At 42.7% G+C, this 72,089-nt stretch overlaps 1 protein-coding gene across 1 annotated transcript; it reads left to right on the top strand.

The window, feature by feature from the left end:
• The first annotated feature begins 44,243 nt into the window (after positions 1 to 44,243).
• SRD5A3 (steroid 5 alpha-reductase 3) lies at positions 44,244 to 62,825 on the top strand. Its single transcript, XM_048848276.2, has 5 exons — positions 44,244 to 44,538; positions 56,431 to 56,582; positions 58,218 to 58,412; positions 59,924 to 60,046; positions 61,241 to 62,825. Exons 1-5 carry the CDS (start codon positions 44,345 to 44,347, stop codon positions 61,498 to 61,500), a joined length of 924 nt encoding a protein of 307 aa, XP_048704233.2. The 5' UTR covers positions 44,244 to 44,344; the 3' UTR covers positions 61,501 to 62,825.
• Positions 62,826 to 72,089: the final 9,264 nt, after the last annotated feature.

Genomic DNA, 72,089 nt, shown 5'->3' with positions numbered 1-72,089 from the left:
TGCAAAAGGACAAGGATGAAGTAGGCCTTTATGCCATCCTGAGGTCAGGCTACCACTGAAGACAAAAAAGTTGGACTAGGAGCATGGGTGGGGGAGTATCGCAGGCAAGGGGAGGCTGAGTCTCCCAAAACAGCCAGGTGTGGCCCCACCCACACTCCACTACGAGGCCCCTTCCTGCTTCCCGCTCTTTCCCCGTGGCCCCAGCCCAGTCTGCTCCTCTTCCCTGAAGTGGGCTGGGGCTGGGGCTGAGGCTAGGGTGGGCCAGCTGGTGGGCACGCTGCGGTGCGGGGCTCAAGGCTCCAGCGGGGTAGAGGGTGTAAGGGTTGAGGGAGGGGCAGGGCCTTGGGCAAAAGGGGCAGGGACTAGTTTCCCCGAATGAGTGGTTCACATGCCACCTGTGACTAGGAGAGAATTTGGCCCAAGATATAGAACTGATAAATGTTACTCATGGAATGGTTCAAGTAAAGTTACCAAAGGACAGGCTTCTGGCAGAGGTAACAGTGCTAGCAGTTATTCAGTTAGTATGTTCATACATTTTACTTGCATTTTAAACAGGAAAATGAATATTGGTCTATGACTGCAATGCACATACATACACATTGTGGGAAGAGATCCTGAGTCGAAGCTGTTAACAAAAGGGAAGCAGTTGCTTACAATGGGATCAGAGGCCTTCTTCACGAAGCCCCAGTTTGCCTTTGGCTCAATAAGAGCAGGACCAGATCCTGCATTTCCTGTTATACTGATTGTCCCTTTATTGCCAAATATGACTGGAAACTAAAGCAAACCATTTGTTTTGCAGCTCTGTTAGCTGCTGAACAGGCCCTTTTGGGATCTGCAGATTCTCAAGCTTTAGCTGCAAACACTAACTCTTGATAAATAATGTATCTAATAATGAACAATACAATTAGTCCTGCCTATGAGACCACCCATTTTTAAGCCACCTCCTTTCTTAAAAACTCCAACCTAGAGACTATCCCTGAAAATATTAAACACAATTCTGCTCCCCCGCTAATAGAAGGTCACCTCAAGGAAGCCACTGAATTCTGACAATCCCTTGGTTCCTAAATCAGATTTCACTCTACTTCGTCTTTATATTCAGATATCAAGACACCATTGTTCAAATACCATATGAACATATCCTAATTCATCCTCACATCACCCTCTTGAGGCAGGAAAGTTCCCAGCTTTGTATCATTGTTAAAACTTGAACAATTTGACGTTTAGAAAAAAAAATCTGTGAAATTTCATAGAATGTTTTCTATTTTTCCATCGTCTCTAAACATTAGCATCCCCACAATCTCTTGGCCCATGTATAGAGAGCAATCGCATTAGTGATGGGGTTCCCAGACTTTGTGGAAGAGCCTTTAGTAAGCTGTTTTGTATGTAAAAGAGAAAATACTTTGCTTCTGTCACTCCTGTGACAGACTCATCATTCAAGCTGTCACCATTTAATACTTTTAAGAGTACTTTCTAACATTGAAGCATATAAAAATGTTCTCATGGAATGCTACAGTGGAATGTGCCTTGAAACACACAGCCTGATCTTCAGCTTGTGTGGATCGGCAGAGCTCCATTGACTTCAATAGAGCTACCCTGACTTACATAAATTGTGTGTTAAGACTGTGGGAAAGGCTGTGTGCCTCTAGGTGAGGGATGTGGAATGATATATTACAGCCGTAATCTGAGAAACAATTAAGCCCAGCTCAGGTGTCAGAAGTGGCCTGTGATTTGATGTCTACAGTTATCAAACTGATGACAAGTTAAGGCTGTAAGATCCAAAGCTAAAAATACCTCTCTGGCTTTTGTGGTTCTACACAGTATGATTTGGAAATGTGCTGATGAAACCATGCTTGATTAAATCCTTCCGGTCTTCTAAGGTGGAATCAATTAGCATTAAAGTTGTGTACTTAACAGAAAAAAAAACTTACCTTTCTTTTAGGGTGTTTTTTTGGGATCTCTTAGGTTGTTTGCTCATATGGAGTGTATTAGTTACACAAACAGAGGGGAAAAGATAGTATTACAGGTGAAATCCTACCATTCTTCCAATGAAAGTGAATTTGTTTCCCGTCCTGTTTTTTCTACTTACTCTTAAATACTTGCCTGTCGTTACACTTCAGCCTGGATTCTGGCTGGACTCCAGGTTTCTCCCTCCCATTAGGCCTAGTACATTTTGTATCTTTGATACTGTTTTTAACTTTTAAAAAAATTGCTGCTGCAGACAGTACTTTGGCTTGTTCTGACAGCCACATCCAAGGGAAGCCCCCTTTGACCCTGAAATCAAAGCTACTTCATGGACCAGCGAGTGAAATTAAACTTTTAGAGATCAAGTCAAAAGTGCACGTTCTGAAAGAAAAACAGGCTCTTTAAAAAGCTGTTTCTTCCAATGACCTCTGACCTTCCTATTTACACTTTTTCTAGTTTCTTTTTTGCAGGACCAAAAAAACAAAAGAAGCAACTGGAGCCTAATAAGAGGGCAGTGGGACTAGATCTGAAAAAGTAAATCTGAGTTCAGTTCTGGGAATATAAACCTTCAGAGAGGGCAGGTGTGCTCTACATAGAAAAGGGCACACCCTGGAGAGGGAATATTCATGTTCTTGCCATAGCACAGCAAGGTGAGAAATTCTCCTCTCCCTGCCACCTGATCTTGTGATGAGCTGGTCTAACTGTGATCAGATAAAAAAATAGTAAATCTCTGTGCATCAGTTCCCTTTTCCTTCCCCAAAACACTGAAGTAAACCTTCTGTAGAGATTGAGGCCCATGTATGGGGATGGAGACGGGGGCAGCAGTGGAATGAGGGGCATGGGTATGTTTCATGAAGCATTTCTCCCCTGAGGGGTGCTGCACCAGAGTTGATACAGCTGAAGCTGGTGTTAACTCTAATGTGCTCCTCCTCTTCCAGCCCAGAATGGAGTCCAGGGGAAAGCGGAGGTGGCAGAGTCAAGAGATGGCCCTGGAGTTAGTACTGAGGAGTGCAGTCCATTCTCTTTAGCCTGAGTCGTGCCAACTTCCTAAAGGCCAAAAGGCCACAATCAATACTTTGGGGCAAACCTTGCCCTGTTCTGGTCCAGGCATGCTGTTCAGATGGTGCAAATGGCTCCAAAACTACCTGCAAATTGCCATCGGATCAGAAACACTACCTCCTAGAGTAGGGGAGTTCCCAATCGGCATGGGGTTGGCATACTCAGCTTCAGCATCTCCCTCCCTTCATCCCCGGTGCAGAGGGTTTGTCTGAGCTGGGAAGGGGCATGCTTGGCGCACGCTACCGGAGCCAGAACAGTTGGGTTGGCTTGGGGACAGTGTCATAATTTATTATCTGTTATTTATATTGCTGTAGCACCTGGGAGCTCCACTCATGGACCAGGACCCTGCTGTGCTCAGCACTGTACTAACACAGCACCAAAAGACAGCCCCAAATGGATACAGTCTCTAAAGCAATGGGGAAGTGGGAAAGGAATTGTGCCATGAGACATACGCCACCCACTCGCATCAACGGATGGGGGAAATTGGTGGCGCCGGCAGTCAAAGGGGGGCCAGTCCCAGGGGCATGGAAGGGAGACACTTCACCAAGGTGTAGCTCCTGCCCTGGGAGTCTCTGGCACCCATTGGCCAGCTGGGGGAGAGGGATGCTGATTGGCCAGCATTCCAGCTCCCAGGAGTTAGCCCAGCACAGGGGCCATGGGGAGCATCTTTATGCAGGAATTGTGATATTAGGCAGTGTGGTTGGGTGGTGAGCGACCAAGCTAGTTGTTGGCACCCCCTTTGGCTGGTTTCCAGTGCAGTTAAGAGAATAAAATGAATGATCCCCAGAGGTAAAAAGACCCGGGATTTTGGTGATGGGTCTTGGGCTCATTTGACAGGGTGAGATCTTGTGGCCCTCATGGGCTGAGATCCCCATCCTGTTGGCTGTTGCATCCTTGTCGGGAGGAGGGTGCTAGGACTCAGAGAGAGTTGAGTCCCAGGGGGAAGGCTGAGGAGCGCATACCCCATGTTATGGGTTATATGTAAGGAGCTAAGTTCCCTCTAAGCTGCACTGCCGCGCAGCAGCCTATTAAGCACTGCGCAGGCACTCAGGGCTGTGGCGGGGAGAGATACCTCTCTTTCAGCCCTGGACCAGCCGCGGTCGGGGAGGTGCCTTTCTCCCAACCCCAACCCAGCCCAGCCCTGTATCTGCTCCAGCCGGGGAAGAGGCACCCCTCCCCCGACCCCCAACCAGCCCTGGGAACACTGGTAAGGAGCCCTGTAACCCCCACACTGGAACGAATTAAATGCCTGGTATAGGAGAGTATGGCTGATGGGCGGATAGCATCCCTCCCTTGTGTTAAAGTTTAATAAAAGTTTCAGCTTGCTGCTTAATTCCAGGCATGTGTCTGTCTTCAATTTGCTGGCGTGTCCACATCAAAATGCCTCTGGAGGCTTCTCCTGTGTGGTACAACTTACGCAACATATCTTGCTCAGCGCTGTCACTAACGGCTCAGTTAACCCTACTATGTCCCTGTGATGCTATTTACACAAAAAGCTATATTAAAAGAACAGTATTAAGGCTGCAAGCCTCCTTTTCCAACTAGCCCCAGCCTTCCTCCCCTCCCCGCCAGCTTCCAGTCCCAGTCTGCTTCCTCACCCAATTTCAGCCTTCCCAACCACCCCTGCCTCACAGTCCCAGTCTCCTTGCCCAACCAGTCCCAGCTTCCCTTGCCGCAGTCTTGTCTCCCAGTCCCAGTAATCCTTCCCACAACCTCTAGTCACAGCGCCTCTCTCTTCCCCTTTTTGCAGCCCTAGTTCTAGCAGGTTTCTTTTTCAAATTTTCTCCCATACCTCCCCCCACTCAGTTGGCTCCCTGTTGTCGCCTCTGCATTCACATCAGGGGACTTCCTCCTCCATGCTGCTTGGGTGCCAGGAGGGGGTCACTGAGAGCACAGGAGCTCCAGTGCCCAGCCCTGTAGAGATGGTATATGTGCAGTCCAGTCATATGTAGGAACTGCGAGGAGATGGCGCATATGCAGTCTGTTCGGCAGAGAGTGGAGATTGTCCCTCGGTAATTGAGAATTAGGTAGGTTGTCCATTTAGAAAACATTAATCCATGAGGAAAGTATTTGTTACTTTCCTGACTGCGCTTCTCATCGGCACTCCAGCTCATCCCTCCTAGTCTTGCCGATGTCCAGTGATGTGTTCTGTGTAGATGTCCCTCGACCACCTCATGGCATCCAACACCATGAGTTGCTGCATCAGCCGAGCGTAGCATTGACCGATTCAGCATTCTCTCAGCACTCACTTGTTACAGGGGTCCCATGCACCCAAGGCTCCGACGATCAGTGCGTGTGTCTGGACCTGGTAACCCTTAGCTCTCAAGGTTTCAACCAGAGGGGCATATTTCTCTACCTTTCGAGCTCAGGCATCATGGAAGGCCGGGGTCCTGTTCTTGAACGGCCCTGTGACGTCCACCATGATGATCTTCTTCTGGTCTTTGTTGGTGCTGACAATGACTGGTCGCAGTTGGCTGTCGGTTCCAGGGATGGCGGAGTTTACGGCCACCTTCCCCACGGGTGGCAGGATGGCTCTGGCCAAGCAATCTTGGATGGTGTCGCAGCTGCCAAGCTCTCGAATGGTACGATAGTGATTAAAGCTTCATTGCTCTAACTTGAAAAGGTGTAGGTTCAAGTACAACAGGGAGGCCTGGAATGCTTCTTGCCCTGTAGAAATCCAAAGCGTATGCATTGTGTTCTCATTTATACTGCACTTATTACCACTTGTATTTGAGCTTAAACTTTTTTTTGGGGGGGGGGGGGAGAGAAAAGTGGGGGAGGAAGAGAAATTCTCTTTTGAGCAGAGACCAAGCATGGAAAATTTCAGCCCAAAAGGTGAATGTTTGAGGAAGTTATGAGTATATAAAAATAAGAGGTTAGAATATAAACTCTTTTGTTGTCTTAACTATAGCAGGCACTTTCTATCATATTGTTACGCTGGAGGGCTGGGTAATACCTCATTGAAGCTGCTGGTGTAATAACTGCCTTTCATTCAGGTTAAATGTAAGAAGCAACTAAGCTCCTTTATGGACTAGCTAGCTGAAACAGTAGGAGCAACGACCTAAAACACAGGCCACGTGCAAAGCTAGAGTAGGAACTGGGCCATGCAGATTGAGTGGTTTGACTGGGGACTGGATGCAAATGTAGGGGGTTGAATATTGTTTGAGAGGCCTGTATGCGTGTCTGCGTGAGACTAAGACAGAGAAGGCAACAAAGAAAAGCACTTGTAATATGACCCTGAGAAAAAGCTATGTGAGAGAGCTTTTGGGCAGAGTGCTGTCTGAAAAAAAGATTGGAACTTTGCTAAAAGAAACTGTTTCCTGCTGTTTAATTCCTCCTGCATGCCTGGAAACAGCACTGTGTACATTCTTTGTAAATAAACAGGATTGTAGCAAAGAAATACCCAATTTCATCATCAGTTTTCTCCTCCTATTGGAAACAACCTGCAAGATCCCAAATATTGGCTAACCACTTGGGCCGAAAGGGGTAAGTAATCAACACTGATTACTGAAATGAGGAGCACTCCCTTTCAGTCTGAACCTTGCCCTTGCATTGTACCTATATCTGGTCCCCAAAATGCCATACAATTAAGATGAATTACTCCATTGTACCAAATGCTTGTCATTGCTGACAGGTTTATGTGGGTATAATAGATGGAAGAAAGAAAAACCCTACTGAGCTTTGAAGCAATTCCCTCAGGCTGGCCAAAATATGAAGGCTGGTCTTGATATGACAATACAGGAGAAGAGAAAGGAAATGAAAAAATAATATTAACTCAGCACATTCATTTCAGTACATTTTTGACACATTTTATTGTTTCCTCTTAACTCCATCTTATCTCATCTACAACTATGTCTATGGCAATGTTTTAAAGGAGAACCCTTTTATTGAGCCAACTGTACCTTTCTTTAGGGAAGTCCTATTGAAATTCACGATAACACAAAACAATAGATTTTTTTTCCAAAGTATAATACCACATAATAAAAACAACATAAATTATACTTTCAAAATGTCATGCCTGTGGATACATTTTTCCTTAATTAATCACATCAATTCTTCAAGAAAAACAAGTAAAGCCACTGTAGGCCTTTCTAGACAACTTCTTTATTAAAACAGAAATGGTATTGGAGTGTGGGGTCAAGAAACAAATAACATTATCTATTTTTGTACAAAGAATGATTTTACAAAATCAAACCTAAGCATCCAAGCCCCAGGCTAGCACACTTAGTTACCATGCAGACTTTTTTTCTTTTTTAAAATTTAGATCCAACATGGTGTGGTCCCCTCTGGATATGTCATGAATAAGTCTTACTAAACTTAATGAAGAACAGACCTCACTGAGTCTCAGTCTGCTAAAATAGGCATTCAGCTGGAAGACACTGTACACAACAGTTCTTAGTCCCTCATTGCAGATTCTAGTGATGCCTTGAGGATCCGCTGGGGCATTCTGTTTACCAAAGGGGACTGGGGGCATCTCTTCCTTCTTTTCTCTCTTCAACATCATAAAAAAGTGGAAACAACAAACCTTCTTAAAATTAGTTTCCTAGTATCAGAGTGTTTGAGAGGTACTAGACAAATCACGTACCAAGTTACAAAGAGCTAAATCCCTATGAACTAATATGTAGATATAAGCAAGAGGAATTAACTGTCAAAATAAATAAATATAAATCCCATTTTACACTGCAGGATTATGTTTGGAAGGTGAGGTTCTCTTTCTTTGTTACACATCTAAAGAAAATTCTCTGTGACATGCCACTTGTTGTCAGTGTTTCAGAAGATTCTCTTTTGCAGAACACACATTTTTCCATTATGTGTGGATAGGTTAATTTAAATGTTTGGGACCAAATTCTGCCCTCATTTACACTATGAATAGGATTGCACAGTGCAAATCAGGGCAGAATTTAGTTTTCAGTATGTAATAAATCTTAGAACTATTGAGATCAGTGGAACTAATTACATAAATAATGGGAGATTTGACCCAGTGTCATGAGCTCTGCAGATAGCATTGTCTTGTCAATTTTTGCTCCACACAGTAAGGAAGCCAGATAAATGGCTTCCTACTTTTGGCGTCATCTTCATGCCAAATGCTCACATCGACACTAATGCTGGCCTTTAGATGACTTCATAGAAAAAGCCATTTTTTAAAATCAAGGACAGAAGTATATTTACAAAGCAATTTCTCATTTTTTGAAGACTTACCATACAATAGGTAATCACCAGATAGAATGATAATGCAATTAGAATAATATTATACAAGTGTCCAGTAAAAAATAATGCTCAGAAGACTCATTAAAGTACAGTTTGGGGGATTTAACACAAAATGGTATGACTCTCCAAGTATGGAAATATATCATATATCGGGATCCTGTGTAATAAGACTTGCTTGTGCTTCTTATAGGCTTAATACCCTCAGCTCTCGCCGACTTGCAGGACTGAGCCCTGCGTATAATCAGACTGGGTTCTTATTTCATTGCATGTTGTTTTATATCTTTATTGTGCATATTAATAAACCAAGGCTCAGTCCAGCTCCTATTTACTTCAATGAGAACAGGATCAGGCCCTAATGTTGTAGCTCATCTTTCATTTATAGGGTTTTCATGATCAGATGCTTGAAACATTCATTAATATTTTGGATGAAGATGTTTCTTACTACATCCTATATCACTGGATGCTTTGGCTCATGAAACTATTGACCATTGTCTGTTATCCCTTGACGATAAAATGTAACCAGCTGTGAAGCATTTTGTGATAATGTCGGGCTGAAGAAGCTAAGAAAAATAAATGGCATTGTGTTATTTCATCTAACGATGGGCCATCTAGTATTCAAAATTTACTCAACTGCAAGGCATCTCTCTATGCACTTTCCAGACTAGGAACTATATGCTCCTACAATGAGTTTTAAAAACTTTCCATGAATTTTTCAGGAGCGGTTATTCAGAAGGAACAAGTAAGTAGTGTTTTGGGGCCGTAAGAGGGAGCCCCTTAGTCACACTGGTGACCAGTTACTCATGACAATAGGCCTTCTCGTGTGAGTGACTGGTCACCAGTGTGACTAAGGGGCTCCCAATCTAGCCATTAGCAAATTGGGGTCCTCCAGTGTTAAGGTCTAGGCCATGCTTACACCATAAAGTTTACTGGATTGCACATGAGGGATAGTATGTCCAAAGCAATAAGAGATGGAATGTAGATACAGATTAGGGTACAATAAGCAGGGAAAACACTCCATTAGGGCCTCCTCACTCACACTGATTAGTACCTTACTTTGCAATATGGAGGGTAAGATACTAATTAACATGAATAAAGGTGCCAAAATGAGACCCTTAATAAGCACAGTCCTATACTGGTCCCTAAAAATTCAGTCATTTCTAATTGCTTAGTACTTAGTTTTATTTCAAGTAAATATAACACACCAGTACACTGACTAACAGAAATTGCAAATCCTGTTTCTGGAACACAACTTCTTCTGTGTTACTACAGTACGAGATTATCCATTGGCTCTTATCCTTTTTTCACCTTCCTCACAGATCGATAGGGCAGAATTTATAAATACACTTGGCAGCCACACATGTTACATTTTTATAGAGGTTAGGACAAGTCCCTGGCCCAAACTGCACTTACCCAATTGGAGAGATGCTCCCTCTTGATTTTAAGGCAGTTTATTTAAAGTATCTCCATGCTGTGATGAAGGATTTTGCAATATGCTTCAATGGGAACTTGGAAAGCTTACGTTTTAAAATCTCTCTCTTTCTAACTGACAAAGCTTAACAGTCCTGAACCAAATCCTTTCCAAAGTTGCAGTTCCTCCAGCTGTGATCTACTAGCAACCAGTTCTGCATGTATATGTCTATGCACTACTTACTGTTACAATTGCCATGCACTGCACAGTAGTTCCTGCTTTCTTACTGATGCCTCATCTGATCATTTAAAAAGGCAAAAGCTAATCAGATATAAGAGCAGGGGGATTTAATGACAGATTGTGCTGTGAATTCCTAAGCCTGGAGTCATGTTTGTGATTTATCATTGCTAAGGCTTATCAGCCACTGATTGACTCTTTCCTCTCCTAACCCTTGTGGATGGCAGCCTCCTGGTCTCCTGTGATTCCCTCCCAGTTGTCTAGGTTCTCTAAATGCTAATCAGAAGATATGGAACTTTCTGTGATCTTGCAAAGTGTTTAGTCAGCAGTTTGGTAGAAACACCGCAATGTAAACGTTATTCTCTGTATGGCTTCCAGTGTCCATCAGCCAGGAAGTAGGAGGGAAATAAGCAACATCAAATGACTTCTGTACTCTCAGCTGCTACAGGTCTTGCTGATGTGTTTGAGCTGTTAGCTGTTATTACAACTGAGATGTGAAAAAGTGCTGATCTAATCTGACCTGCAGCAAAACTGGGGGGTGAATCATTTTGGAAAGTTAGCAGATGCTTTCAGTTTTTGCTTCTCCAGAGTTTAGCTTGAAAATCTAAAACACATATAGAGGGGTAAATTCAGCCCAAAGCTATGTGGGCTTCAGATAGTATACGCCCAGGTTCAGAACCCTAGAAGCATAAAGTCATCTATGCGACAGTGGCAGAAAGCAGCACAACCTCCCCTTTGCCTGGGGGCTCTGTAGAGCCAGCACTGTCCCAAAAAGTGTGTGAGCAAGGGGAACGTGGGATGCCCTCAGTGGCTGCCATCAGTGGGCCTCCTGCAAACGAAACCTGCCTCCCCAGGGTGGAAAATCCTGAGGGAGGATGGCAGCAGCAATGCAGCCTGTTCTCCTCCAGAATCAATCCCTCCTATGGCTCAGAGGACCAGGCTGGCGCAGAGAGGTATGAATGTATACCTTCCTATGCTAGCTTCTGTCATACATCTCTTTCTCTATCTATCTGGTCCTTAGGATACAGTCCTACCAAGTCCTGGGGCTGAGATTTTCCAAGCCATACTGGGGATATGGACACCCAATTCCCATTCATTTTAATAGGAACTGGGCATCCAGACCCTGTAGGCAGCTTTGAAAATTCCACCCCAAAATATTAAAGAAGCTTTATCAAGTCAAGGCAAAGATTGGTCATGCTCTGCTGACAGGGCCAGTTCCAGGCACCAGAGAAGGAAGCAGGTGCCTGGGGTGGCCAATAGAAGGGGGCGGCACTCCATCCGTCATCAGGGCAGCACGTACGGGTCTTCGGCGGCAATTCGGCAGCAGACCCTGCAGTCCCTCTCTTCCTCTTCGGCGGCAGCTCAACCAGGCTTGGTTTAGGTTTTTTTTCCCTTCGCCGCTTGGGGCTGCAAAAAAGCTGGAGCCGGCCCTGTCTGCTGAGCCTTTCAACCCTGGTTTAAAGCTGACCCTGATTGGTAGTGACTAACGGTGGTCATAATCCCACAGCTGTTCAGTGGTCTCAGCAAAATGTGGTCCAAATTTACAATTCCTAGTGCATAGAAAGGAAGGGTTGTGTAGTGGTTAGGGTACTAGCTGGGGGACCCAGGGTCCAGGGCCCAGTTCTGTCTCTTGTGTGACCTTGGACACAGCCGCTCTGTGCCACAGTCCCTATCTGTAACATGGGGTAATAGTACTTCCTACCTCTGAGGGGTGTTGTGAAGCTAAATACATTAATGACTGTGAGACATTAAGACACTATGGTAACTGGAGCCATAAAAGACTAGTCACTAGAGGGTCGCAACTTGGTTGCTTCTGTAGTCTGAGCTCATTGCATACACCAGGGGCTCCTTATATTCCTCTATTCCACTCAACAAGTTTCTTGTTTGCCACCCTCTCATCACCCTCTATTTCTGGGTCTCCCTGAAGCCCATACATCATTGTCTCCCATTCTCCCCCCACATGCCAGGGGCTCTCCATACCAGGGTCCTTCCTTTCCCATCAATTCCCACCTTCCTCTCTACCATTCTTATTTATTTTCTTTCTGACTACAGAGTAAGTCATTCAGTGTGTCAACATGTTCAACTATATTGGTAGGTTGGGCAATTTTATACTGGAAGGTGTTAACGGCTGCCATCAAGGTTCTTTGATCTACAGACAATTACAAACCTGGTAGAAGCTGCTGGCTCTCCTACCAGATGCCAGGGACCAATGAGTCCCCCATGCCATTTCCCTTTATTAGTTTTTCTAGTTTTCTAGTATTGATGCCTAGAAGAGTTCCTGAAATTTTGGAATTGATTGGATGTGGCATTGAAAAGTTATCGTATTGCACCCAAATAGACAAATCTCTAAACAGCAAAATGCCATTGAGTGGAATGTTAAGACCTCACTTTCCTGGACCAATAAGGTAGATCAGAGTTTTGGTTATGCAGGGCCAGATTCTTCAGTACCATTCATATCAGTGGAACTCATAGTGGAACCCATAGTGAGGGCCACATTGAGGGACAGACAGGGATAGCTGACAAGTTGTCTGTTGGTAACAATAATATTGGTCAGATCCTCAGCTGCTGTAGTCAACTGAAGTCAATGGAGCTACACTTATTTATACCAACTGAGGATAAGAACATAAGAACGGCCACTCTGGGTCAGACCAAAGGTCCATCTCGCCCAGTATCCTGTCTTCCGACAGTGGTCAATGTCAAGTGCCTCAGAACAGAACAGGTAATCATCAAGTGATCCATCCCCTGTTACCCATTCCCAGACTCTGGCGAACAGAGGCTATGGACACCATCCCTGCCCATCTGGCTAACAGCCATTGATGGACCTATCCTCCATGAACTTATCTAGTTATTTTTTTAACACTGTTATAGTCTTGACCTTCACAACATCGTCTGGCAAGGAGTGCCACTGGTTGACTGTGCATTGTATGAAAAAATACTTCCTTTTGTTTGTTTTAAACCGGCTGCCTATTAATTTCATTTGGTGACCCCTAGTTCTTGTGTTATAAGAAGGAGTAAATAACACTTCCTTATTTATTTTCTCCACACCAGTCATGATATTATAGACCTCTATCATATCCCCCATCAGTCATCTCTTTCCCAAACTGAAAAATCCCAGTCTTATTAATCACTGCTCATATGGAAGCTGTTCCATACCCCTAATCATTTTTGTTGCCCTTTTCTGAACCTTTTCCAATTCCAAGATATCTTTTTTGAGATGGGGCAACCACATCTGCACACAGTATTCAAGATGTGGACATACCATGGATTTATATAGAGGCAATATGATATTTTCTGTCTTATTATCTACCCGTTTCTTAACGATTCCCAACAGTCTGTTCGCTTTTTTGACTGCCGCTGCACATTGAATGGATGTTTTCAGAGAACTATCCACAATGACTCCAAGATCTCTTTTTTGAGTGGTAACAGCTAATTTAGACCCCATCATCTTATATGTACAGTTGGGATTATGTTTTCCAATGTGCATTACTTTGCCTTTATCAACACTGAACTTCATCTGCTATTTGTTGCCCCGTCACCCAGTTTTGGGAGATCCTTTTGTAGCTCTTCATAGTCTGCTTGAGACTTAACTATCTAGAGTAGTTTTGTATCAACTGCAAATTGTGCCACCTCACTGTTTACCCCTTTTCCCAGATAATTTATGAATATGTTGAATAGGACTGGTCCCAGTACAGACCCCTGGAGGACACCACTTTTTACCGTTCTCCATTCTGAAAGCTGACCATTTATTCCTATCCTTTGTTTCCTATCTTTTAACCATTTACCAATCCATGAGAGGACCTTTCCTCTTATGCCACGACAGCTAGCTTACTTTGCTTAAGAGCCTTTGGTGCGGGACCTTGTCAAAGGCTTTCTGAAAATCTAACTACACTATAACCACTGGATCCCCCTTGTCTACATGCTTGTTGACCCACCTCAAAGAATTCTAGCAGATTGGTGAGGCATGATTTCCCTTTACAAAAACCATGCTGACTCTTCCCCAACAAATTATGTTTATCTATGTGTCTGACGATTTTGTTCTTTACTATAGTTTCCATCAGTTTGCCTGGTATTGAAGTCAGACTTACCTGCCTGTAATTGCCAGGATCACCTCTGGAGTCCTCTTTAAAAATTGGTGTCACATTAGCAATCCTCCAATCATTTGGTACAGAAGTTGATTTAAATGATAGGTTACATACCACAGTTAGTAGTTCTGCAATTTCATATTAGAGTTCCTTCAGAACTCTTGAGTGAATACCATCTGGTCCTGTTGACTTATTACTGTTTAGTTTATCAATTTGTTCCAAAAACCTCCTCTAATGACACCTCAATCTGCAACAGGTCCTCAGATTCGTCACCTAAAAAGTCGCAAAGACTGATGCAAAGAATCTGGCCCAATAATATTGAGTAAGCAGATACACACACATGCGCGCACGCGCGTGTGTGTAAGAGAGAATACTTTATATATTTTATTGCATCCCCTCCTCCTTTCCACACCTCCTATATCCGCTTTTCATTTTAGACCCCCAATCCTGTAACTAGCTCCAGATGGGTGAACTTCACACTGGTGTAAGTGTCCACCTGCAAAAATCCAATTCCAGGAGCTTGGATTTACACTGTAAACTCTTAAGATTCAGGGAGCATGTATTTGTACAACACCCAGGATAACAAGGTCCAGATCCTGGCTGGAGACTCAGGGCATTTCTTTAACATAAATATTGTGCAAAAACCTATGCTGCTACTGTCCATGTATATCTAAGTGTGGATAAACAGAGAGTAATGTGAAATAAGGTTCCAATCTGACCCCATAGAAGGCAATGAGGCTTTTTTCCATTAACTTCAACGGGAGTTGGATCAGCCGTTAGGGCTTGATCCTGCTGATATGGATCTCAGCCGCCTCTGAGCACACAGAAACCTACAGCAATGCACTGAGCACTCTGCAAAATGGTGTATGACGCAAAAACCCACCCATGTAGCAGGGGACAGGCCCTGTTGAGAGGAGGTGCACACACCACAGGTGAGCACATGGCTCAGCTCCACAACAGCACAAGAAGGGGGATTCTGTCTGGGCTCACCTCTCCAGCTGACTGAGGTGGGGCCATCATGGGCTGAGCAGCCTTCAGGTACCCCCATTCTCCAGCAGGGCTGCCTGTGTCCAGGGCAAGGGTGCTCCTGGGTCCCTATAGTTCTTTGCCTGGTCCCTGTCTGTCCAAATGGCCCGTGCACTTGGAGTCAGTAGGTGTAGGAGAATTTGGAGGGTGGGGAGAGCATCTTCCAGGCAACACCACTGCCTTCTAGACAGCATGTTCACAGGAGATGTGGCACCAGGTCCTGACTACACCCATCATCACCCATCGCCACGTCTCTTCTGCACATTCCTGTGTAGTTGGGTGCGGGCAGACTGCCTCTGCTATATGGCAGCCTGTAGTGGGGAGGCTGCCCCGCTCCAGTAGGCAGGGGTAAAAAGCAGCCCTGGAGAGGGCTGCGGCTGGGAAAAGCTAGGCGGATTGGGGGAAGCAGCCACAGCTGGGGCCACATCCCAATCAGGCCACAGCTGGCCCTATAAGAGGGCTGAGGGCCAGGAGCTGCAAGAGTCTCTCTCCTACCCTGGAGAGAGAAGGGCTAGCTGCCTGGGAGTAAGGGACCAGACCAGACCAGACCAGACCAGACCAGACCAGACCAGTGCTGGGGAAAAGGGCAAGAGGAGCTAGGGAGCTCCAGCCCTGTAAACCCCCAGGCTACAGGCCTTGGTGAAGGCCTACAGAAGTATTGAGGCTGCAGAGATACAGCCTGGGAATAGGCAAAGGCAGCAGGTCCTAACCCCTTGCCAATGATGAGTGGTTTACAGACTGCAGTCTGCCCCAGTGAACAGGGGCTAGATGATGACTGGCGTAACCACTGAGGCAATGTGGGTTTAGAGGGTTGGGGGTTCCCCTAGGAGGAGAGACCCAGAGCGAGGGGGTACTGCAGTGGGCAGAACCCCTGGGCAAAGGGCACTGGGGTCCGGGAGGGACACGGGGCCTGAGGCAGGCAAGCCACTGGCCAGCAGGAGGCGCTCTGAATGCTGAAGAGCTAATTCCCAAGACGACCAGCAGGAGGCACCGCACCGGTGAGTCATCGCTTCACTACAGAGCCATGTGCACTGGGCTCACCTGGGGATCTGCATCTGCAGAGTTGCCACACTGTGTGCAGCACCTGCTGATCCCATCCACATGGTAACACTACCCCACGAGCCACTGGCAGGATCAAGCCTTCAGAGAGAAAGAAAAGGAAGCCTGATTGGATGAGATTATGTAGAATGGTTTCAGTTCATTCGTATTGGTGGGAAACCATTTCCTAACAGCTATGTGTTCAAAATATCTGGCTCACTTTGGACTCTGGTGGGCAGTCGGTAAAGAAAAGAGAATTCGCAGAAAGAAAAACTGTTGAAAATCTAAAGCTTATGTCTTAGGGGGTTTGAATTGGGCTGATGCTTAGGGTTCTAGCATGAACCAAAACTTCAGAAACACAGACGGCAGGTAGTATAGGCTGAGGGAGGCTCTGCCTCCCCAAACAGCCAGCCATTGCCCACCCACGCTCCACCACCAGACCCTCTCTGCGGCTCCCCCTGTGTAGTGGCAGCAGCTCAGGCTGGGGCCACACCACCCGCCCTCCTGGCACTCCAGGACTGGAGAGGCTGGGTCTGGGCTGCCTGCCAGCCTGGTGCTCTGGGGCTGAGGCTGCACTACCCGTCCTTCTGGCGCTCCAGGACTGGGGAGACTGGGGTCATGCAGCCCGTCCTCTCGGTGAGCTCCGGGGCACTAGCCTGGGGAAGGGGCTGGCAGCTGTGGGGGGGATCTGGGCTTCGGGGGGTGGGGACTCCAGTGTAAGGGGCAGGTCTGGGGGCTAGCCTCCCCTAGCCAGTGGTTCATGTGCCACCCATGTTCAGAGGGTTGGTGTAAGAGACCTGTACAAGCCATCATGACTGCAGGGAGTCCCAGCTATAAAAAATTCAGCATTTTAGTTAATTTAACATATTTGGGGAGAGGATAAAGCTTTTATTTTCCCTTTCTAATGTTCATGAATTTCCTGTATGCCAAGCAGTTTCCTCTCATTGGTACATCAAAAGAAACTTGAGTATCTGGGCTTGATCCCAAATCACAGTTTTGCCATTGGCTGTAATGGCAGGGGAGTCAGGCTCATTGACTTAGAGAGAGCTGGTAGCACTAAGCAGCTGACAGGATTGACCCTGCGGGCAGCAAGAAAACCATGAGTATTTTTTCAGGTTTTGTCCCTTCCACATTAAATTGCAGCAATAGGTTCTACTTTGCTCTACTGAAGACTATTTGGAAACATCAGCTCCCACTGTGTGGTCTTGGTGCTTCCTATAAGAAGCACGCTACAACTGGGTTCTGGAATCAGGCCTGGTTTCCTATGTGTTTAGGGGCAATTCTAGCTATCCATTTTGATTTGTAAAGGCCAGTGCTGAGCACTTTCATAAATCCTAGCTAGCTTAGACACTTGTTGTCATAAATATAAAGGGAAGGGTAAACCACTTTAAAATCCTTCCTGGCCAGGGGAAAGCTCCTCTCACCTGTAAAGGTTAAGAAGCTAAAGGTAACCTCGCTGGCACCTGACCAAAATGACCAATGAGGAGACAAGATACTTTCAAAAGCTGGGAGGAGGGAGAGAAACAAAGGGTCTGTGTGTCTGTCTATATGCTGGTCTTTGTCGGGGATAGACCAGGAATGGAGTCTTAGAACTTTTAGTAAGTAATCTAGCTAGGTATGTGTTAGATTACGATTTCTTTAAATGGCTGAGAAAAGAATTGTGCTGAATAGAATAACTATTTCTGTCTGTGTATCTTTTTTGTAACTTAAGGTTTTGCCTAGAGGGGTTCTCTATGTTTTTGAATCTAATTACCCTGTAAGATATCTACCATCCTGATTTTACAGGGGGGATTTCTTTATTTCTATTTACTTCTATTTTTATTAAAAGTCTTCTTGTAAGAAACTGAATGCTTTTTCATTGTTCTCAGATCCAAGGGTTTGGGTCTGTGGTCACCTATGCAAATTGGTGAGGCTTTTTATCCAACATTTCCCAGGAAAGGGGGTGCAAATGTTGGGAGGATTGTTCATTGTTCTTAAGATCCAAGGGTCTGGGTCTGTAGTCACCTAGGCAAATTGGTGAGGCTTTTTACCAAACCTTGTCCAGGAAGTGGGGTGCAAGGTTTTGGGAAGTATTTTGGGGGGAAAGACGCGTCCAAACAGCTCTTCCCCAGTAACCAGTATTAGTTTGGTGGTGGTAGCGGCCAGTCCAAGGACAACGGGTGGAATATTTTGTACCTTGGGGAAGTTTTGACCTAAGCTGGTAAAGATAAGCTTAGGAGGTTTTTCATGCAGGTCCCCACATCTGTACCCTAGAGTTCAGAGTGGGGGAGGAACCTTGACACTTGTCTACACTGCAATCAGGAGCAGCATATGTAGGCATACCGGAGCTAATGGGTACTTCAGTCCGGCAGAGAAAGGTGTAACATAATCCAACGGCTGGAAGTTGAAGCTAGACAAATTCAGACTGGAAATACGGTATACATTTTTAACAGTAACGGTAATCAACCATTGGAACAATGTATCAAGGGTCGTGGTGGTTTCTCACTGGCAATTTTTAAATCCCGATTGGATGTTTTTCTATAAGATCAGCTCTAGGAATTAATTTAGGGAAGCTCTGTACAGGAGGTCAGACTAGATGATCACCATGGTCCCTTCTGGCCTTGGGATCTGGGGATCTGTGAGCTAGCTCACTAAAAACAGCAGTGAAGCTGCAGCAGCATTGGTGGTGGACCAGGATAGCTTCCTGAGTACAAGCCCACCCAGGACCCTGGGTACATACTTAGGAGGGTTTCACAGTTCTGTTTAGTGAGCTAGCTCGGGTATGCCTATACGTGCTGCAATCACACCTCCAGATTGCAGTGCAGACACACACCCTACATAAAACCAGCACAGATCAGCTGGGGCATTTGAGCTACCCATTTCCAGGTTGAAATGGGATGGTGCTGGTGGCAGAGGATTTAAGTGAAGAGTTCTTGACGGAAATATGCCCCCCCACCACCTACCCCAATGTTCCACAGGAACCAGAATTTACTGACCATCAGCAAATGTTGCAAAGTTCATTTCTTTCCCAGGGTCCTCTGGTTGGGCTGGTGAGGGCAGGCGGGGGAGGTAAGTAGTAGAAGTGAATTTGGTTTTTACGTGTGCCTAAAACAATGGAAGTGAATTTTGTTTGTGCATATGTCTTGAACTGTGAATAGGCATATTTTAAATACTTTTATAATATATAAATAGAACTACATTTCCTTTTAGTCTGGATCAGTTGGCGTGAAGAGAGACAACAGTATCATAATGGTTAGAAAAGAAAACAATTGTCTGAGAGAATTTCATAAAAAAGCCCCAACATAGTGTGCTATATTGAAGATATGCAAATTGAAACTGTCCTCCAAAACAATCACCACAGCTTCTATTGACTCAGCAAGGGGGAAGTTCAGCTCAGCTCTCCTCACAGAGCAGCTGCTTCATACATCACAGGAGAATTCTATTTTTCAGTCTCCGCTGCTGTAATTTGAAAGCCACTGATACATTGTAAGCCCAGGAACTGGATGGGAGAGTTGGCTAGTTAAGTCTGCTACTGTATCTAGTTAGCTGTTGCCAGGTCTGTCACTGACTGACAGATGAATAAAGTTCAGATTCACAGCTCATTTCTGATTTCTGGGTATGGAGCCCCTGAAACATCTCATTGACAGAGACAGACTGTAGCTGATGCTAACTATACACATAAAATGAGAAGATCACCAGAAGGTTGAGTGCAGAGGAGTAGTAAGAAATCATGCCCAGATACAAGAGCATCAAGGAGAATATACCATTGGAGCCAGGTGATTTTGAATATGCACAACCACAGCCAAGTTTTGATTAATTAGTGTAAAAAGTTTTTATATTAATTACTGCTGGAGCTACAGGGTCAAGTTCAGTCCCTAGTCCTTATCCAAAAGTGTAGGAAACCAAGTAGATACAACCTGATATGTTTATCTTTCCAAAGCATGCTTTCTGCAGCAGTCGTGTGCCAGATGTAGCAACAGCTGCAGGAAGTTGTTTATCTGCCCTTTTGACCTTCAAGAAGTGTTGGGAGACAGTAAAATCATGTTTTTATTGCACATTTCTTCTCTTTAACTAGAACCTTTTTACCATCAGTTAAAAATATTTTTTTTTCAAAACCATATAAGGAGGACAAGCAACAATTATTGTAGAGTAGGGTAATTAATGCATTGCAGAGCACAATGTACTTGCTGTAATAATTTATGGTGTAGGTCTAACTTCAGTTTCAATATGAGCAGCCATGTAAATTACATTTGAGTTTGAACACCTGTGACAGTTACTGTTGCCTGTCTCTCTCATATTTTCTTGTCTCTGTATTTTACTCTTAACACTTGAACTTTTTACACAAACCCATCTTGTGCTGCTAGATATGTGATATTATACCGCTGCATAAGAAAGATCAGAATTAGATCTCACTTATTTCCTTTGGCCAGGATTTCCAATGTGCCTAAGAGACTTAGGTACCCAACTCCCATTGGATTTCAATGAGTTGGGCACCTAACTCCCCTACACTCCTTTGAAAATCCCATATTTATCTATTGTCAAAGAAAAATTGAGACTTTGAGTTTTATAGTTCACCTGCAATGAAGTCAAATACGATAATGAAAGAGCAAGAGGATGTTTATTTATATTTTCATTTTTTAGTGGCTATTAAATCACATTGGTTGATCAATGCTATAGTGTAAGTGATGGACCCAGAGCATGGGAGAGAAAGGATTAAGCTAAATACAAGTGGTACATATCCATCAACCTTATCACTCAGGAGAAATAATAACAGTGTCATTAGCTGTTTCCAAAATAACTCAGTTTCCTGCTTGAAAGTCAATCCTTCAGAAACAGGTTAAGCCTTTATTTTGTTATGACATTCTGGCAAAGTCACAAGGGTTTCTTTGGTCTTTTTCTGTCAACATCAGTGTGTTAATGGGAAATCATTGGTTAAGTGGGAAACACCAAAATGCTCCATAATAAATTGTAACTATCAATATTCCTATTTTCTAATACCATAGTTGCATCACATAGATGCATTGTTTATTAACAAAATAATAAACATCAATAACAGTGTCTACTAATGTTTATTTTCATTACATTTTTGACTTATGCTTTTAAGTCAATTAATTCCCTTTTCCTGAATGAAATATAAAATTTTATGAATTGCTTATTTTATACAGTCTTTTGTGTAACAAATGTAATTAATAGTTCTCTATTAACTGGAATACTAAAATTGTCTGTGAAAACACATTTCTTAAGTCTAATTGTACTCTAGATAATGGCCTACTTCTTACATTGTGATATCTTAACTCATAACTTCTAGACTTTCACAGTAGCTATGTTTAGACATGTTTACTATGTGCTCATGACAAAATTACAGAGCCATAGATGTTTTAAGGCTTTAAATGGATCCCCATAAAGATGAAGCTGCTCTTGAAGGCTCGCATTGGCTAGAAGTGGAGTTTTAGAGTTACATACTATTTCATGGCAATCTCATTTGTTAGGATTCAGGGATAATCTGTTTACAGATGTATTCAAATCTGAATTTCTTTTAAGTGAATTTAGTGTTCTTGAAAGGGACCAGACCCACAGTCTGACACTAAAATCTTATTTGTCCACAGAGCAGTTACTACACAGGCAACGGCATTCTCCCACCGCCAGTCCCAAAATGCTTCAGTCCTATCATGGAGTGGAGAGACATCCTATAGGATACAGAGGGACCTAGACAAATTGGAGGATTGGGCCAAAAGAAATCTGATGAGGTTCAAGAAGGACAAGTGCAGAGTCCTGCACTTAGGACGGAAGAATCCAATGCACCTCTAGAGACTAGGGACCGAATGGCTAGGCAGCAGTTCTGCAGAGAAGGACCTAGGGGTGACAGTGGATGAGAAGTTGGATATGAGTCAACAGTGTGCCCTTCTTGCCAAGAAGGCCAATGGCATTTTGGGGTCTATAAGTAGGGGCATTGCCAGCAGATCGAGGGATGTGATCGCTCCCCTCTATTCGACATTGGTGAGACCTCATCTGGAGTACTGTGTCCAGTTTTGGGGCCCTACACTACAAGAAGGATGTGGAGAAATTGGAAAACGTCCAGCGGAGGGCAACAAAAATGATTAGGGGTCTGGAACACATGACTTATGAGGAGAGGCTGAAGGAACTGGGATTGTTTAGTCTACAGAAGAGAAGAATGAGGGGGGATTTGATAGCTGCTTTTAACTACCTGAAAGGTGGATCCAAAGAGGATGGATCTAGACTATTCTCAGTGATAGCAGATGACAGGACAAGGAGTAATGGTCTCAAGTTGCAGTGGGGGAGATTTAGGTTGGATATTAGGAAAAACTTTTTCACTAGGAGGGTGGTGAAACACTGGAATGCGTTACCTAGGGAGGTGGTGGAATCCCCTTCCTTAGAAGTTTTTAAGGTCAGGCTTGACAAAGCCCTGGCTGGGATGATTTAGTTGGGGATTGGTCCTGCTCTGGGCAGGGGGTTGGACTAGATGACCTCCAGAGGTCCCTTCCAACTCTGATATTCTATGATTCTATGAATAGGGCTAAGAGTACAAGTCAATCTCCGTGACATTAAATTCTTGGTCCGTCTACCTCACCTGCAGTAAAAGTGCCTACTACTGCCAGTTGTGATTGTGGTTTTGCGATGTAGACACCTGTCACCATTTCACAAAGGACCCCAAATAACCATCACATGGTAAATAACTTCAGATTGACCTAGATAAAATCTACACCAGTGATCAAGTTGTGCAAGACTCCAAATCCTGTTGTTACTACCCTGAGCCTTTTAGTCCCGAAAACTGAGGCCAAATCCTGCTCACTTTATTCAGACGTGCAGTCTCATTGACATCTGTGGGACTATATATATATAAGGTAAGCTAGACATAGACTGAAATTTTTCAAAAATATTATTTTGAGACTCTGCCTTATATAAATCTTCACTTCCTGCAATTCCAATTTCCAGCTGTAATCAAACAAAAGCACAAATCTAGGTGAAAAGATAATAAGGGCCAAATCTCAGAAGTGCATATAAGATCTGAGCCAAACCCTACTGAAGTTAATTGAAGTCCCTCCGTTGACTTTAACAGTCATTGAATCAGGCCCATACATTTTTAGCAGGCATCTGTCTTAAAAATACAAAAACTCTTATGCATGAATGCAAGTTGGGGGTTGTACACCCCTTATGAACATTCCAGCTGACAAGCATGCATTAGGAGCTGCACAGAAAGCTGCATAGGAACCACATTTTCCATTTCACAGGAAAAGCCACAATTTTGAATTTTTCTTTATTCCAAAACTGAATGAAAACAAACATTTAAAATTTCCTGAGAGACGAAATTGTGGGGAAAAAATGGTTCTAGGTCAATCAAAACATTTTGTTTAAAATCAAAATATTCTATTCTGATTTTGACTATTTTTAAAACTATAATATTACAAAATATATATATATATTTTAAAAAAATAAACAAAGCCATTTTTAAATGGAAAATCAATAATCTGTTCCATTTTTTTTCCAGAATGAAATTTTGTTGAAATCTACATTTCAATTAAATGACTTGACATTTTCCAATGGAAAAATATTCCACTGGAAAAATCTCTGACCTGCTCTAGTTGCACAGTTTGTATAAACTTTTGAAGATTTGCCCCTAAAGCTATTGGGGATGCTACATAAGGGCCAGATCCTGCATTCCTTCTGTATGCAAAATTCCCATTAAGATCAATGAGATTTTGATGGGGCAAGAAATGCAATAGTGGGCTCTATATATACAATGTGTATTCACATATAAAAATGCAGCTTTTAAAATTGTATATGCAGCATCCCTAAATATTCAACAGCCTCCTTAAAGCTGAATAAGTAAATGTGGCTGTGTTTTTTCTTTTTGTTCGGATTTGTTTCATTAGGAAACATTTAAAAGGTCATTCTTAAAGAACAGAAATCCTTGTATGTTTCACTTTCTGTGATGTATCTTTGCATGTCTCCATGGTCTAGAATTTCTTTCCTTTCACCACAAATCTAAGTTCCAAACCAGATATTTCTAAGATGTCTAGAAAGAAAACAGAAAGAGATGTGGCAAGATTATGCCCTATCAGCTTGAACCACACATTGAGATTTCTGGTGTACATAAAAATTCCAGACTTAAGTTGCTTGCCTCTCCCTTCAAAAACATTTCCTGCATAGCTTTTTTAAAAACAGAGACTTTTGGGACATGAAAAGAGGGGGGACAAAAGTTCAACAAGAAAAAAATCTATAGATGCAACAGCTTACTGGGTCAGATCCTCAGCTAGTATCGATTAGCTGTATCTGAAGTCAGTGGAGCTATGCTAATTTACAGCAGCTAAGGATCTGGCCCATAGTGGCCCCAGTCTCTCTCAGCTCCAAATGGTTTTTCTTCTGTAGCAGGAAAAACCAAGTTAAAATTGGAGGTGATTAAAAATTACAAATAGTTGGGCCTGATTCTCTTTTACACCAAGGCCCCTTTACACTACCAGAGTGGTACACAGGCACATTAGTATGAATATCAAGTATCAGAGGGGTAGCTGTGTTAGTCTGTACCCACAAAAACAATGAAGAGTCCGGTGGCACCTTAAAGGCTAACAGATTTATTTGGGCATAAGCTTTCGTGGGTACAAAACCCACTTTACCCCCACAAAAGCTTATGTTCAAATAAATCTGTTAGTCTTTAAGGTGCCACCGGACTCCTCATTGTTTTTATTAGTATGAATGAGACTCAGACCTATATATCTATATCACAATGGGCCAGATCCTGTTCCCACACTAGACAAGCTCTCAACAGGAGCAGTATTAATCCAATGTGTTAGCATGGCATTATACTAATGTAAGAGTTACAAAGCTCCAGGGAAAATGGATTGCTACTCAAGATATCTTAATTCTTTCTGGCCCTTCAATAACCCTATAATATGATGGATTAGTACATGTGTTATGTGTAATGGTACGATACTCTTAGCCACAACAAGTCACTGAGCGGCCATAGAGAACAACTGAAGTGTCATTTTCATATTTCTCCAAAGTAGCCTCTTTATTAAGACATTCTTCATATGGTCAACTTGCTTTGTCTTCAGATCCCATTGGGCAGATGAAAGGAAAGATGGGAACACAGCAAAATGTCTGTTGATATGGTACTTTGAGAAGTGGTGAAAATAGATGAAGGGAGAGTTCCTTGCCCTATAACATGCAGCCCTAAAACTCTGCTAATCAGTTGATTATTTATAGTTGAAAAATTAACCCTAGCTTTCCTAATGGCCTTGGATGACTCAACTTCAAAGCATGCTGTTTATTCCATTATGAGGAATGATAGGTAGTATGAAAGGCCAAATCTATGAGCAAGAGGATGCAATTAAGAAATGGAAAATTAGATCTGTGCATCGCCTTTCATGCCAGATTTTCAAAAGGGCTGAGTGCCTAACTGCTCCCATGTAAGCTCCCAAAATGAGTGGCCAGATATTCAAAAGAGTTCATTGATCTCAACTGGGTCTAAGCAATTTTAAAAATCTAGCCCCAAGGTGCTGAAATTTTCATCCGCTTCTCTGATAGCGGAGCACCAACTAATAGAGGGGACACTTTTCGAACACTGTGTCTGATGCAGGAACTGAACAAAAGCCATTGTCCCAGAGACACTCAGATCATCTAGGTGCGGATTAAATGAAATGTAGGAGTTTTATGTGTTTCCCACAAGTCCATAGGTTGTTGAGTCAAAATTCAGGAACGATAAGCAAAATGCTGGCCAAATGGGTTTCTCACAGACACCACCAATCACAATCATGCTTGTAACTATCATACCAACAAATACTATGGAGGGCCCACTTCAGGAAAGCATTGATGAACAGGCTTAAATCCATCTCTATTGAGCAAAGCACTTGAGTATGTGTTTAAAACCCTTGCTGAATGGGGATGGAGGGCTAAATTGGGGCCAAAACCAGTTGCAACATACCCTGTTCCAATCAAGGTGAGTTAAGTCCTTCCCTCCCTCTTAGGTCTATCACCCACAGTTCCTTATCCCACAGAACAGTCATATTATGGTGCCATGACAGTGTATTGGCATGTGTGACAGAGTATCATGACATGAAGATGAAATCCAAGATTATGTCAGGGCCTTTGAACATCCAGCACAGCCCAGATGGAGGATGGATTTTCCTGTTGAAATTGGAATGATCACAGATTAGACAAAGGGGTGCATTGTGGCACTTAGGCAGTAGCCTGTTTGGGAGTTGGTGAAGGGCTGCACTTCCACGAAAGGCACAACCTTAGCCTGATCTCGCTAGCTTACATGAGGATAGCTGCCATCCTGGCTGACTCACCAGCAGTTGAACTGGTGATCTCCAGAGCTATGAACCCTACAGCAGTTACTCTCAAACTGGGGGTTGGGACTCCTCAGGGGGTCACGAGGTTATTACATGGGGGGTCACAAGCTGTCAGCCTCCACACCAAACCCCGCTTTTCCTCCAGCATTTATAATGGTGTTAAATATATAAAAAAGTGTTTTTAATGTATATGGGGGCTTGCACACAGAGGCTTGCTGTGTGTGAAAGGGGTCACCAGTACAAAAGTTTGAGAACCACTGCTCTCCAGCTAGAGCTAACAAGCCAGGCTCTCTAGCTAAGTGTTGTAACAGACTCACAATCTCCATTGATTGGGCACCGACGGAGACACACAACACACACTGATCAGTGTGTTACATCTACACACGACGCTGTCCCTTTGTGTAGAGCTAAGTGCTTCTCTCTCTGACCAAAGAGCTCTACAGGTCAGTGTAGAGGGCACAGGGCCCTGGCCTCTTCACCCCACTAGGATGGTTTGAGCCCCTGAGAGCAGCTCAGTCACTATCTTCCTTGTGTCATCCCTATCCTATGCACTGGCTAGGACAGTCTGGCCCAGAATGATTAGCGATCCTACCTCCTACTCAATTGTATGCAATGGGCAATGTTTGGGTGATTACTGCAGACTACTCTAGTATTTTGTGTATAAGGGAAAACAAGGTTGTGACATAAACTGACAAGAGCTAGGAAACCCTTGCTAGTTACTAAGGCTATGTCTACACTAGCGCTTTTGTTGGTAAAACTTTTGGCAGTCAGGAGTGTGAAAAAACACCCTCGTAACCAATATAAGTTTTACGGACAGAAGCGCCGGTGTGGACAGTGCTATGGCAGCAGGAGATGCTTTCCCACCAACCGCTGCTCATTGTGGGTGGTTTAATTATGCCAATGGGAGAGCTCTCTCCCCTCGGCATAGAGCGGCTACACGGAAGACCTGACAGCACCACAGCTGCAGTGGTACAGTTGTGCTGCTGTAAGATCTGTAGTGCAGACCTAGCATTAGGCTGATTCTCTGTCCTCAGTTCATCCTGTTCTGCCTTAGTGTTGTCGCTCACACGAGGTACTGTACATACTGTTGTACACAGCTAAGAGATTTCTGCCATGTCTAGGCACAGTCGAGCGAGTCAAGGATCGTCAATCAGCCTCAGCGCTGAATTTTCTTATTTATGTTACTGTACATTCCCTATACGGACGGAAGGAGACAGCATGTGCAAGGTACACAAAGAGAACACAAACTGCATCTAACATTTGAACATAACAGGCTGCAAAGTCCATTCGCCCTTTACTTGTTGCATTCTTTCAAAATGTATTTTGAAACTAGCCATCACATTATCACCATGGGTTGTACCGTAACTGCCTTTTGATCAGAGTGAAGAAATAATAATTTTGGAGAACATTGTCCACTGTCTTTTGGCAGGTAATTGTGCCAACCCTAAATGAATATAGCCTTTGTTTTGAATCAGGACAGAATGGATATTTGTTAAACGCTAGCCAGGGCACTTTGGTTGCTGAACAGTGCACAGTGAGTTTGGCAAGTGAGTTGCAGTGTTAGCTGAAGCTTCTTTCAGTATCTGAGCACAAAGATCTAGATTATTTATTGTCAGAGACCTTGCATACCCCCACCAGATCTACTGCTTCATAATGATTTATTTTTCTAGCCTTTAGATTAGAGTAATACAATGGTGTATACAAACCTTTAGGTAAGGCCCTAAAAGTATTTAACTTACACATGACCTTTGATTTTTATCATCACTGCTAAATCTTCTTTTATTTTTGAGCTAAACCATATTTATATATTTGTGTGTGTGTGTGTATGATTAATAATTATATTCATATCTAGCTATATAAAATAGATCATTCCTAACGTGTTTCACGTTTGCAACATTCAGTGCAACATTTTGTATCAGTGGAAGCTGTAACATTATTTTTTAAAAAGAAATCCCAAAGGTGAGATTGAAGATGAATACTAAATTTTGTCGGCTGCTCATCTTCTTCAGCTGAGGTGCCCGTAGCTCTCATTAACTAATGTGAATTACATATGTGCATCCAGTGAAGAACACATTGTATGTGGCTTTATAAAAGGTTTTTGCGGAGTGGAAAATCAGTTGTTTATTTTTAAAGACATAAACAAGATGGCACTCTTGAAGTGTTCACCTGGGATCCATAATCCATCATGCCAAGGGTGATGCCAATAAGAATGCTAAACAAGGTATGTTTAGAAACTCATTTCCTCTGGGTGTCGTCTCTTCTGGTAAATAACCACTTACATACTGTGTTCTCAAACAGCCAAAACACTTTGGGGCAGATCCACAGCCGATGTAAATTGTCATAGCCCCATTGACTTGAGCTATGACAAATTACACCATCTGAGAATCTGCCCCTTAATTCTGTAGCTTAAACCCAGGGCCCAGTCCTGCATCCCTTAATCATAGGAGTATTCTAATCAGATTAATTAAGAATAGGTAAAGATCAGGCCCTTAGCACATAACAACTACCAACTACAACTTACTTCAAAAGTAAGATTCTATCTCAATTTATCTGTGTCTTAACACACTTGAAGCGTGCAGTGTATCTCCCAGACAGCATTTTCTGTTGCTTGTAGTCAATATTTACCATAAGTCTTCAGAGGTTAGCAATGCTAAGCCTCTAATAAATATTTTAAAACATAATGCTTTGCTGATAAATATTTACTAAAGATTTTCTGGCAGGAAGCACATTGACATTTTTTCTTAAAAAAAAAAATACTACTACAAAAACAAACAAACAAAAAAAGCAGCCTGAAACAAAAATTAACCAAAGAGTTGGCAGAAAGGAATAGAAAAAAAATGAACCATATACCAACAAGGAAAGTACTACTTGGACTCTAAGACTCATTTACAGCACATTAGGTGATCAGCTGCGCAAAATAACGTTTAAAAGTGGGAGTAGGAAGAGTAACAAAGATTACAAAGTTTTGTGTAAGAAATGGACCCAGAGAATCCAGTAAAGAGAAAGCAAATGAGAAACAGAATAGATGCAAAAGCAAAGATGGGAATCTGCTGAAATAAGTAGTTTTAATGGGTTGAAAGTATTAGCTTCTGAAGTGAGCCTGATTCTGTTCCCACTGACTTCACTGGCAACAGGATTGGGACCCATAGTAAAACAACTGCAGATAAAGTCATGTTCATCAGAAGAGAGACTCCCTCATATAGGAATACTTTAAAGGCCTTTTAAAAAGTCTCTCACGTAAAACAGGATTGCCTAATTTCAAATCTACATTGTCAATCTGAAATCTTGACTTGAAATATCATCAGGATCATATTCTGCTATGGAGACTACACTGTAATTGCACGGACAGTAATTATATTATTTGTAACATACTTAGCACTGGTTTCAGAGGAACAGCCGTGTTAGTCTGTATTCGCAAAAAGAAAAGGAGTACTTGTGGCACCTTAGAGACTAACCAATTTATTTGAGCATGAGCTTTCGTGAGCTACAGCTCACTTCATCAGATGTTTACCGTGGAAACTGCAGCAGACTTTATATACACACAGAGAATATGAAACAATACCTCCTCCCACCCCACTGTCCTGCTGGTAATAGCTTATCTAAAATGATCAACAGGTGGGCCATTTCCAGCACAAATCCAGGTTTTCTCACCCTCCACCCCCCCACACAAATTCACTCTCCTGCTGGTGATAGCCCATCCAAAGTGACAACTCTTTACATAATCAAGTCGGGCTATTTCCTGCATAGATCAAGGTTTTCTCACATCCCCCCCACCCCCATACACACACAAACTCACTCTCCTGCTGGTAATAGCTCATCTAAACTGACCACTCTCCAAGTTTAAATCCAAGTTAAACCAGAACATCTGGGGGGGGGGGTAGGAAAAAACAAGAGGAAACAGGCTACCTTGCATAATGACTTAGCCACTCCCAGTCTCTATTTAAGCCTAAATTAATAGTATCCAATTTGCAAATGAATTCCAATTCAGCAGTTTCTCGCTGGAGTCTGGATTTGAAGTTTTTTTGTTTTAAGATAGCGACCTTCATGTCTGTGATTGCGTGACCAGAGAGATTGAAGTGTTCTCCGACTGGTTTATGAATGTTATAATTCTTGACATCTGATTTGTGTCCATTTATTCTTTTACGTAGAGACTGTCCAGTTTGACCAATGTACATGGCAGAGGGGCATTGCTGGCACATGGTGGCATATATCACATTGGTGGATGTGCAGGTGAACGAGCCTCTGATAGTGTGGCTGATGTTATTAGGCCCTGTGATGGTGTCCCCTGAATAGATATGTGGGCACAGTTGGCAACGGGCTTTGTTGCAAGGATAAGTTCCTGGGTTAGTGGTTCTGTTGTGTGGTATGTGGTTGTTGGTGAGTATTTGCTTCAGGTTGCGGGGCTGTCTGTAGGCAAGGACTGGCCTGTCTCCCAAGATTTGTGAGAGTGTTGGGTCATCCTTTAGGATAGGTTGTAGATCCTTAATAATGCGTTGGAGGGGTTTTAGTTGGGGGCTGAAGGTGACCGCTAGTGGCGTTCTGTTATTTTCTTTGTTAGGCCTGTCCTGTAGTAGGTAACTTCTGGGAACTCTTCTGGCTCTATCAATCTGTTTCTTCACTTCCGCAGGTGGGTATTGTAGTTGTAAGAAAGCTTGACAGAGATCTTGTAGGTGTTTGTCTCTGTCTGAGGGGTTGGAGCAAATGCGGTTGTATCGCAGAGCTTGGCTGTAGACGATGGATCGTGTGGTGTGGTCAGGGTGAAAGCTGGAGGCATGCAGGTAGGAATAGCGGTCAGTAGGTTTCCGGTATAGGGTGGTGTTTATGTGGCCATTGTTTATTAGCACTGTAGTGTCCAGGAAGTGGATCTCTTGTGTGGACTGGACCAGGCTGAGGTTGGTGGTGGGATGGAAATTGTTGAAATCATGGTGGAATTCCTCAAGGGCTTCTTTTCCATGGGTCCAGATGATGAAGATGTCATCAATATAGCACAAGTAGAGTAGGGGCTTTAGGGGACGAGAGCTGAGGAAGCGTTGTTCTAAATCAGCCATAAAAATGTTGGCATACTGTGGGGCCATGCGGGTACCCATAGCAGTGCCGCTGATCTGAAGGTATACATTGTCCCCAAATGTGAAATAGTTATGGGTAAGGACAAAGTCACAAAGTTCAGCCACCAGGTTAGCCGTGACATTATCGGGGATAGTGTTCTTGACGGCTTGTAGTCCATCTTTGTGTGGAATGTTGGTGTAGAGGGCTTCTACATCCATAGTAGCCAGGATGGTGTTATCAGGAAGATCACCGATGGATTGAAGTTTCCTCAGGAAGTCAGTGGTGTCTCGAAGATAGCTGGGAGTGCTGGTAGCATAGGGCCTGAGGAGGGAGTCTACATAGCCAGACAATCCTGCTGTCAGGGTGCCAATGCCTGAGATGATGGGGCGCCCAGGATTTCCAGGTTTATGGATCTTGGGTAGTAGATAGAATATCCCAGGTCGGGGTTCCAGGGGTGTGTCTGTGCGGATTTGATCTTGTGCTTTTTCAGGAAGTTTCTTGAGCAAATGCTGTAGTTGCTTTTGGTAACTCTCAGTGGGATCATAGGGTAATGGCTTGTAGAAACTCGTGTTGGAGAGCTGCCGAGCAGCCTCTTGTTCATATTCCGACCTATTCATGATGACAACAGCACCTCCTTTGTCAGCCTTTTTGATTATGATGTCAGAGTTGTTTCTGAGGCTGTGGATGGCATTGCGTTCCGCATGGCTGAGGTTATGGGGCAAGTGATGCTGCTTTTCCACAATTTCAGCCCGTGCACATCGGCGGAAGCACTCTATGTAGAAGTCCAGTCTGCTGTTTCGACCTTCAGGAGGAGTCCATCTAGAATCCCTCTTTCTGTAGTGTTGGCAGGGAGACCTCTGTGGATTAGTATGTTGTTCAGAGGTATTTTGGAAATATTCCTTGAGACGGAGACGTCAAAAATAGGATTCTAGGTCACCACAGAACTGTATCATGTTCGTGGGGGTGGAGGGGCAGAAGGAGAGGCCCCGAGATAGAACAGCTGCTTCTGCTGGGCTGAGAGTATAGTTGGATAGGTTAACAATATTGCTAGGTGGGGTGAGGGAACCATTGCTGTGGCCCCTTGTAGCATGTAGTAGTTTAGAAAGTTTAGTGTCTTTTTTCTTTTGTAGAGAAGCAAAGTGTGCGTTGTAAATGGCTTGTCTAGTTTTAGTAAAATCCAGCCACGAGGAAGTTTGTCTCCTATGCGTTAACTACAGGGCATAATACATATTCTGTCCTTTGTTTCATAAGTGGGTGAATGATGGTTAATAAGAAAACAAAAGTATTGAACAACATTCACCTTTAGTAAATTTCACTGGGTGAGTTAACCTTTAATTTTTAACAATTCATTTTCCAGTATATTTATAAATCAGTAATACATTAAATTTAATGCTCAAACACCTCCATTTCCCACTGTGATACATCTAAGTTTATGAACTACAAAGATTTTTACAGCTCTTTTTGTAAGTGAAGGATAATGTGCTGCTAAACAGCAGTTAGTAATAAAAAAAACTGAGTTTCCTTTTAGTCACAGATATATGAACAACGTCCATGTATTAATGTAACCTGAACAACTTAAAAATATATTGATTATATATACGGGGGATGGGGAGGAATAATTACATTATTGAATAATACTCCTGGGGGAATTCTATGCCAAAAAGTGATAATTCTGCACACAATATTTTAAAATTCTGCATATTTTATTCGTCAAAAGAACACAATAGAATCACACTGGTTTCAATTATTTTGGTAATTTATTTAAACTACAATACCATGGATGGAGAATGGGAAGGGGGAGCATTGGAGAAAATCCCCAAACCCCCTGGCCTAATAGTAATGCAGCTAGGTTTGGCCCTTTATTTCTAGGTATTAGTCAACAAATATGTGCAGCCATATACTCTGTGTTACATCATAGGCAACTGAAGAGCAAGTGAGGGCTGAGTAATCAAACACAATTTATATTAGCTACTGACCGTCTTCAGATATGTCAGGAGCACATTTTGATAGGAAATTTTTTCAGTTCAAAAATTTAGTTCAGTTCTAATCACTAAAGCACCATAAGCATTTATAAGACCATGCTGTCCGTTACCCCACTCTAGCAATGCAAAGGAACCTTAAAACTTTTACACCTGTTTTATACTCCTGGGGGAATTCACAAAGACAATGGGAAAATTCACTAAGCAGGCAGGCTGCTACATTCTGCTCTGCATGAGAGGACAGAGCCTGCCCCACGCCTGCATCCTCAGAAACACCTTGACGCCCTGCCCATCCATGCCGAGCATGCTGCAAATAGCAAGCAAGAGGGAAAAAGTGTCTCTCTCTCTCACACGCATGACTGCCCAGCCCCCCCTCACCAACAGTGATTTACGTCTCTACCGACTGCTCCAGGCACCTGAACCGACCTGTTTGCATTGCCAGGGAGGGGCGTATGACCACTCTTGCGGCTTCCCTTTGCTTCTCCATCAAAATTCATTTTTCTGCATGGAAACAAAGAAATCTGTGGGGAGACATGAATTCTGCGCACATGCAGTGATGCAGAATTGCCCCAAGAGTAGCTGGAGAGTAACATTTTAGGCACCTAAATATATATTTAAACACTTTAATAGTGGTTTAATTTTCAGAGGCGATAAGAAGCCACAATTGCTACTGACTTCAGTGGGAAGTACAACTCATCATCTCTGGAAATCAGGCAATGTATCAAGATGCCTGGTGTAGGTGCCTAACTTTACGCATGCTGGTTTGAAAGTGTTGGCCCTAATATTTAGCAACAGCCTCCTAATTTATGTGCACAAATAATTGTGCGTGAAATGAATATCATTTAGATCTCTGACTACAGGACTGTGTCTGTAGATCGGATAGTTTAGCTGTCTAAATTACGTAGGCTGCATACACAGTTATTTGTGCCCACAAAACTGGAGGTGCAAAATGGATTGTTGGTCCTAAGTACTACTACTCTTTAGCTATTAAGCTCTCCTTCCTTGCTAGGATCAGACTGATGCCTAGATACTACGATTGGTGACTTTTCAATATCTTAAAAGTAGCAGGATAGCCCACCATCAGTGGGACTTCCCCTCTACTGAATCACCTGGGGTAACCATTACCAGTGGGTTCCAGTTCCCACCTAGCTCTTTGATACGGAGTCTGAAGCCAGCAGGGCTTTCCCTTCCCAGCAGCCAAGATCTTCAGAGCTATGCACCCAAAGTGTCCAATCCTACAAGATAATGATCATCCTCAACTCCCAAGGTGTTCCTCACCTTGTTTCTTAGTAGAGATAGGCCAGAACAATAAGCCATGGACCGGATCCAAGTTCACATCTCAAATCAATCCCTATTGAAGCACCCCCTACTCCCGGGGTTTCTCTCTCTCTCTTTCTCCTTCATGGGAGAAGAAAGCTCTGAAACTAAGAAGTTTTAATTGTAGACTACATGAGACAGGGCCTTTTTGTAGTAAAGACTATTCTATAATAACACAGATAGGAAATTTCAGAAGCCCTCAATACTAGTGGCTGTGACTGGGTTTCTCCATAGGTTAATAGCTGGTTTTGATGTGTGTTTTGTGCCAGGACAATTCTTGAACTGCATATCAGAACTTTTAGACAATACCCTGCACGAAAACAGTCTGTGTTCAATTTATATTAAAAACGCTCCACATCTCTACTACCCTTCCAGAACTGCTCCCACCATGACCTCTACCATACTGCAGTTGGGTTACACGCGGCATATCCAGAATTACCCTTGAGTTACATAGATGAGCTCAAGGAAAGGACTGCCAGTACTACAGTACATATTTGATTTAGAAAGGCCTAGCAGGGGCCGTTAAGGGCCACTGATCCCATCCCTATCCATGGAGTGTATGAAGGGACGTACAGAGGGCCTTTGTTTCCATGAAGGGTTTTTGAACCTTCTCCAGTTCAGGGTTGTAGCAGTTAATATTATCTTTCTCCTTGCCTGCCAAGTTTACCTGTACCTTTTACCCTTCAGCTGACAGCCACGTTAAAAATAACCACTCTAAACTGCTTTCAATTCTATTGGCCTTTCTCCTTTGGGATACAGTAGCCCTCAGTGCTTTAAACTTTTTTGTTAGAAACTGAAAGTTGTAACAGTTTCTGAAAAAGCCTTTTCTTCCCAACCCAAATCTAAATAAATACAACAAGAAACTAAGAACTTTGCTTGTGACATGCACTTCCATTATTCCAAGGTTTGCTTCATTGACCTGAATAAATCAGCAGTACTTAGCAATTTCATTTTCACCATTTCTTACTTACACACTTATTGTATGCAAGAATTCTAAAGCCTGTAATTTCACTGAAAGGTGCCTGCTAAGAAAATCCTAAGCTTTCTGCATGCAAACTCTTTCCCTAAGTGTATTTAAAAGGTACTTAATATACACAAGCCAGAGAAGGAATAATATGTGTTCTCTTCCTTAAATCCTTACATGTTATTTAACCTATAGATAGGCCAATGTTTGGATATTTATTATTATTCATCTGTATTGCAGTAGTGCCTAGGAGCCCTAGTCCTGGACCAGGGCCTCATTGTGCTAGGTGCTGTACAAACACAGAATGAAAGATGGCATTTGTGAAGTATCTGTAACTATTGTGGAACAGTACATCCTGCTAATTAATTAATCACAACAAATCACATAACTATAACTTTCATTAAAGTTCTTTCACATTAAGCCATTTTGTACGTCTTGCAGGGTTAAAACAGCTCTACTTTTGAGCCAAGAGATATTATTAGATTTAGGGATTTTCCTCCCTTTCAAACTTTTTAAGATAAGGATAAATCTTTTTGGAGATCCAAAATAACAAGCTCCAAGTTGCAGTCTTGCCTACACAAGGCCTGAACAGTCCATGCTCACTGCTACACCATCTAAATTCAGGCCAACTAATTTTGATTTGCATTCTTTTGCCTAAACTTTCCCCTCTCTCACCAGTCATAAAGCTGTTTTTATTCCTGGTGTGATAGCATCAGCTGTCCCAGATTCCAAATCTAGTGGTCAGCAAAGAGGTCAAGACTTCCTATCCTGTATAAATCTGATGTACGCTGACTTTTGCCATCTGCAGACCTGTCCACTGACAGTACAACAAATTATTTAACTTTTCTGTATTTCAAAGCCACTTCCCTAAGAGATGTTGAAAGTGCCTCCATGAAGTCTATGTCTTTTTCTGTGTTACTACAGCTTGGTTCTAAATAAAAGACATTTTTGACTTGCACATTGAAGAATATTTCAAAATCTCTAAAACTGAGGTACTTTTGCCAACTGTAACTGGTATTGAAGTGGCAAATTTTGGATCTCTTCCTGCTGCAGTTGAAGAAGTAATCTAGCAACAGAAACTTCCTGTGAACAAAGTGATGCATTTGCAGCTCCATGCACTTCACATTAGCACTACAGCCATCATATACAAGTAGGGAATTGCTTCTAAAGATCTTACACCAATCTACACGAGCAATGCCTCTATCAGAGATCTCCTCATGCTCTCTGGAAGTTACACAAGACATTTAAATTTTCTGATATGAACCCCATGAATATTTAGCTATCCAGAAATTTTAAAAAGTGCATTTAAGCATATTCTTTAGCATACTCTTTTGTGCCAGTATGCTTCATGTTTTCATGGTCCAGAGCCTTCAGTATTATCCTCTACTAATTCAAACTAGTGGGGCATGGAATGTTTAACCCAAAAAATCCAACAGTGTGGCTTGATATGTTCCAGACATTTTTCAAGGTTTCCCCCCCACAAATCAGCCAACACTGTGTTTTTATATAACTATGTTTAAAATAAAGTGTAAATCAAGGGTTGCTTTACCAATTACATTGCCCAATCTTGGCTGTAACAGCTAAGGCCCTGATTTTGCAAACACATGAGCATGTGCTTGGCTTTAAACATGACCACAAGTGTTTTCAGGATTGGGGATTAAACTGGCAATTGCCAGGCTGTAATTAAGTATTAAAGAGAGGCTACCTTTGTCCTAAAATCAAATGGAATTGTGTCTTGAAAAAATCAGCAAGAAATGAATTTGCAGTTATTTTACTATAAAGCCTTTTCAAGCTTGGTTGGCAAATTGAAATCCATCTGGCCAATATAACTCCCTTTGAACTATTTGACTGCAGTCTATTCTCCATATTAAAATCAAATCAAACCGTATCTTGCAGCAGCAGCTGCTAAGTTTGTAAAACTCTAAAGATTGCAATTCAGCCTACTCTGGCGTGGCTGGTAAATTAAACTATTGCTTGCCTTTCTGGCAAAGATAACTTGCTTTGAACTACATGACTGTAGTTGAAAAGCTCATATGCAAAACCTCCCCTCCCTAGTCACCACAGCCCTTTGATCAGAGCAACAGACAATACATCCAGACTGAAGCCCAGGATCAGGCATGCTCAGCAGCACCTCCTTTTCTATGGCATTTCTTGTGTGGCTCACATCAAATAGGCCCACGCAACCCTCCCTTCTAACATCCTCAGTTCTATTGCTATGCTTGGCCACTTCTCCTCCCACCTGAATCTGAGGCAGCTCAGTACCCCTTTGGCCAACCCTCCCCTGTGACTGGCAAATCAGCGCTATAGTACCTGATGTCACACAGTGCTCCTTTAACCTCCACTGTACTTCACACCTAGCAGGTAGGAAACCACACATTTACTTACCCAGGTAGCACGCCTATGCATCACAGACTTCTGGGAAATAGAATTGTTTCCAATCTGTGAATGCCTCTTCTCATGAGACTCCCAGGCCCAATTCTAGACCATGGGCTTTAGATACTCTTCGACAATCACACAAACTTTTATATGGAATCTTTTGAGATTCATCCATCACTAGTAGCAACCCTGTGAAATTAAGTACTTTTAAAGTGTGAACAATGCTATAGAATTGGTAGTAAATACTAACTCTGAAACAATAATATTCAGTCATAAGCATTCATAATTTTAAAAAGCTTAAAAATGTTAACTGTAGATTCTACAACTTTATTCAAGAGATTTAATTTGTGGAATAGCTGTGAATGGACAGCTTTGGTTCAATTATGGTCAGTAACATTTCAGACTTTCTGACTATAAGCCACAAAAGTCTGAAATGCTACCTGTGACATCCACAAGCAATTCAGGAGAATGGGTTGTTTTTAGGATTCAAATAAAGAGTTTGTGTGCCATCTAGAGGCAGCTATTTATATAAAACGTTTTAAAACCTTTATTGTGCAGTCACTGGACACAATGACTATAGCTAATAAGTGCAACACAGCAAACAAAATCCATGACTCGGAATGCTTCATATCTAAAAGGAAGTTCTAAAGGATTTATTTCCCAAAGATTCTTACTGCTGTACAAAACTGAAGAGATGACATAGTACAATTTAGTTGTTTAGATGTATAGAGGTGATAACAAGGTGCCCATCCTTATCCTTGCCATAATGTAAAAATTAAGCATAACAATTTAACAATCCACCACAAATTCCTCTCCCCCTTGAAGAATTCCCCACCCCTGCAATTGCAATTCCCCTTTCAAAAGCCTGTGGAGACTAAAATAAATATTGAGGTTCGGATCCTGGTCCCCTGTTCTGCTCTGGCAGTGGGAAACAAGTGGAAAGTCAGATTAACTGGCTGGTTGGGGATTCCTCTGGCATACAGGGAATATTGAAGGCATGGCCAGGGGAAAATGGCAGGGCTGGAACACTACAACACTGTAGTGATCCCCAGCTAACAGAATGTCCCCTTGGGGACTGTTACCAGCCAGTGCAACTTCAAGCAGCCCTTAGCTGCTCTAAGTTGTTCTGGGAGCTGAACTGACCCCACTACTAGTAGGGAGAGGGGCATAACGTTTGCAGGGTTACCTCCCTTCCCACCCTCATCAGCTATACCAACTGCGGCTGATGATTCAGCCCTCTGACTATGGACGTGTGGTGGTTTTTGTTTGTTTTGTCATTTATGTCAGTCTGTGGAATCTTAAGAGGATGTCACTAACCTTAAATTCAAAAGGCCAAGACCTTCCTCACTATGGAAAGCCCAAGAAAACAAACGTTGTGCAGGGGTTCTCCATGTGGTTTTGGAGTACAGAATCCTCCCCACCCCCTTCATGTTTTTGCACCACAACTGTGGGCCCTCCTGTGGGGGATGGGAGGGATTTCCACACTGGATCCACAGTCGCAGATCCATCAGACTTGCCTATGGCTACACCCTGGCTCAGAACAACTCATTGTGGCACCATGGGTCGAGCCATCACAAAGCACAACTATAAATGAATATCCACCCCACCCCTTCCCCCACCATGCTGACTCCCTACTCTGTAACAGAACACTAGTCCCTCTCCTTTTCTATCCCTACATGCTGGTGGAGTTGGGAGAAGGATTTGGCCCCTATTTATTAAAATCCTTTTTTACATGGCTTTGCTAGCGGAAACCCCTTAGAGACTATGAGCTGGATTCTGATTCATGTGCACAGAATGGCAACAATATCATGCTCACGCACTGCAATGGAATGTGTGTGTGTGTACACTTTCCTTTCCACTCCGTAAAGGAAGCACATTTGATAGATTGGAACTAACCCTGTGGCTGTTCACTGACTTCAGTGAAAGCTGTGCATCTGCATCTGAGGCACTTAATGACTATGGCAAAGTTAAAATGTGATACAAGCTTTAGCTCACGAAAGCTTATGCTCAAATAAATTGGTTAGTCTCTAAGGTGCCACAAGTACTCCTTTTCTTTAAGTGAAACCCAGTTACTTAATTTTTCTTCAACAACAACCAGGCACTACCAGAGATTATAAAAAATCATCAAAACATCTTAAGTATGTTTTTTTTCCTTATATTTACGACAAACTTGATAAATGAGCTGATGATTTTCTTCTTAACCTTATTTATTATTTATATTAAGGTAGCACTACTTATATTAAGGCCCTGATTGGAATCTAAGTCCCACTATGCTGGACACTGTACAAACACAGGCCCTAATCCTGCAAAGTCAGTCCATAATTGGGGGAGGCATGGATCAGCATTCACGTCACACTCCCCGGCAGTACCAAGCCCAGGCTGGAAAAGCTAATGATCCAAACAGCGACATATAAAGAATGGGTACAGAGAGACAATCAGATATATACATTTGCTATATTTCAAAGGTCAGTAACTAAATATCAAAACACCTCAACTGCCCCTCAGTCTAGGTATTTAAATGTTGACAGATTTTTTGTAAGCATCATAACAGAAGTCTTCAGAAGGATTCAGGTGAGGAGAAAGTAATAACCCTAAGGATCATTTGAGAGTGGGTATTTCATGTATAAGGAGAGACAGGGAAGAATGCATGAAGACATATTTTGGGGGAACAGTTAGGACAAAAAGCTTGAACTTGGTACAATGAAGGAGGAGGAGCAGGTGGAGGGATTCAAAGAGGTGAGTGAAATGGATAGCTTCAGGCAAGGAATGCTAATGTTAACCTTTTTGTTTAGAATAGAGAAGAAATGTGTGTACCAGCAAGGTCAGAGTGAAAGAGGTGTCAGTAACAAAGACAGGAGATTGTGACAGCCTGGTAAGAGGTTTAGCTGTCTGGAGAGAAAGAAAAGTGCAGCTTTTAGAAATGTTATGGAAGAAGATGTTGCAAGTTTTGGAGGCAGCCTGGCCATGCAGCATGAGACAGAGAGGAGTCGATGGGAAGAATGGTGGTATTGTCAACAGTGACAGAGAATTGGGGAAGTAGAAAGAGCTTGGGAGAGATCAGGGGAGGTTCCATTTTAGTCAAGTTCAAGGGAGGGAAGCAACAAACAAAACATCATAATGATTTAGATCTGCTGTGGAATTTAGCTCATCTATGGCAAATGAAATGTGATGCTGGCAAGAATAAACAACACACTGGGCTCAATAACAATAAACAATTGTGGAAAATGAATGGAATTTCAACAGAAGTTGGAAATGGAATTCTTCAAAAGCTCGAAACAAAGCATTGAGGAAAGCCCTATAAAGTTTATCCTCAACAGATGAAACACAGTAAAATAAACTGAAAGCAAGTACAATGATATCATGCAAGTCTGATAAGATACCTCTTAGCATACTGAGCATATATACCCAATTATAAAATGATTTACATACACGCTTAACTTAATGCATGTGAATACCCCCAATGACTTCAACAAGGCTACTCAGAGGATAAAGTTAAACATATGCCTAAATATTTGCAGGACTGGTGCCTAAGAGCCCAATCTTGCTCCCTCTGCTGTCAACTGGAGTTTTGCCTTTGACTTTAGTATGAACAGCATAAGGCCCTGCAGTATATTATTTTTAAAAAATGAAGTTGCAACTACTACTATCTGTCTAGCTACCCTATGTTTTTATGTAGCAGTTATCACAATAGTATCTAAGCACTTGGGAAAAGATATAAAAGGGGTTATACAAACATTAACATGAATAAGGCCAGTGTTCTGGTACCACCTACCATGTGTTTAATTTTATGCCCAGGGGTAAAGTTAAGCGTGTGTGTGTTTGCAGGATCAGTTCCTAAATTAGGAAAACAAGCTAAAAATTTCCTTTCTCTAGCCTCAGCAACATATAATAATAATAATAACTTAAATATCACCTGAATTATATTTTAATGAAGCACACAAGATAGGACAAGAAAGTCAAACAGGTGTAATTTAGAATTCTGAACTAAGACTCTAAGTAGTTCACGTTTAACAGCAGATAGTGAGTGTCATAGCAGGAATGAGCCCAAACAGAGCCAGTCATAGATCTCCCTGTATATTGTGCTTAATTTTTATATTTTTAGCTTTGAAATTCCCACACTGGCGTATGACTCTTTCAGCCTGCATTGCCAGGTAAACTGGATTGAGCCTCAGAGCTTTGTCAGCAAAAAGTTGCATGTACATAGATATAGGCTCTGATGATTATTATAACACGTTATGCTGATATGCCCATTAAGGTTCTGGTATATAAATGAGCAGAGAATGTTTTAACCGCCGTCTATACTAGGAAATGTTACCAAAATATTGTCAATGGTGCTACAAATGGTTCAGTTGCACATATGCTAGTGTCAGCCCTCGTATAGGCAAGGATCCGGTGGCTTCTGGCATTTTTACTACCGCATCAATTAAACCTGCAGCAGGTAACATTTGTGCAGCTGAACAAGTGGCACCACTGTTTCTTTGGTAAAATTCTCATGGCCTAAAATGGTCTCCAGAAATTTTATGCTGCAAGTTTGATACTATTATAAATGTGTGACTCTGGAAACCACCGGAGCACGACTTAGGCCCTAGTTCAGCAAAGTACTTACGCCCATTTGTAAAGCACAAGCCTTGTTGACACAAAAAAGGTACTATATTATACTGATATAATTAAATGGTACAGACCGCCTAGCATGCACGTCATTATACTGGTATAAAACTGCTTACAACTGTATAGCTTAATCCCGTATGGGAACAGGAATAAGCTATACCATTTTAACCATTTTTATACTGGATAACTAAGGGTTGTAGTGGCATAATTATATTAATGAACAATCACACCACTAACCAAAGTGGTATTATGGGAACAAAAAACTGTATGTAGCTCAGGCCTTAAGTCCTAATGAACTGGCTGACCTTGAGGAAGCTGGTTCCCTTTTCTTCTGCAGCTGCTAATCAGAGGGTTCCTGATTTTATGAAGGTTTGGGTGGCTTTGGAGACATTAATAAAATCAGAGTTCCACTATATTACAAAACATTTTAAAAATATTTGAATGTTTCCCTGTGAATTCATTAACTAAACCATTAACTTCTGCATATGTGCCATGGCTGAAAGTTTGAAAATCCATTCAATATACCTTCAGTAGGACTGCTAAATTATCCTTTAAACTTAATACAGAATAATAAAATCATTGCTTCCACCTGAACTGGATCCCCACTGATATAAAAGAAAGGGGGAGGCTAGCAGGGCATTTTCCTCTGGACCCCATTTCTCTCTCAGTTGCTATCATCTTGACTTTGTTGATTTTCAGGGCATGCTACAAAGACCACCTTTTATCCCTTACTGCAGTAGGTGACGGGAAGGGCTGCCACACTGTAGGAATCTGGGAGGAGACTAATTATTTTTGTTGTGTTTATGGTGTTCCTGGGTTTTCTGATTTGATCTTGGGGTAACTGATGGGTTTACTTATGTGTAAATTTCTAAATGATTGTCAAGGGGTCCAGAGTGTTGGATTGGTGCTTTTTTATTGCACAGAAATAAAAAACTAAATACACAAAAGGAACAATGTAGCTGACTATACATAAAGTGCAGATAAATACACAACATAAAACAAACTGTAAATAGAAGAAAATATTTCTTCTGTAATCTTTTTATTATAATAATCATAGGTGTTACTTGTAACAGCAACAGGTAAAAGAAATCAGGTGAGTATGACACTTACAACTTAAGTGTCCCTTTAACAGTCCTCACAGAAGGACCTTTAACTGCCGCTGTGAGAGGTTTATTGGAGTTTCCATTTATTTGCTCCCCTTTTTTGTTCCCTATATTTAAAGGCAAGAATTGAGCTCTCTGCACAGTTTGCTCACAAATGCACAGGCAATGGCTCTGCTGTACAGAACCGACACAAGCCGCGCCTGTGCTTGCCGCCCTACAGGATGCGTCATTATTTGAGCTTGTTTCCTGTTCAGCGTTTTTTGTTTTTAAGTGCCTTGGTACAAGGAAGCCTGGGGAAGAGCAGAGGGCGAAGAGGGGCAGCTGGGCGGGGGTTCAGGGGCGTCGGGGAGGGAAGACAGACAGTATAACGCCACCAAGGCTGAGGGCACACAGGGCCACATGCGTACAGCGGACAACGGGGGGATTCCGGGCTCTCCTCGCGCCTCCCAGTGGGGCGGGGAAGCTGCCCGGACCTCCCCCGCAGCTCCGAGGTGTCCGGCCGCGCCTCCCTTTCCCCACAGCAAGAGCCCGGCTCCGCGGGGCGGGAGTGCTGGTGCTCAGACCCGCCTGGCTCCGGGGACTTGGGCTGCGGCTGGAGGGGCCGGCTCCGTGCGTGCCCGTGCGCAGGGAGGCTCCCGGGCCATGCCGGCCGCGCTCAGCGCCCTCTGGCTGCTGCTGGCCGCCGCCTTCCTCGCCGCGCTGCTGCTGGAGCTGCTGCAGGCCCCACGCGGGGGGCCCCGACCCGGCCTCTTCCAGGACCTGCTCCGCTACGGGAAGACCAAGAGCGGCTGCGGGCAGCGCCCAGCCTGGCTGCGGCTTCTGGATGTGCCCAAGAGGTGAAGGGAGGTTACCTCAGTCCGGCCGGGGGGGCGCCGGGTCTGCTAGCCCGTCCCCAGCACAGGGACAGCTGCCTGCCCGAGCCCGCCTGCCCTAGCAGGGGCTCTGTCCCCTTCCGCCTCGGGCGGCGTGGCTCGGCTGGGGAGCCCCACGCGTGCCCTGCAGCCCTTAGCCCTGGGAGTGGGGTGCGCTTGTGCAACAAACCCCCCTTCTTCAGCCGTGTAAAGGGCTGCAGGCGTGGGGCCTTGGAAAGTCGTGAGATTGGTTTGAAAATCTTAAGGGTTTTTTATATTTGTGTTGCTTTGATTAATGTTGAGTTATGTTTTTTTTTTTTTTGTGGCTATCTAGTGGCTTCTGGGCTTTGAGATACACTCCTAACATTTTCCAGCTTTTCTCTGTAATCATGAGAGCTGGAAACATAGGTGGTGGTGGTGATGGTTGTTTTAAGGAAAACTGAAGTTACCATGTAATCTCATGACTCCAGAAGCTGGAGCTTTAAGAACCTACTAGATATTGTGAGTCACCCCTCAAAATCTGGAGAGCTAGCATCATTGATTTTAAGGTCTTAGAATGAAAGATACTAAGATGGCAGGTATAGAGGAGACTGAACTGTTTGTTCAGTGCAAAAGCATATAATGGGCATCAGCAGGGCAAGCTGCCCTACCAGTGTGTCCTGACGTCTATCTGGAGAGGTGTATAGCCTTTTAGGGTTTGTTCTTGTATCCACAGTTCCCCTTAGTTACAGCACCATTAGACTATGGATGCTGTAATGTTGCCAAGGCTCAGCTGTTTTCATCACAAGGTATGTCTGCACTGCAGTAAAACACCCATGGCTGGTCTGGGTCAGCTGACATGGGCTCACAGGGCTTGGGCTGCAAGGCTATAGCACTGCAATGTAAACATTCAGGCTCTGAGACTGCACAATGGGTGAGGGTCCCAAAGCCTGGGCTTATGTCTGAATGTCTACGCTGCAATTTTATAGCCGCACAGTCCAAAGCCTGCTAGTCCGAGTCAGCTGACACGAGCTAGAAGCGGAGGTTTTATTGCAGTGTAGATATACCCATATTGTCTAATTCTGGATGACATGATAGAATCATAGAACACTAGCGTTGGAAGAGACCTCAGGAGGTCATCCAGTCCAACCCCCTGCTCAAAGCAGGACCAATGCCAACTAAATCATCCCAGTCAGATTCCACCACCTCCCTAGGTAACCCATTCCAGTGCTTCACCACCGTTCTAGTGAAATAGTGTTTCCTAATATCCAACCTAGACCTCCCCCACTGCAACTTGAAACCATTACTCCTTGTTCTGTCATCTGCCACAACTGAGAACAGCTGAGCTCCATCCTTTTTAGAAACCCCCTTCAGGTAGTTGAAGGCTGCTATCAAATCCCCACTCATTCTTCTCCATACTCCCTCGGCCTCTCCTCATAAGTCATGTGCCCCAGCCCCCTAATCATTTTCGTTGCTCTCTGCTGGACTCTCTCCAATTTGTCCACATCCTTTCTGTAATGTCCACATCCTTTCTGTAGTGAGGGGCCCAAAACTGGACACAATATTCCATATATGGCATCACCAGTGCTGAATAGAGGGGAATAATCACTTCCGTCTATCTGCTGGTAATGCTCCTACTAATGCAGCCCAATATGCCATTAGCCTTCTTAGCAAAAAGGGCACACTGCTGACTCATATCCAGCTTCTCATCCACTATAATCCCCAGGTCCTTTTCTGAAGAACTGTCGCTTAGCCAGTCGGTCCCCAGCCTGTAGCAGTGCATCGGATTCTTCCGTCCTAAGTGCAGAACTCTGCACATGACCTTGTTGAACCTTGTCAGATTTCTTTTGGCCCAATCATCCAATTTGTCTAGGTCACTCTGGACTCTATCCCTATCGTCAAGCATATCCACCTTTCCCTCCATCTTAGTGTCATCTGTGAACTTGCTGAGGGTGCAATCCATCCTAACATCCAGATCATTAATGAAGATGTTGAACAAAACCGGCCCCAAGACCGACCCCTGGGGCACTCCGCTTGATACCAGCTGCCAACTATATGACAAGCCGTTGATCACTACTCGTTGAGCTGACAATCTAGCCAGCTTTCTATCCATCTTCTAGTCCATTCATCCAGTCCATACTTTTTTACCTTGCTGGCAAGAATACTGTGGGAGACTGTATCAAAAACTTCGCTAAAGTCAGGATATATCATGTGCACTGCTTTCCCCGTATCCACAGAGCCAGTTATCTCATCATAGCAGGCAATCAGGTTGGTAAGGCATGACTTGCCTTTGGTGAATCCATGTTGACTGTTCCTGATCACCTTCCTCTCCTCCAAGTGCTTCAAAATGGTTTCCTTGAGGACCTGCTCCATGATTTTTCTAGGGATTGAGGTGAGGCTGTAGTTCCCTGGGTTCTTCCTCTTCCGTTTTTTAAAAATGGGCACTATATTTGCCTTTTTCCAATCATCTGGGACCTCTCCCGATAATGGCCAGTGGCTCTGCAGTCAAATCAGCCAACTCTCTCAGCACCCTCAAATGCGTTAGATCCGGACCCATGGACTTGTGCATGTCCAGTTTTTCTAAATAGTCCTTAACCTGTTCTTTCACCACTGAGGGCTGCTTTCCTCCTCCCCATACTGTGCTGCCCAGGACAGCAGTATGGGAGCTGACCTTGTCTGAAGACCGAGGCAAAAAAACCATTGAGTACTTCAGCTTTTTCCACATCATCTGTCACTAGGTTGCCTCCCCCATTCATTAAGGGTCCTACACTTTCCCTGCCCCTTTTCTTGTTGCTAACATACCTGTAGAAACCCTTCTTTTTACCCTTCACATACCTTGCTAGCTGCAACTCCAGTTGTGTTTTTGCCTTCCTGATTACACCCCTGCATGCTCGAGCAATATTTTTATACTCTTCCCTAGTCATCTGTCCAAGTTTCCTGTAAGCTTCCTTTTTGTGTTTAAGCTTACTGAAGATTTCACTGTTAAGCCAAGCTGGTTGCCTGCCATATTTGCTATTCTTTCTGCACATCGAGATGGTTTGATCCTGTGCCCTCCATAAGGTTTCTTTAAAATACAGGCAGCTCTCCTGGACTCCTTTCCTTCTCATATTAGCCTCCCAGGGGATCCTGCCCATCAGTCCCTAACAGAGTCAGAGTCTGCTTTTCTGAAGTCCAGGGTCCGTATTTTGCTACTCTCCTTTCTTTCTTTTGTGAGGATACTGAACTCAACCATCTCATGGTCACTGCTGCTTAGGTTGCCACCCACTTCTACTTCCCATACCAATTCTTCCCTGTTTGTAAGCAGTAGGTCAAGAGGAGAACGGCCCCTAGTTGGTGCAATACTGGAGGAACCAGGAAGTTGTCCCCAACACTCTCCAAAAACTTCCTGGATTTTCTGTGCATTGCTGTATTGCTCTCCCAGCAGATATGGGGGACTTCAATCACCCTGTCTAGAACCAGGGCCTGTGTTCCGGAAACTTCAGTTAATTGTCTGAAGAAAGCCTTGTCTACCTCATCTTCCTGGTCCGGTGGTCTATAGCGCACTCCCACCATGACATCACCCTTGTTGCTCTCACTTCTAAACTTAATCCATAGACTCTCAACAGGCTCTTCTCCAGTTTCATACGGAGCTCTGAGCAATCATACTGCTCTCTTATATACAGTGCAACTCTTCCACCTTTCCTTCCCTGCCTGTCCTTCCTCAACAGTTTATACCCATCCATGACAGTGCTCCAGTCATGTGAGCTACCCCACCAAGTCTCTGTTATTCCAGTCATATCATAGTTCTTTGACTGTGCCAGGACTTCCAATTTTTCCTGCTTGTTTCCCAGGCTTCTTACGTTTGTGTACATTCACACTGAGAAAGCAAAGCAATTGGCTAGTTCTCTTAGGTGCATCAGGAGGCCTCCTATGTTGCACCCTCCTCCTTGTGTTTCCTCCCGGTATCCCACTTACCTCTGGGCTTAGGTCACTGTACCCCGGGCAAGCCTGCCTGCTAAGATACTCGTCCCTCTCTCTGTTAGGTGGATCCCCTCTCTTCCTAGCAATCCTTCTTCCCGGAACAACATCCCATGGTCGAAGAATCCAAAGCCCTCTCTCTGACACCACCTGCATAACCATGCATTTACCTCCACAATTCGACAGTCCCTACCTGGGCCTTTTGTTTCAGCAGGGAGGATGGGCGAGAACACGACTTGCACCTCAAACTTCTTCCCACAGCCACATACTTTGCAGTGACCCGCTCAAGGTCATTCCTGGCAGTATCACTGGCGCCCTCGTGGAGATGTAGGAAGGGGTAGTGGTCCGAGGGCTTGATCAGTCTCAGCAGACACTCCGTCACATCCTGAATTCTAGCTGTAGGCAAGCAGCACACTTCTCAAGTCTCTTGGTCTGGTCGGCAGATGGATGACTCCATCCCCCTCTAGGATGGAGTCCCTGACCACAACCACTTGTCTCCTTCTCTTGGGAGTAGTGGTCGTGGAACCGCCATCCCCTAGGACAATGCATCCCATGCCTTCTGGTCGATGGGATCTCCTTAGGGATACCTTCCCTCAGATGTGTCTACCAAATCATTCTCCGCAGTAGTACCTGTGCAGAGAGTCTGAAAATGGTGTCTGACCTCTATCTGCATAGGGGGCATATAGGTTCTCCCTCATGTTATACTGATAAGAAGCACACGGGATCTTTATAGGGGAGAAGGCTGCACGGCACGTTTATTGAGAATACGACTGTTAGCATATGCTTTTCAAGCTCTCTTACACTCACCATGTGCACACAGTTCTGCCAGTCAATGTTTATAATTACCGATCCAGAGTCTGGATCAATCTGGTGGCCAGCCAGATTGGTCGCAGAGGGGAGCAGGGCTCTGTCGGTCGAGATCTGATGCTCCTGGAGCATGGCAAGATGAATCCAATGTCCCATGGCCAAACACCCTGTTCTTATAGTCTTTTGCTCTGTTGAAGTCTATGGATTTTGCTGTGTCAGTTTGTGACCGGTTACTTCTTAATTGGTGCATCTTTTGATGTAAACATTCCAATACACCTCCGAGAGGGTCATCCTGTCCTGGTTCTAATTTAATCAATTATCCTGTCTTTAGGGGTGCCAGCCTTCACCACAGGGTCGTCAATCTGCCCTTCCTTCATTATGGATGCCCATTGATGGTTCTTTGGTGTCATTAAGTCTCTTCACTCCTTCATTGACCATCTGGCTATAACAATGGCCTTCACACTTTCTTTTCCTGTTGCATGCATTCCTCATTCACATACACAATCTTTTACAGAGACCTTTGAGAGTACAAATAGTGTCAGTTTATATTGAGCAAAAAACATTATAAATTAAGCCTTCCTCTAATCTCCTTAACATAGACACAATACAAGATCCTGTCTCTTACTTACTAAACCTTAAAACAAAGAAATGTATATTTAACTAGAGTGCCTAATTTGTAATACATATAGGAAACCATAGTAGACATTATAACTTACCCTAAAACAAAAGGGTGACCATAATCAGTCATAAGATTTGTTCTGGTCTGTGCCTGCCTTAACATCAGTACAGACACTGGCAGTCTGTCAGATGCATTTCTACCAATGTCCCAGAAGGTCATTCCTTTCTGCTATTCAAAAAGGGTGGCTGGCAGGATGAAATCAAATCATTCATTAAGTACAATTATAAAATCCTGCTCCTACACTCATTCTTCTTCTGGAGGTCACACGCTGCCAATTTTCTTCCCTGTTCTGCATGCGCTGCCCTCTCTGATTCTTCGGCATGTTGTGCCTCGAGAACCAAACACTAACTTCTATCCAGAAAGTCTTCATTTTCTCTGATGTAATGCAAGGTTGATACTTGCATCTCTAATCCTTTAACCTTCTCTTCCAATATGGAGACCAGTTTGCACTTTGTACAGACAAAGTCACTTCTGTCCTCTGGGAGAAAGACAAACATGGCAGATCCTGTGCAGGTCACAACAGCTGATCGCTCACTATCCATGTCTTCCTTCTGAGAGTGTCCTCAGGAGTTGTATTTACTTCTCACAGAAGCCTGAAAGGCAAATACACTCTGCCTGGAAGTTCACCTCGGGAGAGTTCCCACAAACTCCCTCTATTTGCCTGTCCTCGGTTCGCAACTGCCTGCCTTTTTATAAGGCTGCTAGCTCAAGGCAGTTGGCCTGGCTCAAAGCCTTCCCTCCGATCAGCCACTCAAGGCCCACCTGGAACAAAGCACTCCCAATTCACACTTTTCAAACAAACACAGACACCATCAAACAGTCCCTGCAACTAGCTCCAGTCAAACAAATGGTCACAGCACACGGACACTTGGATATTCACCCCACCAGCTCACAACACAGGCCCCCTAATGCAGCACTCACCTTAGCTCCTCCCGAACGGTTCCCAGGCAAACTCCCTCTGTTTGCCTGATGATAAAAAGGTCTGAGCCCTGGCTAGGCTACAGCTTACTCTGGTGGAGATACACCAGTTGCAGTTTCAGGGCCAAAAAACAGACAAAGTAATTTAGTCTCTTTACCCATTAAGATCACGGCCTTTGTGATGGTGAGTTTTTTGTTTTATACCAGACGAACAGGACTGAGGGCAAAGCTCATCTTGTACATGCTATTTTACTGCATTTGGATAGTAACAACAATTGGTTGCCATGGAGTATTTAACTAGCTAAATACGTCTGTAAAGAAACACCTGCATATGTATTTGCATGATAGAAAATAACAGTGCCACAGGGTACTGCCTTTAATAGATGTCCTTTCAAGTATGTATCAATTTTCTTATCTAAAGGTTTCATGCTGCAACCCATAGAATCCTAGAAATGTAGGACTGGAAGGGATCTCAGTAGGTCATCTCATCCAGTCCCCTGAACTGAGGCAGAACTACTAGTAAGTATTATGTACGACATCCCTGATAGGTGTCTGTCTAACCTGTTCTTAAAAACCTCCAGTGACAGAGATTCCACAACCTCCCTAATTAATCTTTTCCAGTGCTTAACTACTTGTAGAAACTTTTTCTAACGTCTAACTTAAATCTCCCTTGTTGCAATTTAAACCCATTACTTTTTGTCCTCACTGAATAAGGGGAGCAGTTTATCACCCTCCTCTTTCTAACAGTCTTTTACGTACTTGGAAGACTGTTATCATGTCCTGCCTCAGTCTCCTCTTCTCCAGACTAGACAAACCCAGTTTTGTTTTTGTTTTGTTTTCAATCTTTCCTCATAGGTCTTGTTTTCTAGACCTTTAATCATTTTTGTTGTTCTCCTCTGGACTTTCTCCAGTTTGTCCACATCTTTCCCAAAGTGTTGTGCCCAGAATGGGAAACAGTACTTCAGCTGAGGCCTTATCAGTGCTGAGTGGAAGGAATTACGTCTCACGTCTTGCTTACAGCACTCTGCTAATACATCTGTGATGGGGGACGCTCACTTCCTGAGCGCCACCTGCTGCTGCATACAGGACTGCAGTCTCTTTCCTGCTCCTGGCACCTCCTGTAGGTTGTTGACCTTGCGTGGCGGGTCTTCAGTGCCTCGGCCCTTTGGCTGGGTCACACAATCAAAATCAAACCCTTCAAGGTAGCAAAAGTCCAACAAAACTGTCCATCTTTCCTCAACAGGGTCTTCAGCCCCGGCTGTGGGCCATTTAAATTCAGCCCTTCACTCAGGCTTCCAAAGAGCTTTGCCCTCTTCTCAGAGTTTATAGCACTTCGCTGGTGGTCAGTGGGGAAACGCGGGCCCACCCACTACTCTGGGTTCGAACCCAGTGACCCTATAAACAGCCACATACCACTCACTTAAGTCAGTTGCTGCTACTTCCCTGGGCCTCTTCCCACCTGGCCCTTTGTCTTTGTCTCTTACCTCACAGTTAAAGTTCTCAGGTCAGAGTCGGCCCTAGACCAAATGGCACACCTGGTGAGGAGTGTCTTCGGTGCCCCCCCCCCACATTTGTTAAACTTATGAATACCTTATTTTTTATTGCATTTGTAGCCTGTTTCATGACTTGGATGTATGATTTGCATACGTGATTTATCCCTGTCATATAAGATGATAAATTTGCACACTAGATTCTGTAAATCTGTATTTATGCATGCCATATATAAGCAAATAAAAATTAATTTCCTCTAAGCTTATAGAAACTTTTTAATTTTAAGAATTGAAGTGTACTTACGTCAAGAAATTGAACTGTACACCAACGTTGGGTGGACCAGTATTAAATAGTGTTGCAGTAGGTGACAGCCTTAGAGTGTTAACCCTAGTCCTTTAGGGTTCAAAAGGTTGCTTTTCTTGCCTTTGCCCTCGCAAACTGAAGCACAGCGTCGGAGACATCCAAACACTGACCAATGGCATTTTCAAGCGATAAAATAGCAAGCAATGCCAGTCTCTGGCCAACCATTGTCGATCAAAGATATGTTTTAATGAGCCTGAGCTTCGAAAAGTTGCACTCACCACTTTCGACTGTGACCGGCAGCGTGAATCCTCAAAGCCTCAGATCCTACCCCATTTATCCTGATGTTCACCGTATTAGTCATCTGATCACTGCTAACCTTTTTGGTGAAAACTGAAACAAAAAAGGCATTTAACACTTTGGCCATTGCTGTATTTTCTGTTATTAAGGTAGTAATATCCATCATAGTAGTATGTGAGTATCTTCCATGTAAAATCAGTAGCATCCTCATGGATTTAATGGCATCTCTGGCACTTCTTCCTTTTTGGGGTCAAAACTCTGCTTGGGTTAGGGTTTTTTTGGGAGGGAGGGGAATTAGAAGGGTTTAAAAATAAAGGGCTGTTGGAATTGCAAGCAAAGCTTTCCCAAAGATGAAGGCCTTGCAATGTTTCCTAAAGATGGTCAGACTCTGAATTCACCTGATATCAAAGTGCCAGAGTGGGGAATCTGCCTTGACAAGACCCATCTATATGCCGTGCCCTGCTCTGAATCCTGATTGTGAGGCATCCAGAATGTTGGCTAATGTAACATGTTGGAGCTTGATGGTTGCTATTTTCTCACTTGTTTTGCCCAGGAACAGAGGGTTAGAGATGGGACAGTAGTTGGAATCAACTTCAGAATCAAGTACTGGCTTCTTGAGGATTAGGTAAACTGTAAAATTTTTAGGTGTGTTTCTCTGAAGGTGGCCTTGACTATTTCCATTGGCCATGGTCATAGTTATTCTTCATTGGCTTCTACCAACCACGAATGACATGGATCCATTTAATAGGTTGTACCTGTAATATTTTTCAGGGCTTCTTGAACTTCGGCATATGTGAGGAGGCCCAAACTTTGCCAGGGGTGCTAGGGCAGATAATAGTTGGGTGAGGGGGGGAATTTTCCTTTCCAGTTAATCCCTCTGTATTCAGTTGCTCAGTGACGTATGCTGACAGCTCTTTACAATGGCTGATGCTTGGGTTTGGTGTCTGGGCTGTGAAAACTGGGTTGATTAGCTGGTTTGCTGTGTGAAATGTCTATGCTGGCTGTGATTCTGCCATACTGATTTGTGGAGTAAAAGGCTCATTTTGTCTCCTTTATTGCAGTGGCATAGTCCTGTAAATGTATGTTTGTGCTGCTGGCAGAGAGATTTAGAATGTTTTTTGGACTACTGATGTCCTGACTTTGCCTCTGCATGTTATCTGCTGTAGTTCACCTGTGAACCGTGGTGATCTTCTTATTTGGTGTGAGTGAGGGCGAGTGCACAGTTCACGGCCAAGGCATCAACTCTTTTAAGTAGCCTTAGTAGTAGCTGCACTCCACTCTTTACATTACAAAGATGGATGTTTTTGAACCAGTACACCTGGCCAATTTTTAAAAATATTAGCAGTTGATAGATATGTCTGGTCTATTAAATTGTGTACATAGAGATTTCACCCAATTTAATAAAATCACTAAAAAGGATACAGGTGTTGTAATGATGCTCACTCTGTAATACGGTAACACTTTGTTCAGTAGAAAGTTCTGATGACTATATTCCCATATAAATGAAAGCTAACTATTGTACTGATTGTTTCTGATATTTGTAAACTTGTTAAAAACTTTCTAAACAAATAGTTTAAAATACATATGCACCTGCACACACGTATGTATGTGTTTTGGACTATTATTTATGGGAATATAGTCATAACACTGAACCAACCAACCAACCAGCTATTAAAATAACTCTAGTAAAAAACCCTTGGGAGGGGTTTAGAGAGGAGAGGGAAGAGTATGTCCATTTAGCTACCTCTTCAGCCTCTGTTCCATCCCTCTTCCCGCACAAACTTTCCACTTCGGGGGGCCTCCCCAAGAGTCTAAGCTGCCCGTATCAAACAAGACTTGAGTTTGACTTGAATATGGGCTAAGTGGAGACCTGGTTTGCATAAAAACTCATAGCAGTTTGAGTTCTGTTTGTCTCTAAGCCCACTTTACTATAACAAACCCTACTGTTTCAGAGTAGCAGCCGTGTTAGTCTGTATGAGACTGGAGTACAAAGAGTGTTTTCAGATAAATTAAATCTGTACCTGCTTGGTCTGCCCGCTGTAAGCGGGCAAATGGTTTCTGTGTGCACAATGAAGCTCTTCATCTGTGTGAGTGACCTGCTATATTTGAGAGAGAATGTTGTGGAATGCTGATCAGAGGCCGATACCCTGCTCCTAAATGATTGTCAGCACTGGATACAAGCCCAATACTCTTGTGGAGCACTCTTGTCTATCCAGAGAAATTTAAAGTTGCCAGCTGAGATATGTCAACACTGTAGGACATTCCCATTTTAACTGATTAGGAGAATTTGATCATGTTACCCTTAAAGTCAAATTTATTAAGCCCCTGGAAAGTTCTCAGTGTGATACACATCTTTGTTTACCATTGTGGAATATCCAACTCCTCTGCATTCTATCTCCCATATGATTTGAAAAATAAAAAATCAACCTCAAATGCCAGGTCAGTTTGCCATATTCTGAAGCTAAATACAGTCTTATTTGATTACACAGTCAAAATCATCCAAGGAAGTCCTGCGGTCAGGAAACTTTGGGCATTCCCATCCTGAATGTTTATCTATTGGCAGATATCGCCAGATGTCCTGATTTTATTCATAGACTTTGAGCAGAAGAAGCCATGAGATTATCTAGAATTACCTCCTGTATTTCACAGGTTATTAAATTTAATCCAGTTACCCCTTTATTGAGCCAAATAACTTGTGTTTATCTAAAGCAAACACTCCAGAAAGGCATCCAGTCTTGCCTTAAAGATATCAAGAGAGATGAATAATCCCTAGGTCTGCAAGACAATTTAAAGACTCCTGGATTTGTGTGGTGACAAAATATCACACAGTCCAGCTGTGTAATGGTGTCTGGGTGATTCTGTACAAAAGATAAATGCAGAGCAGTAGTAATTTCTCCATGGTCTGTTCAGAAGAGGTGAAGAAAATGAAAATGCTGTTCGAGGCAACAGCACGGAAATGCCCAGAAAAGAATTCCAGGCAGGATGGCTGGGGTATTAAAACATGACATTGTCATACTTTTAACTGAAGCATTTTATATTTTCAAAATTTCATTTTACATTCATGTATTGCTGTGTGGTTTGTATTATATTTAATTATTTAAAGCCTTGAGTCTCACACTTGTTTTGTGTGGTCTCCACTCACTCTTCTAGTTTTCCAGTGCATCCACTTGAAGGTTCTAAAAACATGGAAAAAGATACAGTGAGTGGGAGGTTTAGTATTCTGAGCATCATATAACTAGGAAAGACTGTTGGAATGAGGCTATGGTAGACATCTGGTAGTTCCATAAAAGGCCCCATCATCTCTTATTGTGGGAGGTTAGGCCAAATGAAAACGGGCCGTTCTCCTTAGACCTGGTCACTGAATTCCAACACTGAAAAAAGGAGTGATAAGAAAAAAATGATTGAAAAATCCAGAAAGTTAATACTGCTGCTTCTTTCTTCCACAGGTGGTTTTCTCACTTCTATATTCTTTCTGTGGTCTGGAATGGCTTGTTGCTCCTATTGCTTATTCAAGCTTTGTTCCTAGCAAGACCTTTCCCGATATGGCTTCGGGATTTGCTCAGTGCTCTTGGTGGAGCTTCGCAGAACCAGGATGTGGGCAAGTACTCCACATGTTATGGACAGATGCACAGATGTTGTAACACAGAACTGCTATACTCTCCTGACCTCCCTTTGAGAATACATCAGCTACTCATCCCTAATTTATTAATTTATACTAGGGCAGTCAATTAATCACAGTTAACTCATGTGATTAACTCAAAAAAATTAATCACGATTAAAAAAAAATCTTGATTATTTGGAGTTTTAATAACACTGTTAATAGATCTGAAAGAAGCAAATTTGATCTCACATTAGATTGGTAAGGAAATATTTTATTTGAAAAATTCTAGATTGGGGTGTAATTATGTAAAGGTTTTATAGATTTGGGAGGACTGTAAACATAGAATCCCATGATACCCACACGTTAATCTTTGCAGGACCACCGTAAAAAGTACAGGTCGGGAAACTAAGGCACAGAGAGGGTCAGTGGCCTTGTTCAAGGCTTTAACCATTATTCAACACTCCTTTTCTAGAAGTAATCCTTCCTTTATTTAGACAGAAGAAATTAATGGAAAGGATGTTCCAGAATAATCGCTTGGTTTAATTGATTTAAAAGTGAACAGCAAAGAAAAACTATTTTTGCCCTGTAAAATTATTTTTAGGATATATAAAAAGTATTTCATAAATTTTAAAAATATATTCCTTTGTTTTTTTTCATACTGTAAATATCTGGCCTTTCTTTTATTTTACCCTAGCAAGAAAAATGGAGGACCTGTGCAGCTCTCCCTTCCCCCAACTGAGCAGGAAGGGGATGCTGATTCTTAGTCTTAATTTAAAAAAAGGGTCTATCTTAATACATCATCAAAATGTAATAAAAGCAACAACAAAAAAAAGGTGTTTTGCTTTACAATTCACCTTTAGCATATTCAGTCAACTGAAAAAAACCCAAACTTCTGCCTAAAAATTGTTACAGGTAACACTTGAAATGACTCAGTAAATCTTGTAAACGCTCAGAAGTCATAGCCAAAACTTAGAAAAACCAAATTCCAGTTTTATTGTATGTTTTCACATTTTGGATAATCTGAGGTTTTTCTGTGCAACTGAAAGAAATTAAAAATCTCTCTCAAAAGTTTGTTTACATCATGCATTTGATTAATTCATGATATTATGCACGATACATCATGTGTAGTCAGTTTCACTATAGTCTTTTCTATTTGTGTGGTTCTTTCAGACACTAACAGAGGAAAAGAGGAGCACTTTTTAAAAAAAAATAGGGAAATTGACTGGGGAATTTGGAGGTAGTTTTTACACTCGCCCTCACTTTTAACTCATTTTTAAAAAATTTTTTTCCATCCTTCAAGTTGTCAGTGTTCCTTTAGAAACACTAATAGTAAGACAGACGCTAAATGTGCTCATCGTCATAATGTGCGGGTAACATATACGCAAATTAAAAAGCATCCTTTCTGTCCAAAAGGACTTACTCTCCATCTTTCAAGGCAGTCATCTTCAAAATGCACACACTGATTTTTTTCTCTCTCATTCCTGCTGCTCAGGTTCCATAGCTGATGTCCTTTTAAGTAGTTTTAAAATGAATGCAAATTAAATTATAGTGAAAACTGGTTTCCAGAGGGAATTTGGAGCTCAGTTTGTGAAGAGGAAGAGTTTGAGATTGTCACTTCTGTTTGACTTGTAGGTGACAAACACCTGTCTGCTCTCTTGGTTCTCATGCTCCTCTGGCTACACAGCTTTCGAAGGCTCATAGAGTGCCTCTGCATCAGTGTCTTCTCCAGTGGTTTCCTTCATATCGTACAATACTGCTTTGGGCTTGGGTACTATATTGTTGTTGGCTTAACTGTGCTGTGTCAAGTGCCGGCTAATGTCAGCAATGGTGAGTGTCTCTTTAGTGCTAACCATACTTGCGGCTTCTTTTTAATTTGTTTCTAGTATCACAAGATGGTTTGGTGAGGGTGGGAGTGGGGGAAAGGGTGAACGAGAGATTAGTAGTATGCCTAATCTTTTCACCTTCTAAAGTTCTATCTACAGGGTGTTTTTGTGTGCAGGTGTATGTGAAAGAAGAGGTATTTGATGAGATCTATAAAAGTATTTACTGCAGTTACTTAAAGTCAGACTTATTAACCAGCACATGACATCACATGCATGGCCGTAGTATGTGTCCTAGTTCTGCTCTACATGCGGTTTCTCCTTATAGCTCAGTACCGTTGTTTGCTGTATGCCACCATGTCCCTTAGACTCCCAGGCCCAACACATCATATCTTTGTCAATGAGCTGCTTCCACTTTATGAAGGAACCTCCAGTCCAGCAGAGGTCAGGATCTCTCTGGTTACACAGCTATTATAGTCTGAAGTTTCTCTTTGCTGTGGACCCTCCTTTAAATATGAGTCTGCCAGCACCTTTGCCTGTTTACTTAGTTCTTGGCCTCCAGTCACATGTCTAGTATCAGTCTCCTTTCTCTTTGCTACTTGGGCCAATTAAGTATCCAAAGAGCTCTAAAGGATTCATGAATAATGTGACCTGTTTCTGCCAACATGTTGCACTAAGTCCTACAGTTGAGCTGTTGTTTGCTCTGCTGCATAGGTACATGATGAACCAGAATGCCCCTGGTGTGCATTTCACATGACTAATTTTTCTTATGTGGTCAGCACTAGATATAGAATTTAAGTCATTTCATGCTATCTTAGAGGTAGCTTTTGTCCTCCACGCTGATTTTACAGCCCTCTTAGAATGACTTTGGTGCAAACAAAGCCTTTTCTAGGTGGCACTGTCTGGGTGCATTTTCTACCTTTCTGATCATGGCATTCCACAGAGATGGTGCCTTGGCATAAGCACTGGGGTCCATCCATAGTGCAAAATTCCTGCAAATCAATCATCTGTTCTCACCATTTTTTTTTTTAATTGCTAGTGTAGATAAGGCAACACAATTCTGTCATGATATCTTGACCTCAGCTATGGCACAGTCTTCTAACATGGTGATAAAAATACACTTTTACAAACACTGTCACAGTCCAAAACATGTTAGAATATGGAGGCCTGAACCAAATGGTAACCCTTTCTGCTTGTAGCATGCACCCTCCCTTATTCCTACAGCTACTGATTAAAAAGAAAACTGACTAATTTATAATTTGCAGTAGCAGGCAGTTAAGAATAAAGGCCTGCAGCAATTCATAACTAGGGTGTGGTTCACTGTCTGCACAAGTTGTGTTTAAAAGTTCCCTTCACCATTATTCAAGAAGTGGGGCATACACTGGGAAAAGCTGCAACATTATTTATATATATATATAAAAGCTGAATTTTTTTGAGATGGTGTTGGTGAGGGTTTAATGCAGACTTTTTTTTCCTAATCTTGTATTAATAGGCATACTATTTTCATTTTTAATTCAGGGAAAAACCTCTTTATGCAAATCTGCTGGTACCACGCCCTAGGAATTATTATGTACATTTGGGCCTCAGTTCACCAACATAGATGCCATGTGATTCTAGCTAATCTTAGAAAAAGTAAATCAGGTGAGATATTTCACTTCTTGGAGCTGTTTGTAATAACTTTTCCATTAAAAATTGTGTGTCACAATGAATCTCTGTTGAGCCCAACCCCTTAGAACACTGGTATTTTCCAAAAACTCAGTGAAATGAATGCTGATGTGAATATGTATCTCTGTAGATCACTTTCCAAGGGGTTAACTTAGTCTATCTGGAAGAGACTTGAGCAGGTGATATGTAGTTGTTCACAATATGCAAGGTTTAAAAAGAAGGTTCACACTTGTATCATCCTGAATAGAAATATGTCTAAAATGTGTTAGGAACACTTATTACCACTTAATTTGGTTTCAGAGTGGTAGCTGTGTTAGTCTGTATCAGCAAAAAGAAAAGGAGTACTTGTGGCACCTTAGAGACTAACAGATTTATTTGAGCATAAGCTTTTGTGGGCTAAAACCCACTTCATCGGATGCATTCAGTGGAAAATACAGTAGGAAGATATATATATATATATATATATATACACACACACAGAGAACATGAAAAAATGGGTGTTGCCATACACACTATAATGAGAGTGATCAATTAAGGTGGGCTATTATCAGCAGGAGAAAAAAACCTTTTGTAGTGATGATCAGGATGGCCCTGTTGACAAGGTGAAACTAAAGGGAGGGGGGAAATAAACATGGGGAAATAGTTTTATTTTGTGTAATGACCCATCCACTCCCAGTCTTTATTCAAGCCTAATTTAATGGTGTCCAGTTTGCAAATTAATTCCAATTCAGCAGTTTCTCGTTGGAGTCTGTTTTTGAAGTTTTTATTAGGTAAGTGTTTATCATCTCTCTTTTATAAATGGAGAGGCTGATATGCAGAGGCTACAGAAGGAATTACTTTCCTGAGCTATGATTAGAAAATCTCACTCTATTCTTAGACCTTACTTCTTAAAGTAACCATAACATTACACATTGTATTGGGAATGAGTTAAGGTCACTATTTTCAAACCTGAGTGGCTAAAATTAGGCTCCTTAATCCATATGTAGGCATCTAATAAAAGTGGTGTGATTCTTTTTCAGAAGTGCTTAGCACCCACAAATCCTACTGAAGTCAGTGGGAACTGCAGGTGCTCAGCATTACTCCGTAATTATACATAAATATGGATTAAGAGTTAAAGTTTATTTTAATACATGCTCTATCAACTAACTTTTTTCTTTCTTTAAATTGCAGGAAAGGTAGTAAACTTGAGCCACAGCATTCCTTTTGGAGACTGGTTTGAGAGAGTATCTTGCCCACATTATTTTGCTGAACTCCTAATATATGTATCCATGGCCATCACATTTGGATTTCAAAACTTAACCTGGTGGCTTGTAGTGATGTATGTGCTGTTTAACCAGGCATTGGCTGCAGTTCTATGCCATGAGTTCTATGTGAACAACTTCAGCTGCTACCCAACATGTCGAAAAGCATTTATACCATTTCTTTTTTAGAACCTTTATTTTTGTTAAATATGTCTTTAATACAGCCTGTGAAATGCTGTCTAAAAGGTAACGGAAGACTGAGGTTATCAGGAGTATGTGTAATGCAACTGTCACAGAAGCTGTGGTGAAACAATACTTACTGTCTGATTCCAGCTCAAAGCTACACAGGATTTTAGTGAATACACAGATTTTATCATTAAATCAACATGAAACTTTTAAAAAGTATCTGCAGTATGTACAACCTGAACTGTACATGGTATTAAAGACCTCAGTTAAAATGCAAGAACTGCTGATGTTTAACATTTGTGTATTGGACATTCATGTCTAATATTTAAACCACTTTCATTGCTGCTATGCAGCAAGCCAAAATGTGTGCCTGTATTTTATAAGTAACCCACACGTGTATGTAGGGAAGGGAAGTTGCTCAAAGTGAGGAGAAACTATTGTATTTCAAGTTTAACTAATATTTTAAAAGAAAACTATACTCTTCCCCCACACACCCTGACCATTAAGTCTATTAAAAGAAGCTAACTGTTTAGGAAAATGGTGCATTGCCTCTAAATATTTTCCTAAAGATAATTTTGTGAGCAGTTGGTATTCTTAGAGGAGAGTGAGTATGGGATTAAATTCTATAAAACTGTGGGGAGAGGAAACTAGGATATTTCGAATATAAGGATATGGGATCCCCACTCATGACTGTTTCATTTTGCGAATATATATTTATTTGTTTCAATTCACATCTTTCAGAAATACCAAATACAAGAAAAGGTTGAGAAACCTCTTTGATGGGAAGGATGGGTATCCCACTGCCTGACTCTTCTTCTCAGAAGCTGGAATAAATCTACTTTTTAGGCAATAAAAGTCAGTGGTCCTTAAAGAATGTCAGCTTTTGCTATAGACCGTTATGTGGCAGCCTTAGAAAACTGTATAGAACTCAGATGCCTTCACCACAACGTGTATTGAGAATTGCGATAGCCCATTCTATTAAGTTTGTGCAAAACTGTAGAGTGGGAGAATTACATATGTTGGGTGATATATAGACTTCAAAAAAAAAACCAAGAGGTCACCTACCTTGTTCACTGTTGTTGCCATACGGAGAACAGAACTTAAAGTATGATGCTACTCTAAAAATGGCCATCTGGTGTTTTATATTAATTTTGTCTCAAATATTTCCACTTAAATTTGCTTAGTTTTCAGAGAAGATGATACATTTTCCAACTACCAATCCTACAAACTCATCCGGAGTTCTGACAGTCACAGCAGATTCTCTCTATCTCATCCATAAGGTTAACATTCCATCACAGGTATTTTTAGTAAAAGTTAGGGACAGGTTGTGGGTGTCCCATTAATTTTTGTTTATTGCCTGTGACCTGTCCCTGACTTTTACTAAAAATACCTGTGATGGAATGTTAACCTTATGGATGAGATAGAGAGAATCTGCTGTGACTATCTCATCCATAAGGTTAACATTCCATCACAGGTATTTTTAGTAAAAGTCAGGGACAGGTCACAGGCAATAAACAAAAATTAATGGGACACCCACAACCTGTCCCTAACTTTTACTAAAAATACCCTGGGGAAAGGGGAGTGGTAAATAAAGCACTGTTGGGGGCTTGCAGCAGCTCCAGCCTGTATCTTGGACAGTAAGAACATCCACAGTTATATTGGGATGTAAAAGGTGTTTTGTTTTTAAGTGTTAGAATAGGTATAATAAACTGTCATGATACAGGACATTCACCTACCTCTAAATGAGAGGAATTAAGAAGAAACTTTGCTTATGAGTAAGTTATTCCTCATTGTCCAGTTCAGGGTTTCTTGCAGCTTCCTCTGAAGCATCTGGTACTGGCAGGGACAACAGGATACTGAAGTAGATGATCAGCTGGTCTGATCTGGTAGTGGCATTGGCATTCTATTTGAATGTATCTTTTTCAAAATGTTTTGTAGTAATATCTGAATATGTAATAAATTCCTTGTATAAAGTATATTTTGTTGTAGGAAATTGTTTTTTTTACTGAAGAAACATTATGGTATATGCTGTTTGTTTTCTATCACTGACATTTTACAAAAGAGCGATACAAGAAGTTTAAGTACTTATAAAGTATTTAGTTATAGAAAAGAGAAAGATGAACCCCTCCATGTGTATTAACAATGTATATCACTTTGGATGAAATATTGGTCCTTTCACAAGATCAGTTGAAACAATATATAATTGCATTGGTAAGAGGTGACAAACTCCCTCTCACCTAGTATAACATTAATACCTACAATGGTGCTTCCACAGTGAAATTTTTTTAAGGATACCTGAAGTGGTCGTGCAGTTGTGGAAAAAACTGGTGTGTTTTGGCGTTTGATTTTATTTGACCAGTATATCAATGTCAAATATCAGTGTAGCAGTTCAAGCAATACAAAGATATTTGGCTTGCCAGGATAAACTCATGCTATTGAAAACTCTAATTGTTTCCCAATTCCAAAGAGCATCCCTTTTGACCAGATTACCACCAGCTGCTCTTTCAACATGTGCTTTATAATCCTGCAAAAATACCAGCCCATATTAGTAAGTAGATGCATGGAAGGAAGGAAATTAAATGTGGTAACAGTTTATTGTGTCAAAGCTCTCAAAGTCTAACACTAATGTTTTTGAGCTAAAGATGGTACATAAAATCTCTCAGCTGAATAATCATTAGTTTTGGAAAAGGGAAGAAGTCTTATGAAAAGATTCATTGGGACTCAATTGTTCCAATACTTCAGAGATCAACTGTAAAGCATGTTACATTATAATACCATGTTTGTTAAATGAGTCAGGGATACCAACAACCCTACTATTTCATATATGTTGTTTTTCCTAAACTCTACCCTGCTTTTACAGTTTTATTCTCTCTCCATAAGTAAATAGTAGATATTAGCCTAAGGTAGAGGGGGGTTTCTTGTCTATACCTTGTCCTCCACACCTGAAATCGTGGAAGTAATAATCTCAACATTTAGTCATAACTTCATTTTTTGGTGAAATAATCTCTGAAGGATTCCTGTACCTTGGGGAATCAGAGATACAGTCCCTTCCTAGTGCCATCTCTTTCTCATTTAATGTATTTTCTGTGACAGGTACTGGGTTTGATTCCCAGGCGGCTACTTGGACTTGCTTCAAGGCATTTCCCACTTCAGCATTTGTAGTGCAATTAACAGTCTTGTAAACAGAAAAATCACTGATTCTGTCAAGCTGTTTGGCTAAAAAGTACTTTAGCAGATATCCCTTGGGAGTGCTCAACAAACACATCTGCTCCTGAAACAGCACATCCATGACTCCCTGTACGTTTCCTTTTTGCAAGTGAAAATACATACAGCACATTTTTTTGAACATATACTATATGTCAAACCTACCAGGTGATTCTGGATTTAAGTGAAACCCAGAAAGAGTCTGTTGTTGCTCAGGAAAATGTTCCTTTAGAGCAAGCCCTAGGTAAAAAGGGTACAGGCAGAATTTCTGTGAAAGAGGGATTGTTGCTTAGAGAATCTGCTAAGGAGAAAATTCCTCATGGCAGTTTTTCCAACCAGCTCGCTGTAAATGAGGGATGTGGCGAAAGTGATGTGATCAAGGGAGTTTCATTTCCTAACAGCCAGAATTTTTCTATTGAAAATGGATCCACTGACTTTGCTTTAGAAAGATCCAGTGTGGATAGCTTTGAGAAGGTTTCAGATGGAGTGAAAATTGTTAGGGAGGGTGAACAGCCCTATGATGACCAAGTGGCTGTGTTTGACCAGCTTGTTGGGGAAACAATGTTGTTGGAACAGGAATGACTCCATGCTGTTTCTTTGACTAAGCAGTCTGTACGTAAGGGTCTGAGGAAAGATTGGGTTACTGGTTTTTGAGAGCAGAACAGCCTTATGACTGAACCCACAAGGATGCAGGGAAGAGCAGGCAAATGCTCACCCTTAGACACTTTGGATGCGTTTGATATCTCTTTAAAACAGAACCCAGTCTCTGAGCTGGTGGTGGTGGATCCACAAGCAAGCATATAGGCGAGTGTCTGTGTAGATGTTCATAGCACAGAGGGTCTGCAGTTGGTGAACACACATAGCCAACAAAGGGATTCCTGTAAGCAGGGAGGTTCAGTTTCCAACCTTCTAGGAGAAAGGTCTGGGGGTAGGGTGAAGGACCCAATCCTGCTGAAGGGAAGAATGAGGGTCCAGCCTTGAAATTGTTAGCAGATGACAATTTGAAAGCTAGTCTCTGGGTTGATACAATCTACCTGGCTGACAAGGGAGGGGGAAGATTTGCCTCATAGCTGGTAGCAATGAGGACACACTTGGCCAGCCCAGGAATTGAGTGAGACAAGAGGCATTGTATGACCAAGATCCTTACAAACACTGACTTTTAACAAATTTGGTGTTACTGTTAAGGTTTAGCCTTCTAATGTATTTGATTTTGATGTTAACCCTAGTAAAAGGTACAATGTGTATGACTTTGATACAAAGTCTGTAAATATATTGGGAATAATACCTAAAAACACATGGTATGCTAGAGAGCTTTATGATAGTGAAATGTTACAGCTGATACCTGTAAGCAATTGTGAAACTTGTCACAGCAAAGAAACCTTTACAAATGTCTGCTGTATATAGAGGGAAACTGAGGCACACTGCCACATTGCTGTCATGGCTAAATGCCAAGGTAATTATACCCTTGAGAGCATTAATGTCTACATTAATGTAACATCAGAGAGAGAATATTTTCAGAAAATGAAGATTTTGATAAACTATTTCTGTTGTACACTAATACTTGTGATATAAACTGAACTTGTAATAATATAGGACCTAGAATGGAAAATTCTTGTGATGCATTCAGCAGTGTCTAGGGACACCCTTTTCTGCATCAATTTTGCGTGGGGGGTGTGACGCTGTATGGATTCTGGGGGACACTTGAGTATATTATGAATATTAATATTATAAAATTGCAATCAGTTGTTACAGATATGCCATGTAATATATCTGCAAAAATGTTATAGTTTGCCAAATATTATAATCTCATTTGTTTTTGTATCACATTTGTATTTTGGGGTATAGATATGTATCCATATCTGTATTACAACATTTATACTGTGCTTCTGGGTGACACCCCCCAGACAGTTTGGGCATCAGCACTGCCTAGCCTGCTTGATGGCCCATTAAGGACCATCAGCTATATGACTGATCCATTGAGAGAAGTCAGGGGATACACCTATTGACTCAGCAAGGCATGCATGGGCATGTCTATGGACAGAAAAGGCTTCCGAGCCAGGTGCTGGGCAGTTTGTGTTTGAAACAAGGAAGCACAAGCCGCATGGCAAAAGACTATAAAAGGCAGCTGCATCTTCTCCATTTTGTCTTCAATCCTGCTTCTTACCTTTGGAGGAACTTTGCTACAAACTGAAGCTCTGAACAAAGGACTGAATGACCCATCCAAGCTGTGGATGTACTCCAGAGACTTGACTTAAGCCAGCAGTTTATTCCATCGCTGCTACAAGCCTGACCCAAGCACTTTGCCATTACTGTATGTAATTGATTCCTTTAACCAATTCTAACTCTCACCTTTCTTTCTTTTTATGAATAAACCTTTAGTTTTGAGATACTAAAGATTGGCATCAGCGTGATTTTTGGGTAAGATCTAAGTTATATATTGACCTGGGTGTGTGGCTGGCCCTTTGGGATCAGAAGAACCTATTATTTGATGAGACTGGTTGTAAAGAACCACTCATTTCTGAATCCAGTGTTTTTGGTGGTGTTCTAAGAAATGGAATGCCTGAGGACCTGCATTTATGTTTTCTTGTCAGCCAATGTGGTGAAACAGAAGTTTACTTTTGTTTCTAGTTTGGTGTATCCTGTGGGAGATTAGCCACCTGTCTTGGGATGTATCTGCCCTATTTCTCAGCAGTTCGTCCTGAATCTGGTATCCTCATTTGTGACCCAGTGAGGCATGGTTACAACTGGGCCCAGGCTGGAAGGGCATCTGGCCTGTGAAGAAGATTATTAGAGCCATATTTAGGGTGAGAACTTACATGCAACCAGCATGTATTAAGAAAAGGAGTACTTGTGGCACCTTAGAGACTAACCAATTTATTTGAGCATAAGCTTTCGTGAGCTACAGCTCACTTCATCGGATGCATACTGTGGAAAGTACAGAAGACATTTTTATACACACAAACCATGAAAAAATGGGTGATTATCACTACAAAAGGTTTTCTCTCCCCCCACCCCACTCTCTTGCTGGTAATAGCTTATGTAAAGTGATCAATCTCCCATTTTTTCCTGGTTTGTGTGTATAAAAACGTCTTCTTTACTTTCCACAGTATGCATCCGATGAAGTGAGCTGTAGCTCACGAAAGCTTATGCTCAAATAAATTGGTTAGTCTCTAAGGTGCCACAAGTACTCCTTTTCTTTTTGCAAATACAGACTAAACACGGCTGTTACTCTGAAATCTAGCATGTATTAAGTGTATTAAGCTTAGTTTGCATGCTGTTTTATTTTTAGTAATCTGCCTTGTTCTGTCTGCTACCTCCTTAACTACTTAAAATACACCTGTTATAGTTAATACATTTCTGGTTTACAATATAACCCAGTTTATGTGATTTCTAACGGGGGGGGGGGGCAGAAGTTGTGTATACCCTCTTTCACATTGAGGGAAGAGGTGAATTCCATATAATTTTGGGTTTGTACTCCAATGGCGGGTAGACATCTGGGTGCTGTAGCAAGCCCCTTAAGCTGAGCCTTCTCAGAGTGGATCTCTCTCTCTCTCTCTGCAGCTGGGTGTGGCCCTGCCTGTGTGCTTGGCTGGAAAAGGCTGGAGAGCCTAGCCCAGTGAGACCAGCTAAAAAGGCGCCCAGGCTGTCAGAATAGTCTGACTCAGTGGTGTCCCAGCACACCAGGTGACACCCCCGGGGGTCCAACCCGTCACACAGTGTACTCCTTTTATAAGAATCACATCCATCCTGGATGATTTGATTCTTATAAGTGGTTGATTCTTACATGCAGAATTGCAAAGAATGGATGAAATTGACAGTTACTTTTTAAACTAGCTCTTTTTATTCAATTGAGAAACATCTCATTTACCATAATTATTTAGACTTTTTAAACATACTCAACATGGAACAAAACCATACCAACCTTCTAACTGAGCAACAGGCTATTAATTATTTTTATTATCCAATTATTTAGCTGGTGTTTTTATTCAAGGCAATTATTAATACTGTACAGCATGTTACAATTTTACACAAAGTGCGAGTTAGTGGAACTATATAACCTCTTACAATAAAGATACAAATTTTAAAATCTCTCATATAAACTGCAACAAACATAATATATGAAAGTGCATTACACAGACTTTTGTAGCATAAATATAAATTGTTTAACAGTATTGACTCAATATTTATTTTAGTGTCACCAGCGTGGCACGTCTGGCAGTGTGAATGCACAATGCAGTGGCATGATCACTAGTTACAAACTTGTCCAGTGTTCCCTGGATCATTGCACAATCCACAACATTGTTAACTTCCTTTTCAATGCAATGTAGGAGGTTAAAAGCATCGAAGCCCCTGTATAATAGGCCATTTGTCAAAGTTTTCATCGCATCCTTCATCTGGGTCAAGGTTGGAACGATTACCTCTTCACCATCAGAGTCCACCTCTGCATCGTTTTCAGGTTTCCCTTCAACCTGGTCTCTGACCTCAGTCACCATGTCCCCATCAGAGACAGGTTGTATAACAAAAGCATTGTCATTGATGCCTATCCACTCTTGGTGGATCAACAACAATTGCTTCCTCTATGGGTGGTATGACCAGACTTCCTTTTTTCCAGCAATTGCAGATTGTTCAAGCATTGATGTCAGTCTAGGCATTTGCAAGCACTAGACTGGCATCGAAAACAGTGGTTTTCAAACTTTTTTTTTGTGGCGACCCAGTTGAAGAAAATTGTTGATGTCCGTGACCCAACAGAGCTGGGGATGAGAGGTTTGGGGTGTGGGAGAGGCTGGGGCAAAGGGTTGGGGCGTGGCCATACCTCAGGTGGCTCCCGCTCAGCAGCGCAGTGGGGGTGCTAAGGCAGGCTTCCTCCATGTCCTGGCACCAGGGACCATGCTGCACCCTGGAAGAAGCCAGCAGCAGGTCTGGCTCCTAGCCGGAAGCATGCAAGTGGTTCCATGTGGGTCTCACCTGCAGGCACCACCTCCCCAGTGCAGAGCTAGTGCTCAGGGCAGATGCAGAGCTCTATGGTCCCCGCCTAGGAGCCGGACCTGCTGTTGGCTGCTTCCGGGGTGCAGCGCAGTATTGTAACAAGTAAGGACTAACCTGCCTTAGCCGGGCCATACTGCCGACGGGACTTTTAATGGCCCGGTCAGCGGTGCTGACCAGCGCTGCTGCGACCCACACTTTGAAAACCACTGATCTAAAAGACTGATCTTCCTGGCAATTTCCACAGCAGTGGTTTTGCTGTTCTCATCATCAATGTGGTGCAACACCCAGTGCAGGGGCGGTGAGTTGTATGAGCCCATGGTGCCTGGGCTCCACCAAATTCAGGGCCTGGGGGACCCAGCTCCACCAATGTTCGGGGCCAGGTCTCTCCCTCGGCCCTGCCTGCCACCTCTGCGCACCTCCCCCAAGTATCCCCCGGCCCCACCTGCTGCCCCTGAGCGTCCCTGCCTGCCCTGGGCAGTGGGTGGCTGCCCCCTGCAGCTCCGTGCTGCACTCCCTTGCCGTCCGCTGCCAGCTACAAGGGAGCGGCACCGGGGGTAGGCTGAGGCGGCCGCTGCACGTGTGGAGGGAGGAGGCGCATGGCAGCAACTCTGATGGTGGTGGTGGTGGGGGCTTATCCTGGCTGGACCTCCTGAGCAACAGCCGGGGCGGGGGTTGGGTGAGTGTTGTGCCGGGCAGGGTTGGGGGGAAGCCTCCTCTCTGGCTCCCTGCCCCAGCCCTAGGGCAGCCTGCCTGCTGCACACCAAACTCCTCATCCCTGACCCAGGCCCACCCCCCGCACCTCCTCCCGCACCCTAACCCTCTGTCCCAGCTTAGAGCCTGCGCCCAAACACCCTTCCAGAGCCTGCACCCCTCCCACACCCAAACTCTCTCCCAGAGCCTGCACCCCACACCCCTCCTGCATCCCAATCCCCTGCCCAGCCCAGAGCCTGCACCCCAAACTCCCTCCCAGAGCCTTAGGCAGGTGTGCGTGTGTGTGGCGGGGGGACAGGACTTGGACCCGTTCTGGGCTCCATCAAAAATTATACAAACCTGCTGACCCTGAGAGCCATTTGCTTGCGAAAGTACAACTTGGCAGTTCTGATCATTCCCTGATCACATAGCTGAAGGATAGAAGTTGTGGACTTTGGGAGGAAATTCAAGTTGGATATTCCTCAGTGCTACATCTTTCATCATGTGGGCTATGCAGTTGTCCACAAGTAGCAAAATCTTTCTCCTTTCCTGGCCCAAATTTCGATCCCAGTCATTCAGCCACTAGATACCTGTCATCCAAGCAGATGCATTGGCAGGATAGCGGCTGCAAGATGTCTCACATTTTTTCAAACACTGTAGATTTTGACTTTTCCTGGTGATGAGGTCTTTTCATACCCATCATGGAACCAGTGAACTGAGCAGTAATTCTTCCTTTAGACTTCTTTCCTCCTCTTTTATTGTCTGATTTAAAGATGAGTGTGCCATCAGACAGAGCTTGTAAGTAAATTCTACTTTCATCTGCATTCCAAATGTCTTTTTTAGCAAAGTCCTGTCTTGTTTCAATCTACTCGTTTTCTAACTATTCTTCATGTACCCTAATGTCTGCATCTTTGGCTTCTCCAGGTATTTTCTTAAAAACAATCCCCTCTTGTTTTATTAAAGAGCTCAAATCAGCCAGTGTTGGCCTTGAAGTCAGGAACGCCCAGGGCTGCTGCCAGTTCTTCTGCTTTTTGCATCACCAATGGTCCATTTAGGGGGTATATCTCTCTCTGGCATCTCTGATCCATTTTATAAGGGCCACCTCAACCCCAAGTTCCTTGCCTGACCTCATTCTTTTTCTGTCTCCTTCATTTTGTATGATGCTCTCCCTGGCTTTGAGAATCTTAGACAATGCAGGTTGTGGAATTCCCAATTTCTGAGCTGCTTCTCTTTGGCTGGTTTTGGGAAGACTATTGTAGGACTCCAGAAGGTGGTATTTTTCATCTGCAAAAAGCATCTTTCTTTTTCCTGCCATGTTGACTCACACATAAATGGCACATCTTGTTTCTACACTGGGATTATACTTCAGACACACTACATGCCTAGTAATGCAAGATGTCATCAAATTCAAAACAGCTTTATTAGCTTATTACGTGTCATTGCACTTGATTATTGTATTACAAGTAGTCAGTTTGCCTCAAAATGATCCTTATAAGTGGACTGCTTGATTCTTAAAATCGGAATATTTTAGCATGGTTAGTACAGGTATGATTTTGTCCCAGTGGTTTTGATCACTGTATGTGGCTGATTCTTATATCAGTAATTCCTATAAACAGAGTGCATTTGTACTTGGCTGTCTGGGATGCTGTTAACACTAAGGCACCCGACAGCTCCTGGCTGGTCCCTCGAATGCTCTTGGTGGTTCCAGCAGC

The sequence above is a fragment of the Caretta caretta genome, chromosome 4 (genome assembly GCF_965140235.1).
Source record: "Caretta caretta isolate rCarCar2 chromosome 4, rCarCar1.hap1, whole genome shotgun sequence".
NCBI lineage: Eukaryota > Metazoa > Chordata > Testudines > Cheloniidae > Caretta > Caretta caretta.
This window is presented reverse-complemented; position numbering and strand designations above follow the sequence as displayed.

Excerpts from the sequence above, each read along its gene's own strand:
- SRD5A3 (XM_048848276.2), top strand. The coding sequence starts at position 44,345 with ATGCCGGCCGCGCTCAGCGCCCTCTGGCTGCTGCTGGCCGCCGCCTTC. Across the intron at positions 58,413-59,923 it reads GCCGGCTAATGTCAGCAATG|GGAAAAACCTCTTTATGCAA; the intron begins GTGAGTGTCTCT and ends TTTTTAATTCAG. Across the intron at positions 60,047-61,240 it reads TCTTAGAAAAAGTAAATCAG|GAAAGGTAGTAAACTTGAGC; the intron begins GTGAGATATTTC and ends TTTAAATTGCAG.